The following is a 72,089-nucleotide window of genomic DNA, read 5'->3' as shown; positions in this document are numbered from 1 at the left end:
GAGCCCTTTGCAATTTAGATGAAAACATGTGAAATCATATGTATTCAATATTCATATTTAATAAAGTGTTATACTGTGTATTTACTGTAAATATTTCAAATTCCAATGTTCTGCACATAGCAAAATATGTTCTATGTATTTTTAAATAGATATTCCTATATATATATATATATATATATATATATATATATATATATATATATATATATATATATCTGTATATAGCTATACCTAATCATCTATATATATAGGTACAGATATATATTGTACCAAAATACCATCAGATATATGTAGAAATATGTATTTATGATTAAAGGGACACAAAACTCAAAAATAAACTTTGCATAAATGAAATTAATTTTTTAATTTTGAAATAATATCCTTTTCAATGTACTATTGTTTTCAAATGTTTCACCACAATCTTTTTTCATTTTTTAACTATTTCCAAACCCACTCCCTGGGTACCGTTTCCAGTTGTATAAAATCCAAGCTGACAACACAGTCTGGAATATGGCGGCACTTAGACGCGATACTCAAACTTGCGCAACGTCATTGAAGACGTCACTTGCTGGATGTCTGTGTTGAATATTGGCTTCAGATGAAGAAAAGCGCATGCGTGATAGAAACACAAAGTGCACATGCACAAGACGACGAGGAAATATTATAATGATATGCAACGAAGCGGCCGCCTATTGGAGGAAGCAATGAAGGATTGCACAGCCCATATTAGTGGGTTGTCTTTCATGACGTCATTATTAAAATTATAAAAATGTTTTTTTATATGATAAACAGATCGTTCAACATTTGAAGTAAGTGCATTTTATTAGTTTGATATTGAGCAATCCTTTTTTACAGTAATCCTTTAAATAGAACATAGTCTGTTTATGTGAAGAACATTTGAATGTGAAATATTAATATTTTCATATCGGGTTAGCTCAATTGAGAATATGCAATCGGGTTTGCATGAGAGTTGGGTGTTTTTTCCCACTTTATTGCTCCACTGACTTCTATGGGGGAATACGTTAACGCAACTGCGATATTCAAAGTTCGTCTTTTTGCACGTATCAGATTAGCTCACAAGCGAAAACCTTTTTATACTTATAATACGAGAGTTACCTGATGTGCGTAAAAACCTTACTTCTAGCGGAGTTAGTGAACGAGTGGGAGCATTATATACTGCACCAATTGTAATCTGGCCCAAAATTTGTAGAAAAAAAATACTGTTTTCACAACGTTTTCAATTTTTTTTATCTTTTCATGTAAGTACTCATTACCAGCATTCCAACCCATCAGAAAATACTCTCTGTGTAGGCATTCATCATGATTTGTGGATTTATCTACACATTCAATCAACAGCCTTGACCACTTTATGACCTATCTCAACTTTCACCCAAGTTTGAGTGTTAATAAACATGATCATCAGTGCAAATAGCCCTCCTTTTACCAGTAAAACCCACATCCAAACATGTCCCCAGAGAGGGGATTTAAACAGTAAATATATCAGACTAGTCTTAATGATTATAAAACAAATGTACGGGACATTAAACTGCTGGGTACAACTACAGTAGCCAGGTTACTTCTCATCATACTAAGTGCCTGCAGCTCTCTGTTACGTGGCTTTTTTCTAAAAATACTGCAAAAATGTAACTCTTCTGCATTCTATATTGAGAGCTAAACTACAGTGCAAAGCTTCAGCAGTCAAAAAGCCAGAAATGTCACTGATCTTGCGAAAGTGCACTGCTTCTGTCACAGAATGCAACAATATGTGCACACCAAGCTGGTGACACCCAGTATAAAGATGCAAGGCTTTACCAACAAGCTCTTGTAAAGGGTTAAAATAAGAAAATGGTTTTAAAAAAAAACTATAGGTACAGGAGCAAAAACAATAACATGGTAATTAGTAACTCGACAACAAGGTTAGCCACTGTCATAAAATTAGTATATAGTACACTGTTTTGCAGTTATTATCTGATAAAGCCACATAGGGACAGATGTGTAGCAGATTTAGCCTTTAGAGGTAAGCAGGGTGTATTTTGGAGATTTAGAAATTACTCACTTTTCAAAGCTAAATTACATGAAAGGGGGCAAAATAAATAATGAAAATATACTGAAAAGTTGTTTTATTATGAAAAACATTTTACATAACATTCTCAAGGTGTTTACTTTCCCTTTAATAAAAGGTCAAAAATAGTGCTCAAATTATACGTACATACTCGGAAACTGGTATATTACTCAATATGATCATCACATGTTCATATATCATTGCATTTAAAGGGACATAAAACCCACATTTTTCCTTCATGATTTAGATAGAGTATACATTTCAACGTTCCAGTTTAATTCTATTCTCAAAATAATAAAATCATTTGCCGAGATTTAATATTTAATTTTATTATCTTATGTATTAAAGTATATGGAAAATTGTGATAATGTGCAGATTATTGGTTTTTATTATATAGATTTTGATATAAATTATGTTTTTATTTCTGAGCGCTTTAAAGGGATAGTAAAGTCCAAATTAAACGTTCATGATTCAGATAGGGCGTGTAATTTTAAACAACTTTCTAATTTACTTTTATCATCAAATTTGCTTAGTTCTCTTGGTATTCTTAGTTGAAAGCAAAACCTAGGTAGGCTCATATGCTAATTTATAAGCCTTTGAAGACCGCCACTTATCTGAATGCATATGACAGTTTTTCACAGCTAGAGGGCGTTAGTTCATGTGTTTCATATAAACAACATTGTGCTCACGTACGTGGAGTCAGCACTAATTGGCTGAAATGCAAGTCTGTCAAAAGATCTGAGATAAGAAAGCTGTCTGCAGAAGATTAGATACAAGGTAATTACAGAGGTAAAAAGTATATTTCTATAACAGTGTTGCCTATCCATCCTCAAAATGCAGTCGTCATAACCAGTTAGCTGTAATGTTTTCCCTTTGCCTTGGCTGCATATCTTTATCTTGCATTAATCTGCGCTGTCTGTAGAAAAGACACAGAAAATCATTCTTTTTTTGTTTCTTTTTTCCCCAACTTATCCAAATGTAAAAAAACCATCACAAGGGTAGTCTAACTAATTCAAGTTGGTGTGCATCTAATGCATCAGTATGCCATACAAAAAGAAGTGGAATATGATATGATCCATTTTGCTTTATTTAGCTTTCACCTACCCTATGACAATATGTTTGTGCCCATTTTCTGTTTTACTTTTAATAAATAAAAAATACATTACTGCTTAGCTTAGCTATTCATTAGGTACTACCTCTTTCACATTCCCAGAAATCACTTATTTGCTTGAAATATGACTAATAAAATACACAAAATAAGAAAGTACAAACAAGAGTATGAATCTGAGTCTGCCATAAAGAGTAATTACATAGCATTTTGCATGTAAAAGGGACATTCTGGTACAATGTATCTATAGGTTCTATATCACTAGTAAAGTAAAAATATAATGTGATTTTGAGGCATTTTTGTCTAGTGGGTTTTTAGGGAACTCAATACTCATACTTGCTTAACAGGCAAGTGCATGCATTCTTTGTAAATCCCAAGCCTATCACTAGACTCCAAGGTCAATAGCTGGACCATGATATGATCTCTTTTGCTTTTAATTTTGTTTTCACGTGCCTTGTGACCATATTTTTGTGGCCATTTTTATTTGACTATTAATAGATACAAATTACATTACTGCTTAGCTTACATATTCATCATCACCGTGATTACAAGTTGTGCGCTAAACCCGGTGCATAAATAATGCTAAAAACTTTGCTCTGCCAAGTTACAAAAAAAACTTCTTGTGCTATGCAGTATGGTGCGTTAAAGTGAATGTCAAGTTAGCTATTTAAGCAAAAGTGAAACGATAGTATTGAAAAAATGAATGAGAGTTTCATTCATGAAATCGTTAGTAGATACTTATATTCAGAGATATTTCCCTATACACGCTAGACGACTAATAGCTGAAGCTCCGGTCACCATTTTGAGAATTTGACAGATGAATCATCTGAAATCAAATAATCGTTGTTTCCACCCCCGGGGCGTTCAGCCCCTTTGCACAAACGTCACTGCCCGGGGAAAACAACGATTAGTTGATTGCAGATGATTCCTCTGTCAATCAAATTCTGAAAATGGCGACCAGAGCTTCAGCTCTCATTAATTTTTTCAATACTATTGTTTCATTTTTGCTTATATAGCTAACTTGACATTCACTTTAAGCTTCATACCGCACAAAAGCCAAGTCCTGACTTGACGTGCTTGTGCATGTTTTCCCCCATAGACATCAATAGATTGTGATTGTGGGATGTCGATCACTATAACGCATTCCCCATTGATGTCTAAGGAGACAGGAAGGTTATGTATAAACCTAACACCCTAACATAAACCCCTAGTCTAAATATTCCTAAATCCTATTGGCTGTTTAAATCAGTCAATTGGATTTAAGCAGCTCTCGTCCTATTGGCTGATTTTAATTTTTCAGCCAATAGGAATACAAGGTACGCCAATATAAAACGGGTACCTTGCATTCAATCTTCAGAGTTTGGCGGACAATCGCATGAAGGGGAGGCTCCAAGTCGGATGTCAGCACCATTGCCAATCCTGCTCTGCGCCGCCTTAGCTCCGCAACCCCTGGATTAAGATGGAAGATGGCTCTGCGACACTGGGATGAAGATTGAAGATGGATCCACCTGGAAGAAGACCTTCACCCCCGGACTTCAGGAATGGTGAGTACCTATGTGGGTTAGTGCAAGCAATACAAAAAGCAGCAGCACTAGTCCAAATATAACAGGTACATTTATTGAGGTACAGAGAAACTGATACACAATGTTTCGGCGCTCAGTCTAAAAAAAGAAGAACACAGAGGCGCCCAATGGCCTAATACCACAAAACCCGGGTACAGATAGAATTGTAAGAAATATACTCACAAACAGACCGCACCCTAGGGTGCAACAAAGCAGACTGGAACCTCACAGTTGCCCAGCAAACTGAATGAACGCAGCCAGATATCCTGGGATAACTCCTCTCCTGTGGGGTCCACAATGTTCCTAGAAGAGGGGATACAGAGCCAACATAGCCCAGCACAGTTTTGTACTAAAATAAGTGTATATGATAAATAGGCACACTTACATATTTCAAAGCACCTCCAGGTGCAGTAACCACAAGCTGGGGCTTCTCAGTTACCAAACAGGATATAAAGTATCCCCAAATATACCACAATAGCAAGTGTATAAAATTAAAAAATACTTTATTCAAAACCATGTTTCGGGGCTCAGCCCTTAATCATGTGAACGGGGGTTAGTGTTAGGTTTTTATTGTTTTTTTATATTAGGGCTTTTTTGTTTTTTAATGTTGACTAAAGAGCTGATTGCCATTTTAAGGGCAGCTTAGGTTTTTTTAGAGTTAGATCTTTTTTGTTGGGTGGGTGGGTAGGGGGTTGTTCTGTTAGGGGGTAATTTGTATTTTTTTTTAAGTAAAAGAGTTGTGAAACTTAGGGCAATGCCCTACAAAAGGCCCTTTTGAGGTCTATTGGTAGTTTATTGTTAGATTAGTTTTTTTTTTATTTTTGGGTGGCTTTTTTGTTTTATAGGAGTATTAGATTAGGTTTATTTTTTTTTTATTTTGGATAATTTAGTTTAATATTTTTTAATATTCGTAATTTTAGACTGTTATTTTTTGTAATGTTAGGTTGTTGTTTTTTGTAATAGTGTTAGGATTTTTTAATTTTGTAATTTAGGTTTTTTATTTTTGAAATATTTTATTTTTTAAAAATAGTAATGTTAGGTTTATTTATAGTTTAAAGGGACTCTGAACCCACATTTTTTCTTTCATGATTCAGATAGAACATGCCATTTTAAGCAACTTTCTAATTTACTCCTATTATTAAATTTTCTTCATTCTCTTGGTATGTTTATTTGAAAAGCAAGAATGTAAGTTTAGATGCCGGCCCATTTTTGGTGAACAACTTGGGTTGTCCTTGCTGATTGGACAGCACCAATAAACAAGTGCTGTCCATGGTCTGAACCAAAAATTTGCTGGCTCCTTAGCTTAGATGCCTTCTTTTTCAAATAAAGATAACAAGAGAACTAAGAAAAATTGATAATAGAAGTAAATTCGAAAGTTGCTTAAAATTGCATGCTCTATCTAAATCACAAAAGAAAAAAATTTGGGTTCAGTATCCCTTTAAGCTTAGTTTTTTTTATTTCAGAGGTAAGTTTCTTTTTATTTTAAGGTAGTTATATTGTAATTTTAATTTAAAGTTAGCAGGTGTTAGGTTTAGGGGTTAATAGTTTAATTTAGGTAGTTGGGATGTGGGTATTTGGCGGTTTAGGGGTTAATAGGTTTAGATGAGTATTTGCGATGTGGGTGTTTGGTGGTTTAGGGGTTAATAGGTTTAGTTTAGTATTTGAGATATGGGGGCAGTGGATTAGGGGTTAATAGGTTTATTTAGTGTTGGCGATGTGGTGGGTGACGGATTGGGGTCAATATTTTAATTTAGTTTTGGCGATGTGGGTGGACTGCAGATTAGGGGTTTATAGGTCTATTATAGTATTTGTGATGTGAGGGGGCGGCAAATTAGGGGTTAATAGGTGTAATTAGTGTTGGCGATGTGGGTGGGCGGCGGATTAAGGGTTAATAGGTTTATTATAGTATTTGCGATGCGGGGTGGTGTAGGTAGTTTATGTGTGTTAGTGTACTTTGTGACATTTTTGTTATGAGTTTTGTGAAACATTTTTGTTTTTCGCAAAATCCATAACTACTGGTCTTTAATTGCAGAATGGACTGTGGCGGTATAAGCCATAACACTAGCGGAATAGCCGGACCACACAACCTGTAATACAGGTGAGCTGAATATTCAACACTCAAAAGCCATTTTTTGAGCGTGGAATGGATCGTTGCGGTATAGGCTAAAACGCTAATGGTTTAGCCATACCGCCGCGACTTGTAATATGGGTGAGCTGACTATTACGCTCGCAAAAGCCAATGTTTCAGTGGTATAGCCGTACTGCACAACTTGTTATCTGGGTCTATGTGCTTTCTAAGGCACATTCCCATAAATCACATATTCTCTGAAATTATGACTAACTAGGCTCTTTCACCACCCTGCCATTTTCGGAATTCACCAACATTATTTTGGCTGCCTCGCACTGCCAACATTCCTTTGAGGATGCGTGCGCAACTGGCGACACCGACGGATGCGTTACAAACGCAATTATAATATAGATAAAATACACAAAATAAAGAAGTAGCTAATCTCACACTACAAATACAAATATCAGTATGAATCAGTCTGGTATAAAGATTAATTATGTAGCATTTTGCATGTAAAGGGGACATTCTGGTACAATATATCTAGGGGTTCTCTATCACTAGTATAGCCTAAAAATATAATGTGAGTTTGGGGCATTTGCACCAGATGAATGTTTAGAGAACCCAATGCACATGCTTGATTGACAGGCAAGTGCATGCATGCTTTGTAAACACCGTCTTGCTAGGCTCCAAAGTCGACACCCAGAACATGCACAAAATTTTACATAAAAGACAATGTAGAGCTGCTTAAAGGGACACTCAAGTCAAAATTAAACGTCATGATTCAGATACAGCATGCAATTTTAAACAACTTTCCAATTTACTTCCATTAACAAAATGTGCACAGTCTTTTTATATTTACACTTTTTGAGTCACCAACTCCTACTGAGCATGTGCAAGAATTCACAGCATATACGTATATGCATTTGTGATTGGCTGATGGGTGTCACATGATACAGGGGTAGTTGAAATAGACATAACTTTGTAATTTATTTAACAAAAATCTACTACTCATTTGAAGTTCAGACTAAGTGCTATTGCATTGTCTTCTTATCATGCATTTGTTGATTATGCAAATGTACAGTGTTGACTGGTCCTTGGGCTACTGGTGTTCTTGGGCTACAGTGAATACATTGTGCAAGGATTTCCTTTTTAGGTCCCTCTTCATAAGATGTTGAGTGCAGGCCCTGGGGCCATATGTGGCCCCCAAGTTAGTTTCCTGCGGCCCTCCCTTTTTTAAGGTAAACCATTAATTTGGGCTGTCAATTTTTTTTAGGGTTTTAAGAGGTGTAACTAGATGTCTGTTGTGGGCCACAACTCCCACCATGCACAACTACTTGGGTAAATGTCACTTCCAGTTCCTAGTATATATAGCAGTTCAAGCAGCCCACATGTACGCTGGACACTTGGCCAGTGGCCACCAGATACATTGAGTTTGATACCCCTGGTTTACATGTAATCCCTTAATAATAAGTATAAACTGATTACAATATTTCAATACATTTTAATTAATAATCAAATAAAACCATGTGAAAGAAGAATATGCTCAAAGTTTGTTCTGGTATTTTGGAATCCCCATTACTGGGAGAGTTATTATTAACACACAAAATTATTTGAAAACCTTATGATAAGAGAGTTTTCTAACAGATTGAAATGGTTTCATATTTGCAGACCACAAAAAAATCCATGCAATGTGCTTCACACAGCTGTTGTAATGGACTGGCACAGGCCACTTGAGATTTATCATGATGAGGTTTCCTATTACCATAGTTACAGGCTTAAAGCTTAAAATTAGTGGTGGGCTCCTACAACATTTTTACTCAGTAGTATATAATGTAGAACATCTGGTTTTCTTCTTACTGGGTAAATAAACAAAACCTATAATAAATATACATTTCTGGTGTTTTTTAGGGCTTTTTGCACACATATCCTTCACAAAATAAGAAAATATCCAGCCAACAAAATGACTGATAATGGGTGTTAATTAGTAGGTAGGGTCCATGCCCTAGTTGAGCAGTGTACACAGAGGGTACCTACGTATATAACCAGCAAACTTGTGACTTTATTATCCCTTTAAATGTACATAAAACCCAACATTTTTTTTTAAAGATTCAGATACAGCATACATGTTTAAACAACTTTCCAATTTACTTCTATTATCAAATTATCTTCATTTTCTTGTTATCCTTTGTTGAAGAGCAGGAATATGAGCTCAGGAGTGTGTACGTGTCTGCAGCACTATATGGCAGCAGTTTTGCAACAATGTTATACATTGGCAAGCGCACTAGATGGCAGCACTATTTCCTGTCATGTAGTGCTTCAGGCATGTGCATTCTACCTACCTAGGTATCTCTTTAATGAAGAATAACATGAGAACAAAGCAAAGTTCATAATAGATTACAACGGTTCAATTTGCACCGTTTCAGAATAACAACCTTTTTTTTCAGTCATGTGACTGCTATTGAAAAGCATTGAGAAGCAGTGCATTTATTAAAATAGCCAGTAGGTCAGCTTGTGTTGCAGCAAAGATATGCAAGCCAAGCAAGCTGAAATTAATCAGTTTAATCAGACCTGAGCTATCGAGCAGCTTGCAAAGGAACAAGATCTTCTTGTCTATAAATCAGTCCAGATTGGAATGCATAGAAAGAACTGTTTGCAGAAAAATGCAAGTAAAGTCTGTATTGTATGATTATTCTATTAGGTTTATAATGCTGTTTAGCAAATGTTTTTGTTCATTTAACTTAGTTTAATTATATATTCTGTGTTGTGTGATTATTTTATTAGGTTTATAATGCTGTTTAGCATTTAAAGTCTTCATTTCAAAGCTTTAAAAATAATGTATTAGGTGTTACTTATGACAATTTTGAGAGGGACCTGGAACCTAACTCCCTCACTTCCCATTGACTTACATTTTATACTGGGTTTCAATTTACAACGGTTTCGATTTACAACCATTCCTTCTGGAACCTAACCCCGGCGTAAACTGAGGGCTACCTGCACTCTATCTGAATAATGAAAGAAAAAGGGTGGGTTTCATGTCCCTTTAACTAATAATAACAATATTTTTACAATTAACAATTTCAGATTGTGTTGTATGTTTATTTTTACAGTTTTGAGAGTTTTAAAACATACACCCTTGCATACAATTATGAACACACATTCAGGTGGTCATGTTTTATTTCTGAACATGTGCATTTTTAGCAATATTCTTAATTATTTGTTTAAAGGGACAGTCAACACCAGAATTGTTGTTGTTTTAAATGATAGATAATCCCTTAATTACCCAGTCCCCAGTTTTGCATAACCAACCCAGTTATAATTATACACGTTTTACCTCTGTAATTACCTTGTATCTAAGCCTCAGCAGACTGCCCCCTTATTTCAGTTCTTTTGACAGACTTGCATTTTAGCCAATCAGAGCTGTCTCCATGGTAAATTCATGTGCATGAGCTCAATGTTATCTATATGAAACACGTGAACTAATGCCCTCTAGTGGTGAAAAACTATCCAAATGCATTTAGATTAGAGGCGCCTTCAAGGTCTAAGAAATTAGCATATGAACCGCCTAGGTTTAGCTTTCAACTAAGAATACCAAGAGAACAAAGCAAAATCTGGGTTAATAAACGTGCAAATTCTGGGTTAATAAACGTGCAAATTCTGGGTTAATAAACGGTGCAAATTCTGGGTTAATAAATGTGCAAATTCTGGGTTAATAAACGTGCAAATTCTGGGTTAATAAACGTGCAAATTCTGGGTTATTTCCTCTAGTTGTTTTTTAAGAGAGAAGAATACTGGTTAGCAAGAAATCTAACTTGGAGTCAAGCGCAGAGGCACATGCCCAGTTAAGTTGGTGGAAATAAAATACAAGCTTTCTTTCTTTCTTAAACAGAATGGCTGTTAAATTTTGTGTACAAATCTTCAGTTGTAACTTTAGGCTACTGAGAAAATCAAGATAAAGGAACAAGGAAGCTAACTGTCACAACAAACAGAAAGAATGCTAGTCACCATTACACAGCAGTTTTTGTATCACTTGGTTACTGTAACGTCTACCCGGAAACTAATACTTTACTCTCATGTTACAGATTATTCATCCTGCTTATTCAATTCATAAGAATTCATGGATCGTAAGACTTATTATGCTGCTGAAAAATATTTAGCAACCTTCTATTACTAGCAAAAAAATGGTTTTCTGTATTTTTTTAACTGGCATTAAACGCATAAAGGGATAGCTATAAAATCATCTGGTTCTGTGGAAATTTAACTTATTATATTATTGTTATCATTATTATTACTAGCAGCAGTGATAGCAGTAATAATAAGTTGTATATACTGTATAATATTATAAACTGTAAAGTACATTAATAGAGTACAGAATACATGACAGGTAAAGTCAAATAATGTAGACTTGACAAAATAAATTGATTCAGTATGAGAGACTTTTTTTTTTTCCAAAAAAGCTTACATGCTAGAGATTTTTTTTAAAAAAAAAACAATCTTCATAAAAATAATTGTTCCCACAGTGTTGAGTGGTAATTAAAAAAATCTTTCACCTCAGCTGCACTACACCTTTACAATATAATTTTACAACTCCACCCTCAACGTCAATGTTCAATTAACTATTTGTCTTGGTATAGATGTCTAAGTGATAGTATTTTAGGAAAGATAAACTATACCAAATCTATAATCGTAAAGTGTCTGTTTTTAGAATTTTTTTAAATATTTATGTGCATGTTATTTACCTTGTGTGCCATAGACAAAGACATAACACAAATAGTATTGATGTATTGATGTTAAATTCTGTCATTTTAAAAGGTTTTAGCGCAAGATTGTTAACCCTTTCGTGACAGGGCTAAAGTGCCTACATTGGAACAACTGTTCTGATGTAGACAAATTGAAACCACGCAATCGTGCACACGATTGTGGGATTTCAATTATTGGATCGCGTCTGGGGGGGCGTCCCTACAACAGATTTCTAAGTGATAGTATTTTAGGAAAGATAAACGATACCAAATCTATAAACGTAAAGTGTCTGTTTTTTAAAAAAAATTAAATAGTTACGTGCATGCTATTTACCTTGTGTGCCATAGACAAAGACATAACACAAATAGTATTGATGTATTGATGTTAAATTCTGTCATTTTAAAAGGTTTTAGCGCAAGATTGTTAACCCTTTCGTGACAGGGCTAAAGTGCCTACATTGGAACAACTGTTCCGATGTAGACAAATTGAAACCACGCGATCGTGCACACGATTGTGAGATTTCAATTATTGGATCGCGTCTGGGGGGCATCCCTACAACCCTAGGAACGCCCTCCAGACCGCAATCAAATCCTGGAAGTACAGAAGGCTTCAGGACAGCCGTTAGCTATGACGTTCTATTCCGTCATAGCGGCTTTAAAGCCCAGTGTAATTATGACGGATTAGAACGGCATAACGGCATTAAAAGCTTAAATTGGTGTGCTTTGAGTTATTTCAATAACAAAAATGGTTGCCATGACTTAACAACCCATGTGTGCTTGTGACATGATGTCATAGCTTAACATTTTAGTATTTTGTAGTTCATAGATATTACATCCTAACTATAAATTATCAGTTACTACCAATCAGATCATCAGAGGAGAAATTACAAATTATAAACTAAATAGCAGCTATAAACACATGATAACTATATATGGAAAACAACAAATTTACAAATATATACAATTATGGTGTTGTATTTGTATAATATGAAACATAAATACATACTTATAATGTAGCACCCCAAATTAACACTGCAGGTGTAGTTGGCAGATGACTATTTTAATCACATTTGTATCCGACATGCTATAAATTTACGCATAAAATTCCTGGAAACAAGAATATCTGCTGAATTCCTGAACGATTTACATATCAGTGGAAGATTGTGGCTCTCACAGGTATATTATGTTTAATCCTATTAATTAGCAGGCATACTGAAAACCAAACTATGTAGATCAGATCAAAAACCTTTATTTCCATTAGTTATACCAATAAGGTGTTTCTTTCCTAGCTCTGTTGCCAAGAAGTTGCCTTAGATTATTTGAGAATAACAGCAGCTTTTACTTCCGGTATATTTCAAAACTATAATGTGAAAATATGGGGTGTCCATAAACTTCCTCTTGCTACATAAATATTAGAATAGATAACAGATGCAACTAAAGAAAACAGGATTAAGAATGACAACATAGGTAGGGGCACAGAACCAGAAGAGAAAATGTTTTGCAATATTGGGATTTTATCTGTTTCTGCTTACATCCTGCAACTACTGCACTATTTGTATCTATTGTTTATTCAATGCATTCAGAATATTACAAATGATAAAACAGACATTAAAGGGACACTGAACCCAATTTTTTTCTTTTGTGATTCAGATAGAGCATGCATATTTAAGCAACTTTCTAATTTACTCCTATTATCAATTTTTCTTCGTTCTCTTGCTATCTTTATTTGAAAAAGAAGACATCTAAGCTTTTTTTTGGTTTAGAACTCTGAACAGCACTTTTTTTATTGGTGGATGAATTTATCCACCAATCAGCAAGGACAACCCAGGTTGTTCACCAAAAATGGGCCAGCATCTAAACTTACATTTTTGCATTTCAAATAAAGATACCAAGAGAATGAAGAAAATTTGATAATAGGGGTAAATTAGAAAGTTGCTTAAAATGTCATGCTCTATCTGAATCACGAAAGAAACAATTTGGGTTCAGTGTCCCTTTAAGTATATCAAACAGGTTCAACGCCTTTATAAGATGTTCAGAATAAAGGAGACAATTAAAGGAAATGAAGTATAGTAAAAAGGAGACAATTAAATTAAATTAAATAATGTATAGTATACTTCATTTAATTTAATTGTCTCCTTTATTCTGAACATCTTATAAAGGTGTTGAACCTGTTTGATATACTTAATGTATGTCTGTATACAGGTTTTATGGCAAAATATACCAAAATGTCACCTGAAACCAGAATTCTAAATTACCTTTATTAGTTCACTATATACTGTATTTAAAAAAAAAATTGCATTAAAGGACCACAAAAAATAAATAAACAAATAAATAAAGCATTCATGGTTCAGAGCATGCAATTTTAAGAGATTTTTAATTTATTTCTACTATCATATGTACTTTGCACGCTTGGTATCCTTTGCTAAAAACATACCTAGGAGCAGCAATGTACTACTGGGAGCTAGCTGGTGACTGGTTGCTAGACACATGCCTTTTGTTCATCTAGCTCCAAGCAGTATATTGCTACTCTGGAGGCAGCCTTTAACTATGTGTTAAACAGATTTGCAGGGGGTTAAATACATTGTTATATTGAAGCAGCCATACAATAATAAACATTCTCGAATACATTTCAAAATAAGCTTTAATTTTAATTAACTTTTAAGTGCACATACAGTAATTACTAAATTAAATTGCTAAATTAAAGTACACCCATGCTTAGAGGCACATTCAAATAAGCCCTGAGAAGAGGTGTATTTTTTCTTGCTTCTATGTCTAAGCATTATCTCTGTAGCATTTTCTCATTTTAAATTCTCAGTTATATGTCTCATAAAGACTAATTTAATAAATCATGAAATATTATTTCTATTGTCAGTCTGAATCGGTAAATATTGCAATACGATTCCATATTGCTACACATATTGAGTATTTTTACATTTAACTTTGTTTTTCATCCATATCAGAAAAAATGGACCATGAATTAACTTAAATTACAGGCATACCGTGGAGATATTACAGCTTTTAGTTCCAGACTTCTGCAAAAAAGTGAATATAGCAATAAAGTGAGTGACATTAATTTTTTTTGTTTCTCGTGCATATAAAAGTTATATTTACACTATACTGTAGTCTATTAAGTGTGAAATAGCATTATGTCTAAAAAAAAACAATGTATATACCTGAATTAAAAACTACTTTATTGCTAAAACATTCTAACCATCAGTGAGTAATAATCTTTTTGCTGGTGGTGTGTAAATATAGGTGCATATATACATGTGTATTCATGCGTATTTATGTGTTTATATGTTGGAAAAATGGTGCCAATAGACTTGTTCAACACAAGGTTGCCACAAGCCTTCAATTTGTAAAAAGAGCAATATCTGAGAAGCGCAATAAAGTGAAGCGCAATAAAACGATGTATGCCTGTACATGGCTCCATTTTAATATGTAGGAACACATGGTGATGTATTCCTATTACAGCTAATCCAGAGTAAAGGGACAATTTATGTTCCCTACAATTCACCATAGTAAACTCATAACGCTCCATATCACATTTAATTGTTGTAATAAAGGTGAGAGGAGAAAACAACGTGAGATTCAATATGTGGTTCTAATGCAGACTTCTGCTATCTCAAAATTATGCCCTAACATCAAATACAGTATGTGAGTAATCTGTTGTAAATTAAAATAGTGCTTTGTCCCTTTTATGAATTGCAGCAGAAATAAAACAAAACTGCCTTTCCTTGAGTACAGAATATAAATCTACCCATGACTGATATGTTAATGTATATAGGGACACCTATTTTAACCATTTAAAAAGGTTGTTATTATATTTTGGCTGCAGGTTCATTTTTATAATCCTAAATACCAAACTGTAACATTAATTAATTGATAGGAAACGTATACTTTGCAAAAGCAGTGACAATACAAGGTAGTTTAGAAGTTAATATTATTGTATATACAGTATATATATATATACATATTTATCTATTAGAAAAAGATTATATATATATATATATATATATATATATATATAAAAACATATAAATACCTATTAAATAAATGGTTTACTAATAAACTAAGAGGCATCAGTTCTAAATCAGCTTATGGGAATAGAAGAGGGCAGGCTACCCAGACACTTTCCTTAAAGTGAGTTTATTGAATTACTGCCTAGTATCTAAAAATAATCTTAAAAACAGGGGCACTTTAATTTATTAGACGCTTATTTTAAAAAATATTTACCATTGCGTAATGGTAAACATACCGCCGTTCCTCCGCCAGCTCCTACTGTATTTAGCATATCGATGACAAATCCGACTTCCTCCAATCGTTGCGTGCCCCCTTTGGCGTCCTGCTTGCTGGGCACGCAACTATTATTGGAAGCCGGATTCGTCATTGATACAATACACTAGGAGATGCGAGCAGAGGAACATCGGTATGTTTATCATAACAAAATGGTAAATATTTTTAAAAAGAAGCGCCTTTGTAAAGTTTAATTAATTAAAGTGCCCTTATTCATTAAAGGTTATAATACCTTTAACTGCACATGTGCAAAAATAAAATTAAAAATATAAACCTGAATTATTACAAAATTCTCCCCATATATAAAATATATATTATAATGTGTTTAATGTCGCTTTAAAAGCTGTACCCGTGGCCACGAAAATAACAGTAGTTGCCCATTACTTGGCTGTTACTTTACTACTCATTATGGATTTGGCAACACTGACGCTTATAATATTGATAAATCAATACATGGGGACTGCTTGCTACATAGGAATCATTTGCCCTCTAAACCGGTCACAACTTATTTATTGACAATATAGAAGGAAGACGCCACTCAGCAGAAAGACAAAATTAAAGGGACAGTTTACTCCAAATTTGTCTCCCCATTAATTTGTTCCCAATTATCCACTTTACCTGCTGGAGTATATTAAATTGTTTACAAGTAGCTCCTTTACCCTTATATTTGCATTTTAAATAGTTGATTTAGCCAGTGGCATCCCCACCTATTCTGAAAGTTTGTGGCCGCAGGTCCAAGCTATACAGCTAAGCTTTGTAAACACAGCCAGCAGAATAAATTACACTCCCAGTGGTATATAGCAGAGATAAGGTAATAAAATTTTGATTTTCGATTGTTCTCTCCAAGTACTGGTGATTGGTTTATGGACAGATATAAGATAAAGAAGCAGGTATATGTACCAGGGATAGGCATTCACCAAGACTGTGGTGGACATTTTCCAAAGTACAGACCTTAGTAAAGGACACTAAGGTAAATTTCAAATGAAAAACATGACAAAAAACTCTCTTTATCGAGAGGGTAGTGGATGCATTGTGGAAAAGCCATCCAGCAGAAGTGGTAAGGACAGTGAAGGAGTTTAAACATGCATGGGAAGGTATAGGCTATGCTAGATCAGTCTCACACACTCGATATCACACACACCCTCACAGTCTCACACCTGCTTATATACTATCACACACATACCTTCATAGTCTCTCTCACACACACTCGATTGCACACTATCACCCACACACACAAATTCACACTCTCATACACACACCCACACATACCTTTAGTCACACACATACACTTTTGCAGTCTCACACTGTCACACACACTCTCACAGTCTCACACTCTGTCTCATTCTTTTGCACACTGACACACACACTGTCTCACAGCCTCAGCCTTTCACAGACACTCTTGCACAGTGTCACACACACTCACAGTCTAACACTGTGTCCTCCCTCCACGCCGCAAAATGGTTGGCGGACACTGCAAGGGCCAGTCACGGACACCTTGCCTATCCCTGGTATGTACACAATGTGATAAAGTAATGGTATCTGATTATACCTACAAGCTCAACCCATTTTATTAGGTTGTGGCTTCAAAACACAAAATAAGAGCTTTAAAGGGACAGTCTAGTATAAATTAAACTTTCATTATTCAGATAGGACTTTTAATTTTAATCAACTTTCCAATTTACTTTTATCATCAAATTTGCTTTTTTTCTCTTGGTATTCTTAGTTTAAACTAAACATAGGTAGGCTCATATGCTAATTTCTAAGCCTTTGAGGGCTGCCTCTTTTCACATGCTTTTTAAATCTCTTTTCAACACAAAGAGACAGAAAGTACACGTGGGCTATATAGATAACACTGTGTTCAGGCACAGCAGGGTTTATTTAAGATTTAGCACATTACAATGCTAAATGCAAGACAATAGATAATAAACAGTCACAGTCATGTGATCAGGGGGCTGGAAGAAGGTTCCTAGATACAAGGTAATCACAGAGGTAAAAAGTGTATTAATATAACAGTGTTGGTTATGCAAAACTGGGGAATGGGTAATAAAGGGATTATCTATCTTTTAAAACAATAACAATTCTATGGTAGACTGTCCCTTTAATATACACAAATAAACCTTCAAAAGCTAATTTTCATACATTTTAATTCTGCAGTAGGTAAAAAACAACAATTGTAAACACATTAAGGGAAAAAAATATTTTACAATATGCTGTCCCTTTAATAAAACAAGAAGAGATTGTTCACAGCTAATCAGAATGACTGGTTGATTACGTCAGCCACTGAGCCAACTCAAGTGACTTTGCAAACAAACCAAAAATAAGGGGAGGTCCCTGGGCTAGTGTATTCGTCACATTGGTTCCGCCCACCTCCCGGTACAGTTATAATCCACGATTCCGGTCCAGGCATCGATCGTGAAATATTTTGTGTGTGTGACAGTGACTGTGTAGACGTCTTGTGTTTCGCGCTATTAAGCAGTAACAATGGTGAAACATATCGAAAATTTGGTAAGTCTACAATAGGCGTTGTACTTTGATGTCTAGTTTAATAGTGAGCAAGTTATTGTAAGCTAAACGCATCTAGCGATTCATTTTGAGTTTGGCTTTCGATGGATGTGTATTGAAATAATCATGCAATCGTGATATTATTTCACAACTTGATCGTTTATGTAATTGTTCTGTTATAAAACAATAATTTAAGGATATGTAAAATGTGTTTATGTGCGACATTACCTAGGTGTATTAAAATCGGCCAGGAGTGTAATGCCATTTGCTTAGTTATTTTCTCTTTAACCCATCAGTTCTATCCGCAGTTTATAGCTTAGCTAAGGGGCTGTGTGTATGGCAGCTGTATGACACAGGCCTGTTATGTGATTGGTCTTCTGGTCACGAGTTCATGCCATGGCTGTCTGACTAATTAAGAGTGGCGGGCTCTGGCCTCAATTCCCGCGCCCTTCAGGTTGTGATTGTTATTAGTGGGCTATGATAGGAGGTATCCTGCACAGACATGTTAGCTGGCAAGTTATTTCTTTACTACTTCAGTTGTATGTGCTGACTGGCTCATAAAGAATGTGCTTATGGCTATGTGTTTTCCTTTCCGCATTTCCTAGCTCCATTATTCATTGCGCTTGGTTAAAATAACATTAAATATAGTAGTGAGGAATAAGCTGTTACACAAACCTGAAAATAAGTGTTTTTATTTAGATTAGGGTTCTTCAAACATATCCGCCACATGAACTTTTTCTTTCTTTCATGGTTCACAGGAGGAGTTTAAAGCTCTATTGGAGGAAGCAAAGGAATCTCTTGTTGTAGTTGATTTCACAGCAGTTTGGTGTGGGCCATGTAAAAGAATTGCTCCTGTTTTTGAGGTAAGTAAACCATAGTTTGTTTTTCCTATAAAAACAATTGCTTGGATCTGTTGGGTGGTGTAAATATTGAAGGGACATTGTGTTTTGCCCTTCTCCCCCCCCCCCCCTGTTTAACCCCCTTAGTGACCAGACTTTTTTTTTTTTTACTGTTTAGGACCAGGGCTGTTTTTACATTTCTGCGGGGTGTGTTTAGCTGTAATTTTCCTCTTACTCATTAACTGTACCCACACATTATATACCGTTTTTCTCGCCATTAAAGGGATAGGAAAGTCAAAATTAAATCTGCATGATTCAGACAGATCAGGTCATTTTAAGACACTTTTAAATTCACTTCTATTTTAAAATGTGCTTTGTTCTCTTAGTATCCCTTTTAAAAAAAAAAAAAAAATGAATACGTGCATATCATACACTAGTGGGAGCTGCTGCTTATTGGTGCCTGCAACACATTTGTCTCTTGTGATTGGCTAAATATGTTCAGCTTCCTGCCAGTAGTGCAATGTCCCTTCAGCAATGGATAACAAGAGAATGATCAAGAAAATTTGAAAATAGAATTAAATTGGAAAGTTGTTTTAAACTGTTTTATCTAAATCATAAAATAGAATTTTGTGGTTTACTATCCCTTTAAATGGACTTTCTAAAGATACAATTTTCGTCATATGTAATTTCCGATAAACTTATATATTTTTTTTTTTATAACATATGAGAAAAATTGTAAATAACAATAACTTTGATCCCCAAAATCTGTTACACATCTACAACCACTAAAAAAACGCCTATGCTAAATAGTTTCTATTTTTTTATTTTTATTTTCCCTCCTGAGTTTTGAAATACCCAATGTACCCACTTAACCCCTTAAAGGACCGGGAATTTCAGACTAAAACTTCCCCAAAAGACCAGAGTATTAGCATTTTTGCTATCACTCTATTTAAATTTTTATTTTTTTATATATTTTTTATTTACCTATCAAAACACTATCGTAGAAGAACATGTACTGAGTCATCTGATGTCCCAGAAATACTGTGTCTTTGGGTATAGTGCTGTCTGTGTCTGGCTGAGACTTAAGCTCTGTGTATGCTTAGCTGGCTGTATCCGTATCTTTGTAAAAGTCAATTGTTACCGGTAAAGTGACAGCATAACGTACCTTTGGATAGTTGTCTAAGTCAGTCGGTGGCATGAAGGTACGAATATCACCTTTCCAGGACGTCCCCTGTGTTACATGTACCGACCAGGTGATACTGTGTAGTCTATGATGTCTGGGGGGGGAGGTCATCTGAGTGCTCTGTATATCCTCAAGGCTAGACTCTGTGAGAAGGCGCCCCACCTGTGCAAGAAGTTTGAGAGGTGCAAAGAAATTGCCGATAATGTTGTTAGCGCTGTAAGAGCAGACTGTGGGTACTGGGTAAGGATGCCGTTCCTCAATGGCACGCTCAGCCGTAAATGCAAGACAAAAGAAGCCTTTGCCTGAACTTATAGAACACATTATACTTTCTGCTAGTTAAATCTATTTTCATATAAGCAGGAAGGCAATCTCTTGGTTTCATTGTGCAAATCAGTTTGATATCAAATATGACAGGGTTATCATATTTACCTTCATTTAATGTCATTACATGTTATTAACATATTACATGAAACCCATGTCCCTTTATTGACTATCAGTTTCTGTGCAGAGACACAGTTCTGTCTCATGCCCTCTGCTGACAGTTTGAGCCATAAAGGTCTGTTCCTGTATACTACACAGGATTTATGAGGGGGTCTGGCTTTTCAAAGTAAAAACAAGACAGAGTTTTTTATTTTTTTTAATTTTTTTTTGTGGTTCAGCTCATACTTTTGTAGACGTGTCCCCTGTAGGCCTCATCTTTATTTTTATATTAGCTTTTTAAATCTTGCTCAACAGCCAGGGACTGCTAGTTCATAAGTGCCATACTGATAACATTGTGCTCACTCCAGCACATTCTATTTGTACATGAACCAGCTCTTTGAGATAAGGGATGGTCTGCAGAGGCTTTGATACAGGTAATCACAGCTGATTATGCAAAATTAGGACATTGTTGATAAAGGGATTTTATTTTTTTATTTTTTTAAAGTAACAATTTTCAAGTACTCTGATTTAACCCCTTAATGACCACAGCACTTTTCCATTTTCTGTCCGTTTGGGACCAAGGCTATTTTTAAATTTTTGAGGTGTTTGTGTTTAGCTGTAATTTTCCTCTTACTCATTTACTGTACCCACACATATTATATACCGTTTTTCTCGCCATTAAATGGACTTTCTAAAGATACCATTATTTTCATCATATCTTATAATTTACTATAAAAAAATTATAAAATATATGGAAAAAAACAGACTTTTTCTAACTTTGACCCCCAAAATCTGTTACACATCTACAACCACCAAAAAACACCCATGCTAAATAGTTTCTAAATTTTGTCCTGATTTTAGAAATACCCAATGTTTACATGTTCTTTGCTTTTTTTGTAAACTATAGGGCCATAAATACAAGTAGCACTTTGCTATTTCCAAACCATTTCTTTTCAAAATTAGCGATAGTTACATTAGAGCACTGATATCTTTCAGGAATCTCTGAATATCCATTGACATGTATATATTTTTTTTTTAGTAGACAACCCAAAGTATTGATCTAGGCCCATTTTGGTATATTTCATGCCACCATTTCACCGCCAAATGCAATCAAATAGAAAAAATCGTTCACTTTTCACAAATTTTTTTCACAAACTTTTGGTTTCTAACTTAAATTATTTACAAACAGCTTGTGCAATTATGGCATAAATGGTTGTAAATTCTTCTCTGGGATCCCCTTTGTTCAGAAATAGCAGACATATATGACTTTGGTGTTGCTTTTTGGTAATTAGAAGGCCGCTAAATGCCACTGCGCACCACACGTGTATTATGCCCAGCAGTGAAGGGGTTAATTAGGGAGCTTTTTGGGGTTGTTTTAGCTTTAGTGTAGTAGACAACCCCAAGTATTGATCTAGGCCAATTTTGGTATATTTCATGCCACCATTTCACTGCTAAATGCGATCAAATTAAAAAAAAGTTAATTTTTTTTCTCAATTTTAGGTTTCTCACTGAAATTATTTACAAACACCTTCTGCAATTATGGCACAAATGGTTGTAAATGCTTCTCTGGGATCCCCTTTGTTCAGAAATAGCAGACATATATGGCTTTGGCATTGCTTTTTGGTAATTAGAAGGCCTCTAAATGCCGCTGCGCATCACACGTGTATTATGGCTAGCAGTGAAGGGGTTAATTATGTAGCTTGTAGGGAGCTTGCAGGGTTAATTTTAGCTTTAGTGTAGAGCTCAGCCTCCCACCTGAAACATCAGACCCCCTGATCCCTCCCAAACAGCTCTCTTCCCTCCCCCACCCCACAATTGTCCCCGCCATCTTAAGTACTGGCAGAAACTCTGCCAGTACTAAAATAAAAGGTATTTGGCCCTTCTTTTTTTTTTAAAAAGAAGCATATTTACATATGCTGATGTGTAGGATCCCCCCCTTAGACCCCAACCTCACTGATCCCCCACCAAACTGCTCGCTAACCCTTCCCCTCTGCAATAATGGGCGCCATCTTGGGTACTGGCAGCTGTCTGCCAGTACCCAGTTTTGTAACAAAATGTGCCTTTTTTTTTTTTAAATTCCCTTTTCTGTAGTGTAGCTTCCCCCCCCCCCCCCCCCCACCGAGACCAACCCCCAACCCCTTCCAGGACCCTTAGATTGCATTTTAGTGGGGGTTTTTTTTTCAACTTTTCAACTTTTTTTTTTTTTTTTTTTTTTTTTTCTGTAGTGTAGCGGTACCCACCCGATCCCGCCCCCCTCCACATAGCGCACCGATGGCCGCCTCCCACGTAAGCTCCCACCCACCAACGATACCGGCCATCGAGGTCCGGTGCAGAGAGGGCCACAGAGTGGCTCTCTCTGCATCGGATGGCCAAGGGGGGTTATTGCAGGATGCCTCCATATCGAGGCATCACTGCAATAACCGGAAAGCAGCTGGAAGCGAGCAGGATCGCTTCCAGCTGCTTTCCAGACCAAGGACGTACGCCACACGTCCTCGGTCATTAACTGACTTTTTTTTGAGGACGTGTGGCGTACGTCCTTGGTCGTTAAGGGGTTAAAGGAAAAGTGTAATTTGTTAAATAAACGGCTAACTTTCCATGCATCTTTTACCTATGTTTAACCTCTCTGCAGGGTTTAGTTATCTATGGTGAGTAATCAAATTGTCATTTTTGCATTAAAGTGTTCCTTTAGTGAAAATGAATGATTGCCTGGTTTTTAAAAATACTATTAAAAACAGGGGCACTTAAATTGCAGCTTTTTTTTATTTTTTCTTTAGCAAACAGACCACGATCTCCCTGCCCGCCCGCATCTCCTCTGTACTTGCCTCACTAATGACGAAACCAGCTTCCTCCAATCATGGTGTGCACCCCAGAACGTCCAGGCCACTCTGTGATTGGAGGAAGCGGGTTTTGCCATTGAGGTAATTACAGAGGCGCTGCAGGCGGAGGATCACGGTCTGGGTTTCCTAAAGAAAGGAAGGGTAAGTATTAAAAAAAACAAAAAATGCTGCAATGTAAAGTTTCATGAATGAAAGTGCCCCTGTTTTTAATAGTATTTTTAAAAACCAGGCAATCATTCATGAAACTTTACATTCACTAAAGGAACACTTAAATACAAAAATGACAATTTTGATTAAAGTTTCATGAATGATTGCCTGGTTTTTAAAAATACTATTAAAACAGGGGCACTTTCATTCATGAAACTTTACATTGCAGCGATTTTTTGTTTTTTTTTCATACTTACCCTTTCTTTAGGAAGCCTAGACCGTTGATCCTCCGTCTGCAGCGCCTTTTATTACCTCAATGGCAAAACCGGCTTCCTCCAATCACAGCGTAGCCTCACAAGATAGATGCTCTGGGGTGCACACCATGATTGGAGGAAGTTGGTTTTGTCATTAGTGAGGTAAGTACAGAGGAGATGCGGGGGCGGGGGGATCGTGGGCTGTTTGCTTAGGAGAAAAAAGTATTTAAAAAAAAAAATGCTGCAATTTAAGTTTCATGAGTTAAAGTGCCCCTGTTAAGAGTATTTTTAAAAACCAGGCACGCATTCACTTTGTTTCTCTTTTTTTTTTTTTTTTTTTAATTTATGAGAATACCGTCAGCTACCTTCTCCAGCTTGCTCCTGTTTGTGTAAAGGGTCTTTTCATATGCAAAAGTGGGAGGGTCTCATTTCCCACTTGCAGTGGGCTTTCCAGCTACCTTTTCAAGAGAGCTTAACTGAGAGCTTCTAAGTATTTTTTTTTTAAACTGTTTTATACTAGATTTTTATATCTGTATCATTGCATCTTATTCTTTATTGTAGTGTCTGATACATGCAGTTATATGAAAATGAGTGTATACTGTCCCTTTAATCCTCTTCCCTAAAGCATGTCGTTTTTGTACTATTTCATTTGAAACCAGTGTTAAAACCAGGCATGGTGGGGGGACGACAATATAACATTATGCCAATAAAATAAACCTTTAAAAGCTTACAACAAAACGTTCTTAGAGACAAGGCTGGCACACAACAGCAAAGTTTGTGCCAGGTGATTAACATATAGTAGACCTTAAATAAACAATTTAGTAATATACCTTTATAACCCTTTTATACAGATGTTGCCTAATGGCTAGATAAACATTGGATCGTGAGTGCCGTTTACCTACCTTTCTGTGGTGTAGATGGTAGGGGCCCCTTCTCTAGGACAAGGTTGCTTAATTACATCAGCTTTAAGTGGTGGTGTGCACTTAGGCCTGTGCCTCTGTATAATTTTGTTATGACCCAAATGCAGAAGAACGTAGCCGCTTGAGACATTTTTGGCTTTTTGGAGCCACATTTATTCTTGTAAAATACTAAAATCCTGTTTTACCTAGATGGGAATGCAGCACCTTATTTAAATTAAGGTAATCCTTTTATTTCAAAGTTGTTTAACTTATGGTCAGTGGATAAGGGGGCTCCTAGAGGGTCTCAACCTCTAGAACATAGTAAATAAGGAAGTTGTCATGAGTGCCAACTATCTACCAATGAGAGGGTCTTTACCTTAATTGGTAAAAGGGGTATGTGGTGTGGGATTTTAGGCTTGTGTTAAAAACGTAGACATTAAACAAATGCTAGAATGATGCATTCAAAGAAAAGATTAGTCTGAAATTTTGTTTGTTTCTTAAGCTGTTTACACTTGTCAATATTTTTAGTTTTCTGGTCTGTAAAATCCTTTTTCTTTTTAGGAGTTAAGTAAGAAGTATTCTAATGTTGTCTTCGTTAAAGTTGATGTGGATGATGCATCGGTGAGTACAAAAAGTTTGTTCACAAGCACCCCCCCATAAGTAATACAGTTAAGAAAAAAACATTTCTTTTAGAAATTATGCAGATTTTATAGTTTGGGATACTGATCTGCTTTGTGTGTTTCATCCTTTTTTACAAAACAAAATTGCCATTAAAGTAGTACATAATCCCTTATCAACTTGTAAATGTATGTCTATTTTATTTTTTTTGTAGTGCCTTACACATTTTGATTGCTTGTTTGTTATTGCAGGATGTCGCTGAGTCTTGTGGAATAAAGTCCATGCCAACATTTCAGTTCTATAAATCAGGGGCCAAGGTTTGTCTGAATAACTGCTTTTAATTTGTTGATGCTTTCATTTTAAGTTAGTCAGTTTGCTAGTCTATTTTAAGGAATAACTAGGTTACATAATTTGCTTTTTGGTCTCTACAGTGCTAGTCTGAATATTGTATAAATAAAAATAAACTTCATAATATTCCTCGTGAATCTTTTATGCAATAAGACTTAATCTGTCCTTTTTTTTTTTTTTTTTTTTATTGTAAAAAAAATCTGGTTATGCAAAATGCTTTCTATTGACAAAATACTTTAATTCTGACAATATATGCTCGGTTTTCTGAGACTGAACATCCTTAAAGTGAAGGTAAACTTTGGTGAATGAATTTTAAAAATACTATTAAACAGGGGCACTTTCGTTCATCAATTATCAAAGCAGCCGTTTTGATTAAACTTTTTTGATTAAAAAAAAAAAAAAAAAGCTGCTTTGTAAACTTTGATGAATGAAAGTCCCCCTGTTTTTAATAGTATTTTTAAAAAAAGGGCTTTCATTCACCAAAAGTTTACCTTCACTTTAAAAATACTGTTAGGTCAAAGTGTACTAATAAAATTATTGCCTCTTCAATTACAGGTTCATGAATTTAGTGGGGCAAGTCCAGAAATCCTGGAGAAAAAGATTCAAGAGTTAAAATGAAGCAATGATTCCAGCACAACCGTATCTTAAAGACCATACTCCGTTAGACTATATAATTATATTTCCTTTTGTAAAATTAAAAGCTTTAAAATGTTTTAATGCATACTTTGCATATGTCTTTAAAAATAAATTATTTAGTGCTTTGTAATTGTGTTCATATTTTCTTTTTGTGTGTGGTAAAATTTGAGCTGAAAATCAGTTGTAAGTTACAAATCCTTATCTGCAAGTTTGATGTTTTAGACTTCACCATACGTTTTTTTTTTTTTCTCCCCTCAAGGACTAATTCTTTACACTGATATTTTGGACTGACAGCATATACTGTCACCCTAGAGTCCCTTATTTTGGTAATGTTTTCCCATTTCATGAGCCCAGAAGGAATTCATAATTTGGTCAGTTTAAGGCCAGGTGAAAAGTGCTTTTTATCTCTTATCTTAATTGAAAACTTGTTTGTTCTTAAATCCAACACACTCATGCCTTCGATAATTGTAAGATTTGTGCAGTACATCATTTTAATGTTGGGCATTCACTAGTGTAAGGAACAAATGGCCTAGCATCTTCCTAAATATTACTTTCAGGGTGGAAATGAAAAGGACTACTTTATAGCATTGATTTATAAGGAGAACCATATGTTAACCATTCCGTAACTTAATTAAGGGACAGTCAAGTCCAAAAAAATGATTTAAATAGGGAATGTAATTTTAAACAATTTTGCATTGTTCTCTTGGTATTAGTTGACAGCTAAACCTTGGAGGTTGTTAATATGGTCATTTCTTAGACTTTGAAGACTTCCTCTAATCTGAATGTATTTTGACCACTAGAGGGCATTAGTTCATGTGTTTCATATAGATAACATTGAGCTTGTGCACGTGAAGTGACCAAGTAGTGAGCACTGTTTGACTAAAATGCAAGTCTTTCAAAAGAACTGAAATAAGGGAGCAGAAGCTTAGATACAAGGTAATTAGAGGTATAATGTGTATAACTTTGTTAATGTGTGTAACTTTGTTAGTTATGTAAAACTGGGAATGGGTAATTAAGGGATCATCTTTCTTTTTAAACAACAATAATTTTGGTGTTGACTGACCCTTTAAGCCACCTTACTTCCCCATATATTTTTTTTATTACAAAAGCAGTGCTTATTGGTGCTGTAAGTGGGAGTTCATAGTAACATGCCTTACTGTTCCCAGGTATTGTACCTGATGCAACAGCTATTTGCAAATATGGCTTAAAAGTGTTACAACTGACTTACAAGGGACACTCCTGTGCTTGGAGATGCTGGTTATCCTGTCTTTTATATTGAATACTCTTACTTTGCTCTTTCATAAAATGAGTGTATTGTCTGCACTCGCTCCCAAATGCAGTAATTTTAACGAAGTTTCAGGGATAGGCGGAGGAAGGTTTAAGGCCTATGACAGAAATGTCAAATGAACCTATTGCATCAGAAATCGGTGCAGAGACGGCACATACCATTGAGTGCACACTTCTGGATAATATAAATAAAAAAAAAAAAACCTAAATGAAAGCACCACCCTGGATATATTATACAGTGTTTGTTTTTTTTTTTCTTTACATCCTGGAAGGGGTACACAATTAGACCACAGAAAATATTAAGGACATCCCAAAGCCAGCTGACAAGGTTGGTTGTGAACCCCATCTGTGGAGTCTATCCCAATCCTTTAAAAAAAAAAGCCTTTTTCTACAGTATTTACCAATAAAGTCTAGAGGTATTTGTAGATAAATCTTTTATACGCCTTTTTCTAAAAGATTGTAATCTACCCCTCATAGTAAGAAAGATTACAGGCAGCGTCTAACCCTGTCCACTACAGCAAAGTACATGATGCACCCCACAAACAAATTGAAACTAATGAAACCAGCTCTATTCAAAAAATAACTAACCCCCACCAACAGGCATCCAGATATGGTGAGCATACTGCATACCCCAAAAAGATCCATAATATCTGGCATTGGCACACCAACTGGAAATAGAAGCCCAAATAGAAAATATCTCGTTGGATAAAAAAAATGTATTTAAGACACAAGATATGCTTAAAGGGACACTCGGGTTAAATTAATTTTTTTTCATGAGTCAGATACAGCATATAATTTTTAACAACTTTCCAATTTACTTACATAAAAGTGCAGTCTTTTGCACTATACGTATATGCATTTGTGATTGGCTGATTGCGATCACATGGTACAGGGGGAGTGGAAATATACATAACTTTGAAATTTGTTAGAAAAAAATCTACTCATTTGAAATTCAGAGTAAATGGTATTGTATTTTGCATTTGTTGATTATGCAAATCTGTTTACTGGTCCTTTAATAAGTTGTGTGTTACCAGAAGGTGCAAGCTTGTAATATAAGCCAACACTGGAGAATAACAGAATACCTATTGTAATTTATAATCCACAATTTGAGATTTAAAAAATAGATTTGTATACAACTTTCCACAAGGATCTACTGCTAAAGGAACTATTCCCGGACCCACCCCTCTTTACATAAAGCAGTTCCATATATTTTTTTTTAACAATTTTTATTGAAGTTGTGAGGAAAGGAACATGCAATTTTTGTCCAAAAACAATTACCAACAATTGCCTCAAAGCAAGTAAAACATTGAAATAAACCAGAAGTGATAGACACCCATTATGCCTTAATATTGTTTGAGCTAGCAACAATGGAACTTCTGTTTTTGTTATATCATGTGGCTAATGTTCCCCACGTTTGATATAAGGGGTGTTCTTTAATCAGGTCAAGGGAGGAAGTGGGGAGTTGGCTTTTGTCTAGGCCACTCTTGGGCCAGAGCATGTAGGGGGGTGGGGGGAGAATTGAGGGGCGGAGCGTTTTAAAAGAGCTATTGAAAATACCAAAATGTCATAAGGCTTTAGGTTTTAAATTAGTTTACAAATATGAAAGGAGCATCTGTAAAGAGGGGATTCATAAAGGCAGAGGTGTAGTAGGTATATGGTGGGTTACAGGGGGTAGATGAATATGAGAGTCACTTAGGCTTGAGGATTATAAAATATGTGGGAGTCACTATCCATGGGACGGGGTTGGGATTTTAAAGATAGTGTTGTCATTATAATAGGAGCTGAGTATGTTACTCAATGTGTCTTCCTACAACTGTTTAGTATCATGTCTGGCTATATTATGGCTAGGTTGTAGCGTTTATTAGTGAGCAAATATATAACCGTCATATGGAAGTAATAACTAAGTATGAGGCTATTAGGATATAAGTATATATGACTACAGCCGTTAACTTAAAACTTAACTTATGGCAAATAACAATATGGTACTCCTTAATAAAGGTTTTAGTGTATATGAGCCTCGTGTGAGATAAAAAAGGAAAGAGCCCCAAAACAAGAGGAATGCTGGTTATACATAAAGGTCTAAAACATAACAGCACAAATAAAGAACATATGAATCCCATTAATGGGAACAGGAGAAGGGTTTCATGGCCAGAGAGATATCGGCGGGGGACCCAGCAAGAATGGTCTCTATGTAGACTTCTAGTAAAGAGGAGGTTAAGACCTATATAACTGCTAAAATGTGTTAGTGTGTGCTCTCTAGGGATTAGTGGTGGAACCTCTGGTTGTGATCATGAAACTTTAAAGGGACACTGTACCCAAAATTTTTCTTTCGTGATTCAGATTGAGCATGAAATTTTAAGCAACTTTCTAATTTACTCCTATTATGAAATGTTCTTCATTCTCTTGGTATCTTTATTTGAAATGCAAGAATGCAAGTTTAGATGCCGGCCCATTTTTGGTGAACAACCTGGGTTGTCCTTGCTGATTGGTGGATAAATTCATCCACCAATAAAAAAGTGATGTCCAGAGTACTGAAAACAAAAAAAGCTTAGATGCCTTCTTTTTCCAATAATGATAGCAAGATAACGAAGAAAAATTGATAATAGGAGTAAATTAGAAAGTTGCTTAAAATTGCATGCTCTTTCTGAATTACAAAAGAAAAAATTTGGGTTCAGTGTCCCTTTAATGCTTTAGGGATTTGGTGGGTAAAAGGCTTGGGAAGGGGGGGGACATATAAAGTGAACAAGTGCTATACAAACCATAATAGTAATTAAGCAACCCCATATCAAGGACAGCATCTATAGATGTAAAAGTAAGAGCTTATGGAGTCAGATCCCTTTGGACGTTGGGTGGAGTAGAGTCAAAAGTCTCCGCAAAGTTAGTACTCTTGTAAAAATATACAACATTGCTACATCTTATTCATTAAGAAAACAAACAGTTAAGGCCTAAACAGTAACTGGCGAGATAATAACCTCAAATAAAGACACAGAGTCTAGAGTCCCAATAGGATGCCACAGTTAGCTAGGGCATTGACATTTAAGTGACCAGGCAGTCTCAGATCTAGAGTTTAGATTAAGTATTATCATGATGGTTTAGGAATTCTGTCTGTTTGGATTGTTGATTCAGGCGTCTCAACAGTGGTTGCCATTCTGGTGCAGTGGCGTTCAAGGTGTCTGTTATCCAATGAGTTATGTTGTCGAGGTGCTGAATGTAGACCTAATGAGAGCAGGAGTTTTAAACCTTGTTCTGGGTCAGAGATGACACATGAGCGCTCTGGGAAACCCCATCTATATTTTATATTGTGTTTTCGGAGACGTGTGGTTTGTTGAAACGTGCGCCTTTTCGCTAGCGTGTGGGGGGAGAGATCTGGAAAGATAAGTACAGTCTGATAAGGGTCTTTCAGAGTTTTATTGATAAATTAAGCTCTAAGCAACCTTTCTTTGAAAGTATAATGGTGCAAGCTGGTAACGTCTCTAGGCGTGCCTGATGTTGTACCCCTAGGACGTAGAGCTCGGTGAGCTGTGTCTTTCAGAGATTCCTGATCTTGCAATGTTCCTAGAAGCTCTTTGAATAGACCCATTAGAAAGCCAGATAGATCTTTAGATCCAACTTCCTCAGGGATGCCTCTGATGCGAATATTATTCCGGCGAGACCTGTCCTCTAGGTCCGACAATTTGGATTCCAGATCAGTAATGACTCCTGCTAAGGATTGAGTATAAGAGAGAATATTTTTATGATCCACATGAAGGTCTTCATGGTTTTCCTCCAATGTTTCAGTGCAGTCTCCCAAGGAAGAAATATCTCTTAAGTTCTGCATCTGAAGTCTTAAGATCTTGTTTAAGAGAGGAGTAGTGGGAGTTCATCCTATCAGAGAGTACCTTGAGAGACTCCAAAATAGATGCATATCCTGGAATAGATCTATCAGTACGGATATCAGATCCGTGAGCACCCCTAGATGATAAGGTTTATTCCCTGGACTCCTCATCTGAAACATCCTGATCATAGTGGATTCAGCTGTTAAAATGGTCTGCCACGGTCCTCTTGGGTACATCAGATCTCTTGTTTTTTCTTTTGAGAATGAGCCATAATGGTAGCAAAGATGTGCGCCTTAGAGACAGTTATTTTGCAGGAATTCCATACTCTGTCTCCTTGTGATTGGGAAAAACAGTCATAAAGAAACCTGCTCCCTCTTAACTTTAAAAATAGCCTATCAGTTCACTTCTAGGTTACCAAGCAGAGTAGGCAGGGTGTAGGGCTTTTTAGTAGCAAGTACTTGATTGAAGGTCCAACACGGAGTGGTAGCAACTGTCTCTCTCCTGGGGAGGTGCTCCTTCTGAGCAATGCAAGGAAAAAGGAAATGGGGTATGACCCGTGGGCAAAGTGGGCCAACGGGAAAGGGAGGAGAGAGACTGGGTACCTTGTTTCTTTGAGGGGTGAGAGAGGAAGTAGGTAATGCGAAATAAGGTGGTTATAAACCCAGTATGTGGTGTTCTAAGAGTTTCCGCAAAATCCAGGTATATCTGCAGTGATGTAAGCTCCAAAATGGTGTTATAACATCCTCAGGGTTACACCATGTAATTATAAACTCAGCAAGTAATGTTTTGGGTTTTGCAGAGGGATCTAGGGAAGACCACTATCATGTAAAATTCAGAATGGGGTTATAAAGTCCCAGAGTTAGTACTCTATGTACCCTCCTAGTTGTTCAGAGGCTGTGGGAGAATATCTAAGGCACTTTAATGTCGTCGGTATACTTAAACTCTGTGTCCCAGAAATAATCTCCCTGTTAGAGACCAGTCAAGCCTAGTCTGCTATGGGCTGATGTTAATTGTGCAACAGTATGGAGTAACACTTACCCAGTGTTCGTTTGACTGTGCTGCTGGTGTGAGGAGAGGTTTAGCTTGCGAGTTCACTTCTGTGGCAATGGCTGCATGCCAAGAATGAGCCTTATGTCTGCCTCTTATCACTCAGGCAGAGACCTGAGTTGGATTCCTCAGCTACGTCAGGTGCTGTTATATGCGGAGGTCGCGGGACGAGGCCCTAGCCTGCTCCTCTAACAAGGATCTTGGCTGTGATGTTCAGCGGAGCTAAAGCGGCAGAATACGTGCCCCTCTATTGTGTGATGCGGGGCTCTACTGCCAGCCGCTCAAGCAAGGTGTAATCAAGCTGATCTGAAGACCGCTTCAAGTCCAGAGATCCGCGAGGCTGTGTCACCGATGTAGTCAGATGTGGCTAATGTGACAAATGCAGAAGTGCGCTTCGCTTCGTGACCCAGGTGAGGAACTGGAGGGTTTAGCAGAAGAGTCTCCCTCTTTGCCATAGGTCAGGCTAAACTGTCAACTTAGAAGCGTGATACGGAGCTCTGAAGGGAAGCGCCGTGATGTGGCGTAGTGTAGTTATTTATTGAGGCTCCAATGCAGCTGTAAATGAGCGATCCTTCTTTTTAGGGTGATATTGGTGAAAGATTCGTTGATCCGACGTTCCACTGGGTAATGATACACTACTGGGAGATGGAAAAAAAAAGTGAAAACTGCCTATTAGCTTAGAAAAATTTACTATAACTTTGGACATCAATGAAAATGTCCTGCTAGCTCCGCCCCCGCAATTCCATATCTTAAAATATATATGTTAATCAAAAGCCAGCTGTCACTTCATTGCAAACAAAAGTGATGTAAAACCCAACTTAAAATCCTAACATATAAACATACTATACAACAGAGAACAGGAATAAAAACCTGGGGCTGTTTTACTCGATCCTTGTGAACAGTTTTTTACCTCTTAACCTAATTGCAAAAATTGTCAAATGAATCTCCACTGGTTCACAATCACCAACAAAATAAATGAGACACCAATAGGTAACCATTTTAGCAGGCCAAATAATAAAGATTTGAAATTAATACTGAAAGGAAACTTCAGATCCGAAAGGGAAAGAAGTATTTGGGGATACAAATTCATAAGCTTGAGTGTGTGTGTCCCCCCTCCTCCTATTCAGAGTGAAACATGCTCATGGCTTTGTGAACTTGTATAATTATTTAGGAGGTGGTACATATACTAATGCTTATATATTATAACATTTACTCATAACTATTTAATCATTCACAGAACTGTTATAATACACACTAGAGACAAATAACCTTTTCACACACAGGTTTCAACATCATTGTGACGTATAAGGTTTAACCAACCCTGCAACAATCGCCAGTTTGTCACAAAAAGGGTTAACCAACCTTTTCATTTTATGTTTAAATAATTTTTATTGAAATTTTGCATAGTACATATTATTCCAACAGTCTTTTCATATAAGATTAACAGAACTATGTAAGGACAATAGATCGCACTACCATGCCCAATCATAATAATATAAACTGGATCTACTAGTGCATAGTAGTAATAGTTGATTAACAGTCTCAAAGTTTGTTTGTAGATTGAAGACTATCGTGGTCTTCCCTACCATGGCTTAATCGGAAACATGGAGAGCAATCTGAAGTAGAGCGACTGTTCCTTCTGAAGAAATATATTCCTCCCAGGGGGGAGAGGCCAGGCAGATCAAGTAAATACTCATATATAAATATGAAAAAATTAACAAATAATAAAAACATCAACAGAAATAAGTAACCTTCAGGATATCAGAGATTCTGTTTGGATTTGAATGTTCTCAACAAAAGTACCTATTGGGACCGTCACCACTTATCGAAAAATCATATCTATTGTGCCTCTATATGTATATAGGGGAATGAAAAGGTCTAACCAGCGTATTCAGACCCATTCCTGAGTGTCCAATAGAACCAGACCTCATCATTAGCCTCCTTAGTTCCCAGAGACCGAGATTCTGACTTGTACATTGTGCATATAAATTGAATCTTATTTTTAATTTCGGGCCACGGGGGTGCCCCTATCTTCCAGTATCTCGCTATGCATGTTCTTGTTACTGTGCATAAGATTTTGATGAAGGTATTGATTGGTCTATTGTACCTGTGAAGTTGGGTATGAAGTAATGCTTGTGTGATAGCGAGATGTATGCTTTCATCTAATATATAACTAATCAGCGAGGAGAGCCTTCTCCATATGTTCTGTATGTCTGTACAATCCCACCACATATGCCTATATGTACATCCTTGGTAACATAGCCTGGAACCGTTAGGAATCATGTTGGAGGATCTCAAAGGGGTTAGATACCATCTGAACATTGTTTTTAGGGAGTTCTATTTTAGGTCTGCACTCACTAGTCCTCTACCCGCTGAGGTGACCACCTCATTCCATTTATCTCTAGCCAGGATAAGTTCTAGGTCTCCTTCCCATCGGAGTAGAAGTGTGTTTTTAGAGGCATCACCTATTTTTTGCATCGCTATATATATTCTACTAATGGAGTGTTTTGGCCTGTTTTCTTCTAAACAGATAGTTTCCAACAGGGTCCTAGGTCCGTCTGCCTTTAGTTTAATATATTTATTCATGGAAGAGGAAACCTGAAGGTATAAATACCATTGTAACGTAATAGGGTGTAGTTTATCTCTTAGCTGTGGGAACGTCATCATTTTGTTTTGTATCAGTAGGTCTGCCACATGATATAAACCTTTATTTTCCCATTTGTCTATATCTCTATGGAACTCCTTCGGCAGTAGATATCTAATGGGTATCAGGGTGGATTTAGTGGGCCACATTCCCCTTCTCATAGCCCTTTCAGACCATATATGGGTAGAGGTGTCCGTCACTAAAGATCTAATTGTTGTCTTATTCACTAGGGTTATCTCATCCCATTATCTAGAATCATTAGATTATCTTCCCTCCATCTCTGCTTCTAGTTTGATCCATATAGTTTCCCGTTTTGACCTTGGAACTAGGACGTCTTGGGCTAGTCTAGCTGTTCTGTAATAATCAAGTAAGTTAGGGATTCCCAGGCCTCCCAGAGATCTATGGGTCGTCATAAATTTGTGACATCCTAGCTGTTTTCTTCCCCCTAATAAATGTTAAAATATCAGATTGTATGCTTGCCAGCTCTGGATGGAGGATTTTAATCGGGAGGGCCCTAAAAAGGTAGAGAAGGTGTGGCAGGACGTTCATCTTAATCGCGGAAATTCTAGCCAGGAGAAACCACACTTCTTCCAATTTATTAGGTCTTTTCTAATTGATTTGTATAGAGGGGTATAATTCATCTTATACAATTGCTGAATTTTAGTTGTTAGGTGAATACCTAGATATTTTAGGGAGTGTTTAGCCGTTCGGAGTTCAAAGTTTACATCCAATAGTTTTCGAGTATGAGGAGGTATTTCTATAGGGAGCATTTCACATTTGTCTATATTTACGAGGAAGCCAGATATTACCGCAAATTTGGTCAATACTTCAAATAAATTAGGAAGGGAGATAAGTGGCTTAGTGATCGTTAGTAAGATGTCATCTGCGAAAAGGGTCAATTTATACTCAGAATTTTTTATCTTAACTCCCAAGAATATCTGGGTGTGCTCTGAGTCTGGCCGCCAGCGGCTCAACACATAGCGCAAACAAAAGAGGGGACAAGGGGCACCCTTGCCTTGTACCACTTAGGATGGGGAATGGTTGTGATTTGTAGCCTGCAGAGGAAACTTGGGCAGTAGGTGAATCATATATTGCTTTCAAGGCAGTAATAAACAAACCTTAAAATCCCATATGCGACAGGGACATCTGCATATATTGGCAATAAACTCTATCGAACGCCTTCTCCGCATCCAGCGCTAGAAGCAGAGAAGGCGTCCGAGTCTCACTCAAGAACTGGATAACATTCATTAGTCGTCTAATATTATCTGGGACTTCTCTATCTTTAATGAATCCCACTTGGTCCATATGGATCATTTTAGGCAGGATGTGCTTAAGCCTATTGGCCAGAATTTTGGTAAATATGTTTAGGTCTTGATTTATAAGATAAATTGGCCTATATTTAGAACATTTCTTGGGGTCCCTACCAGGTTTGGGGATGACTACAATTTTAGCTTGTAATAATTTGGGGGGATAGGATATCCCTCCATAATATGGTTGCAAAATTTGGTAAGATGCGATATTAGGGTGGTTTTAAATAATTTATAATATTCACCCGGGAAGCCATCTGGGCCCGCAGCTTTTCCTGGTTTAAGGTTCTTAATTGCCAATATCACCTCCAATTTTGTTATGGGGGTGTTCAAAGATTTTCTGTCTGCCTCTGAAATAGCAGGTAGAGGGGTAGTAGCTAGGAACTCGCTGGCAATATTTCTCACCTCAGGGGTATGTTTAACTTTACGCCCATTATATAGTTCCCCATAGTATTCTGCGAAGGTGTCTACTATCTCCTGTGGGTGGGAAGTGTATGTTTGGTCTGGTTTTTCTATGACTGGTATCGCAGTTGCTTTTTGGCGCTCTCTGATTTTATGTGCTAGGAATTTATCTGGTTTATTGGCATATATCAAATATTGGCCTTTAAGTCTGGTGATTGCTTTACTGGCTTGAATATTCAGTTGTTTTGCTAGGGTCGCTTTCTTATTCTGTAGGGTTTGTAGGATGGATTCCCTCTTGGTCAGTTTGTGTTGTCTTTCTTGTATATCTATGTCTTTGTATAATTGGGCCAGCTGAGTCTTATTCTGCCTAGTTTTATGGGCTTTTCCTGGATAAGTAGTCCCCTAATGACTGATTTGTGAGCAGCCCACGAATATATAGGGTTGGAAGTGGAGTCTGTGTTTAACTGCCAATATTCACTGAGATGTTGGGATGTGTTATAAAAAGATAGTGGATCTTTGTGGATTGTGGAGTCATATGTCCAGGATGTGACCCTGTTGTAGTCAGTTACCCCTTGGAGCTTAAGTGATAGTATAGAGTGATCTGACCAGACGCATGGGTGTATGGTGGTGGAGACGAGAACAGGTATTAGGATCTGACTGGTATATATGTAGTCTAGCTTAACATATGTCTTGTGTGCTGCCGAGTAAAAGGTAGTATCGGACGTTATTCCATTTAAATGAACCCAAGTGTCTACCAAGGAATGTGATGAAAGAGAGCCCTGTATTGACTTAACTATACTTACGCGTCTAAGCTCCTTATTGGAAGAGGGGCTAGGTAATTTGGTCATTGGTTTGGACATGGAGGCATTGAAATCCCCATCTAGTACTATTCTAGATTGAGACCATTGTGTCAAGATGTGGCCGATACTCTCAAAGAACACATGTTGGCTTTCATTGGGTGCATAAACGTTGCACAGTACTACCTCCGTGTTATTAAGTTGTCCCTTCACTATAAGATAAATCAAATTGGGTGGATTAGTGCGCGCTAAAGGAAGGTATTGCTAAACACTACTCTAAAGATACAATCTCTGTATGTATCAAATACAAGTTAATAACCAAATAGTGAAGCCAAAGCTTCAAGATAGAGAAAGTGCGCTAACAAGCTGAAAGTATACACACCATATAAGGAATTGAAGTGAAAATTTAATAAACATATAGAATAAGATACACAAATATATACACTAAAAATAGGGACGTCTCCCTGTAATGTAAATACAACTAGGAAAAAATCCTAATGAAAAAACAGGTTAAAACCTATAAATGATGAATAATGCAGATACTAATTGATAATCTATGACATAAAAAAGATATAGCATAAAAATGATAATTAAAAGATATGGCATAACAGTGATATCATAAAATAAAACTTAAAAGACAAGCACCAAGTTCATATGTATCAACACGGTGCAGGTGGCCGTATGCAAATGAATGCCGATATTGGAACAGTGGAAAGAAAATAACGGCTTGTACCACAAATAGATACAGTTTACTGTACCGTAAGTCAAGAGAGTGTTCAGAGGGTGTTACCGAGGAGAAGAAATCCTTTGGTCAAGGCTTGGACCGCAGCTGCAGTAACTGCCGTTCCTGGAGATAGAAGTGTGCAAACCTCTGCACATGTGAGTCGGCGTCTGACGTCACAGGCTTCTCATCGGCTCCTCTCAGGGTGTTACTCGCTGCTCCAGCAGCGTAAAGGAAAAGCAGCTGATTGCTGTGTCCTGGTGGGAACTTTCTGTGAAGGCAGACTTGGCTGCTGTAGGTATGTTTAATGATCCAATACAATAGTGGGGCACAAGTTATCCCTCACCTTGGGATATTCAAAGATGCTGGTAACCCGGGTTTAAAGTTGCAGTACAGGCTGTACTGAAATATCCCTTGCTGTTTCAAAGTCACAGTGTCACAGTGTCACAAATGCAAGCGACGTGTTTCGCCCTCCCTTGGGCTTTATCAAGATCCTTCATATTATATCCTTCACTATAAGATATCTGCCCTCTGTGTCTGCTATTGTGGACTCATGGGTAAAGCCCACCGTGGCATGAAGGAGAATAGAAACTCCCCTTTTCTTAGCATCTGCAGTAGCATGGTAGTGTTTTGTATATCAGTGAGCCCAGTATCGTGGTAATTGAGGCTTAACAAAGTGGGTTTCCTCAAGGAACAGGATATCTGCTCTGATGGAACTGTATTGGTTCATTGCAGTGCGTCTCTTAATATCTGTATTCAATCCCCTAACATTATGTGAAACTATATGTAGTGTGTGCATTATTTACCTGTTCAGATGGGGGTAGCTCATATACCTGACTTTTAGGTTGGGTGTGTAGATTTGGGTGCTACATAGAGGTATGTGAGGTATAAAATATCTGGAGTTTAGTGGTGAGTCTCCCAGAGTTCTGATATCCTTCAACAAAAAACAACAAGTTAATAATTTTAAGTTAACATGTAAATAAAACAGTTGAACAAAATGATGATCCTTGGAATTGGGATCAACCGCTAACATTTAGCGAGAAAGGCTTCTACTAACGCAGCGTGTGTACATGGGATTAACATACATCATACTTCAAGTCTGAGAAATTGTTAATTCTACTCCTAATGATCCCAAATTGGCTTATCTCAGAGCTAAAGTGAAAATAAACTCTAACATATTATCAGATAACATTTTAAGGAAAACATTGCAGATTGACTGAACATAGTAAAAGGATACACTGAATGAATGTTCCTGGAGACCAGGGGTGTCGTTTCTGAGGGGCTGCTTTCCAGCCCTCAGATGTAAGAAGAATAATCATATGGTCCCCTTTTGAATTAAGTTTCAAGTTTTTTGTCTCTTGCGGTTTACTTTGGACCATCTAGGTATAGTAGTGTGTGACCTCTTCTTTGGTGTCTGTTCTGAGGATGTTGCCTGAGTCGGATATGGGAGTGTTGGAGTCTCCAGACCCAGAACGCCACACACCTCATCGATATCTTCTGGTTCCCTGATGGTGATAACTTTGGAATCTTTAGTGATGTAGAGTGCAAATGGGAACCCCCATTTATAGGGAATTTGATGTTTACGAAGAAGTGAAGTTAGCGGCCTCAAAGTATTCCTCCGCTGTATAGTTCGCAGGCTGAGATCCTGAAAGAATTGCACTACATTGCCCTGGAATTTAAATGTCGGAATCTTCCGGGAGGCCTGTAAAATCTTTTCTTTGTCCTGGAACAGAGCGAGTTTAATTATAACGTCTCTAGGTGGCAGTCCTTCTTTAGGTTTAGGCTTGAGGGCCCTGTGGGCTCTTTCAATCCCCATACAATAATCTTCAGGTTCTGTGATTTGATGAAACAACTGGGCTACATAGGAGAGGAGGTCTTTATTGGAAATTAACTCAGGTATCCCTTTCAGTCTAACATTAGATCTCCTACTCCTATTCTCTAGATCTTCCAGTTTGTCCTGCATCTCATTAAGCAGTTGATGTTGTGACACCACCGACTGAGAAACTTTGTTGAGGTCTTCTACTATCGAATCTGTATGTTCTTCCAGGGAGTCAATTCTGCCACCCAGATTAGCAATCTCGGTTTTGATTTCAGAAAGGCTGTTAGAGACTGAAGTGTGCATGTTATCTATCTTGTTCCATAGCTTCTCAAAGCTTACAGAAATGTCCTTTTTAGAGACTAGAGCTTTAAGGTCCGCCCTTGTTTCAGGGAGTGATTTTTCTTCCAGCGGATTGGACTCAGTATCTAGCTCTTCTGGTTCTTCTGGTGGTCTTTCTGTAGAGCTTGGGGTTTTTAGACCTTGGGATGCTTTAAAAAAGGTGTTCATGCTGGTTAATTTAGAAGGCTTGTCACCCTCCTAGAGGACATCTCTGAAAGTGTTTTCTTGTTTTTGTGCAGTCAGGTCTAGTCCACCCCACAATCCCTCTTTAGGCCATGGAGGTAAAATCCTTCTGGTGGTTTATTCCCACCGGTTTAGTGTCCTGATATAGAGGTCATCTGATGTCACCGCCTTTAGGCTGCTATCTCTTCTGGGCACAAGGATTAACGGGAGAAGTATTGAGTACTGCTCAATGTGGAGGGGAGTCCCCGTATATAGATATATATGTCGTTTTGATATAGCCTAGTGGCTAAGCATCCCCGATTGCTGATTATTATCCTGGTATCATGATACTGTCTTTGCTGGTATCTTGCCTGAGTTCCCCAGTTATGCAATGTTCACATAGTTAGAGGTTGGTGGCGTATATATAAACAAATAGAAGTTATAACTAGATCCCATGTCACTGCGCCAATACAAACAATCAAGCTTATTTAAAATCTTCACTGCAGCTACTATTTGGACCATTTCAGGGTTCTGGAGCCTTGTAGGGCAATTAAGGGATTGTGAGAGTGATAATAGTAATAATATGAAGTGCTGTGGAACGGGTGCTAGGCCTATGCCGCATTTACACCCTCCCTCACCTTCTTCTCGACCAGCGGTACTTTAAAAATGGCGCTTCACGCCAACAACTCCAGGTTGTCTCCTCTCTTCACACTCTCTTTCATTAGGCTTTTTATCTCACCCCTGCTGCTCTTCTAATGTGTAGCTCTATTCTTCATCCGTTTTTGGTGTTGTTTTTGATGCTTTATTACCTCCAAGACTCCCGGAGCAGGGCACAGTCTTGGACTTTCCTAGTAATTTTTTGTGAACAACCTGGGTTGTTCTTGCTGATTGGTGGATAAATTCATCCACCAATAAAAAAGTGCTTTCCAGAGGTCTAAACCAAAAAAAATCTTAGATGCCTTCAAATAAAGATAGCGAATGAAGAAAATTGATAACAGGAGTAAATTAAAAAGTTGCTTAATATTGCATGGTCTATCTGAATCACAAAAGAAAAAAATTGGGTTCAGTGTCCCTTTAACCAATTTATTACATTCTAGAAGCTCAAAGCAAGCTTGTGACTTAGTTCGGGGGGGGGGGGGGGTGCATGGGTTAACAAACACTCTAGTCTCTACTAGATCCATAAAAATTCAAACTCTCCTTTAGTACCACCTACACTAAACTATCTGCTGCCACCACCTTAAGACTAACTGAAAAATCCGAAAGCACAATTTGGCTAAAAATAAATCTAAAAACACAATACTGTTATTTCTAGTCTCTTCGGTAACGTGGTTCAAAAAAGGCAAAAACTAAATAATGGAACATTTATTATGAACAAAAGATAACCACAGCGCATTTATATAAAAAAGGAGTTTTGCACACAAAAGCTAAACCGTTTTTTTAAAATAAAAAAAAAAGTTAAAAACAGAACCTAATATTGTACTAGTTTAGATATCTGTCCCAAGGGAGCTTGGCAAGGAAAGATGGTTACTTAGCTGTTTTACGCCACTTTCCATTTAACCCCTTAATGGCCATGACTGTATGTCGCTGGTCGTTAAGGATTTGTCTAGTTGTAATAGTGCGGGTGTTAACACAAGCAGCAAGACCCCACTATTAGACCCTCCCTCCGGCTTGTTAAAATAGCCCGGTCTTGGCCTGATAGAAAGACCTGGGATGTACAAGGTATGTCACTAGTCATTAAGGGGTTAAAATGATAAAGTTTTTACTTCTCCAAAACATGTTATAAGTAATATCAGGTTCCTTACTCTGCCCCTTCAGGTGAGGTACACAAAGGAGTCTGGGATGGGCTTTCACAAGGGGCCATAAACTTATGCCAAAACTTGCTAAAAATATATATAACACTATATTTTATAATCGGGTGCTGTTATCCCTGTAACTCTATAATGGACCATACAGGTAATATTGTCTAAAATAATTTGCTACTAAATATGATAAGTCGAGCGTAAGAGATGTCTTAAATGCATAATATTTAAAAAAAATCTTATTCTGATTTGATTCAGCCCTAACCCTTAATTGACCTCATGGCTATGTGGTGATGAGGGGCTCTGTCTCATCATTCTGTGTTGGCAGCTTTTGAGTGTGGAGTGCCATATAGGCAGGGAGCACAGTAAGTGTTGGGGACAATGGAAGGAGTAAACAGGGCCAGCAGCTCTCCACTCCCTGCAAGCAGGGGGGGGGGGGGCTGCGGGCAAACAAGAGAAGGGGGGTAGTGGGGGGGAGGAATAGATATAGGCCAAGGGAGGGTCAAGAGAGGGGGTTAGGGATAGATATAAGAGCTTACCTTTTCCCAGCAGCATCAGTTCACTTGTCTCTTGCAGGGTCAGGTCTGGTTAGTTGCTGGAGTTTTTCAAAGCATCATGGATCATGGAAGCAGGAAACAGAAGCCACCGAAAAGATTGCAGGACAGCGTGGTGACCATCCAGCTACCTAGGAGGAGCAAAAGAGTAGCAGATGAGTATAAAATAATCTCAAAAATAGTTTCCAACCGTTCCCCCTCTCGCCCTGTTTCTCCTGCCTCCCTGCCCTCTGGCTCTTCCTCCTCTCTGGCATCTTCAGTACCCTCCTCTAGATTTAGTTCTCCCGATAATAGCCCGCCTCTGGTATCCTACCCCAGGTCTAGGTTCCCCTCACCGGGCCAGCGGTCTCTTCCCAGTCCCTCCCGCATCAAAGTATGTCCCATCCGCTGCCCATCCCTCCCCCAGAGCGGTAGTACAAAACAGCGTCAGTTGGTCTCAATGACGCAGGGCCAGCTAGGAGCAATCATGGCCAACACATTGGCAACCCCCCCTTCATGCTTCAACCGGAAACGACCAAGGTTTTCACTTCCGGTGATGGCCAAAAATATCCTTCCTTCTATCAGGGGAGCGGAGAATAAGGCTAGTTCCTCCGTTCCCACCCCTAAAAAATGAGGGGTGACGATGGCAGAAGGATCCCCTGGCCATGCTCCTTCTCCTAGGCCATACTGGGAGCAGACAAGTGCATCACTTCCAGACGCACATTCTCCCCTCAGCCGGTCCTACTATAAGCCATCATCTAAACAGGGGGCGCTCCGCTAAGCCCCCAAAGTCATCAAAGACATTGTGTGCCACAATTCTTCCTCCTTCTGCCTCCCCTAGGCAGCGAGCAGATGTTAACCCTTCCTCCCCCTCCTCTCCTAGGCAGCGACCAGGGCAATCAATGTGGTTTAAGCCCCCCCCATTATCCACGCAGCTAAGGGAATTGTTTTCGTTCATGGGACCCTCATGTCCTCTCCTGGTTTTAAACCCCTCAGCTCAGACCATGCCTCCTTTACCAGGGACCGTTACCACTACAATACGGGAAGAGATTTTCATAACGGTGTGTGGCACAGCCCCCAGTATTCTTATCCCCTCCCTCCTCCATCTTCTCTCTGCTCTACTCCCGCTAGGGATGCTTATCAGCCCCTAGCCTTCTCCCCTCCCCCTACTAGGGATCTCCCAAATCCTCTATTTTGTGCCCCCCCCTCCCCCACTCACTATCTTCAGAGCAAAACAGTGGACACCACAAGAATTGGAGTGCTCCAAAAGTGACGCAGGTACAGTTTACAACCACGAAGGGGGAACGGAGGGCAACGCATAATGCAGAAGGACGCTGTCAAGATGGAATAATCAGGGATCAGCCGGTCACTCCTAAGGGCCTGAGTGAGTATAAGGATTTATGTGATATAAGTGAGCTAAATTCCTTATCTGAGTCGGATTCAGAAAGTTCTGGTTCTGACTCTAATTCAGTTGGGGTGGGGACAATAGGTCCAAGTGTGATAAAATTCTTAAATTGCTGCAATTTAAAAAAAAAAAAAAACAAGCAGAGTCCAATAACTAAACAAAAGGGGGCCACACCAGGTGTGAACGCAAATAACACCTCATGGGAAGCTAGCAAACAAATAGAATTAGGAGGTGGAACTACTAACTCATCAGATAGAACAGGAATTCCATGCAAACTTGACCCGTTATGGGATCATTTAAAACAAAAAACCATAAGGAAAGCAAGGCTGGGCCGTTACATAGATGTGTTCCAATTAACCAAGGAGGCAACCAAGGATAAGGATAAAAAAGGTGATAGATCGCTAAGAAAAAATGACGCTCCTAGGAGGGACATAGTGCAATGGATGAAGGGTTTTCTATTATATGCAGCATGCTACTTGAAAGATAGACCCACACAGGGGGAGAGCCTGGCTAGATATATGCATACTATATTGGAGGTATAAACAACCTTTGGAGGTCAGGCGTGGAGGAAAGGAATTGTACATGTGGATTAGATTAAACTGGACAGTAATCAAAGGCAAAAGGGGAGTTATTATGGTAACGGATTAGGAAATAACACGACGGATGATGGAAATAAAAAGATATGTTGGGCATACAACAACAAAAAATGTGACAGAGAAAATTGCAATTTTAAACATGCATGCAGATACTGTAAGGGAGCTCACCCAGGAGCAGACTGTAATATAAACGCCAGGCGGCCCATTCGGCCCACACAGGGCAAGGGAATCAGCCAGTCCCAAACAAACTAACCCCATCCAACTATACACACCGCTCCATATCCCAATAATTGTAAAAATGCTGCGAACCAATGAAAATAAAAAAAGAGCCACCTTTCTGACAAAGTCATTCACAAACGGTTTCTGTATTCCATCCCAAGGGGAGATAAAAACCGGAAAATCCTGTAATTTAATATCAGGTTAAGTTGGGAAGGGTAGCTGGTCCGTTTAAAATGCCACCATTAGTCAATATGATAATTTCACCAGTAGTGCAAAAAGAGAGCAAGGAAATTTTAGACTCATTCATCATTTGTCCGCACCCAAAGGTACTTCAGTAAATGACTCCATTGATGAATACCTATGTTCTGTGAAATACCAATCCTTCAACCAGGCAGTCCAAATGATTAAAGCAATAGGGCCAGGGTCGGAATTGGCAAAAATAGACATTGAAGCAGCATTTAGGTTAGTATTGTTACACCTGTAGAGCTATAGGTTGTTGGGAATCAAATTTCAAGGAGAGTATTTCTATGACCGTTGTTTGCCAATGGGCTGTGCGATATCCTGTGCATACTTTGAGGAGTTCAGCTCATTTATAAACAACATGTTGGTGATGAGAACAGAGTTAGTCAGTATAGCTCACTATTTGGACGTTTTTTTGATGTCAGGGGAAAGGGGAACTAAGCAGTGCATTTTGTTAATGGCCCAGCTGCAATCACTGCTAAAACAATTGGGGGTCCCAATAGCACAGGAAAAGACAAAAGGACCAGTAATGTCACTTACAATTCTGGGAATACAGATAGATACACTTGAGCAAAAGTGCAGCCTCCCTCAAGACAAGTTGGAAAGGCTGGGTAATCAATTAGGTAGGGCAAACTCATCAAGGTATCTAACACTCAAGGAAATACAGTCACTGCTAGGGCTCCTGAACTCTACATGTAAGGTTAAACCCATGGGTAGAGTTTTCAACAGGTGTCTGAAACAAGCTACAGCAGGTTTTAATAACCCAAGGGACAACATAAAATTGACAAAGGAACTGAGGGAGGACATACAAATGTGGGCTAAATTTATATCACACTTTAACAGAGTTAGAATTTGGCAGGAAGGACCTCATTCTAACCAGGTACTACACTTGTTCACAGACGCAGCAGGTTCCCATGGGTTCAAGGCTTATTTAAACAGAGAATGGTGCACGTAGACATGGCCAAAAAATTGGGTGGAAATAGGAGCTACAAAAAATCTCACACTCTTGGAACTTTTCTCAATAGTGGTCATCGTGGATATTTGGCACCATAGCTTAAGAGACAAAAGTGTTAGATTTTGGATGGACAACATGAGTGTAGTGCATGTAATTAACAATTTGGCATCAAAATCAAAGCCAGTCATTAAACTGTTAAGGTTGTTGGTACTTAGGTGTATGCAAAGTAACATCACATTTACAGCAGCGCATGTGCCCGGGGTAAAAAACATATGAGCTGATACGCTATCACGGGGAAAATGGGACCTAATGCAGACAAAACTAGAACAGCATGTCCATGCTATCTTTGGCAGGTGGTGAATTCGAAAGCATCCTTGGGGATTTGGTAAAACAATCCCTGGCCCCCAGAACGTGGAACAATTACAGAAGGTACTGGGGGAATGGGTCTCATTCCTGATGCAAAACCAGAGATAGGTCAGCTCCCTAACGACGCTCTGCGAATATATGGCTACACAAAAGAAGAGAGGGGTCACAAAAGGCCTAATCAAGGCAAAACTAGCCCCAGTATCGTTTTTTAATCAATTTTGGGGACACAGAGACTGCACTAAGCGGTTTATTGTTAAGAAAGTTTTGAAAGGGTGGGATTAGGAACCACAAGAAAAGACCAAAGGGAACCCATAACAAAAGAAAGGCTTGCCCTAATCTTAAATAAATTAAAGTATATTTGTAAAGACAAATTCGAAACAAAATTGTTTAGAGCTTTATACTCATTAGCATTCGCAGGGGCTTTTAGAGTGAATGAATTAGTAGCAAACAACAAAAAGTATCAGGAAGGGAGATTACAATTTGAGCATGTATGATGGTACCAAGAGTCCATTATGGTGTATGTGAGGAGGTCAAAAATGGACCAAGTATGTATGTATAAACAAAGCAGAAGGGAAGGGCGCCTCCTAGTGTAGCCAATTTTTCAAAAGTGGAATAGAAAAAGTGCAAACATACTCACAATGTTAAAAGGCAGAGATAATGCCTAGGAGAACGACAAGTATGTATGTATGTATGTATTGGGTACTTGTAAAGCGCGGCTAATCACCCGCAAGGGTCTCAAGGCGCTGCCAAGAAGGAAAGGGATGTTGGATATCCATTAATAAAGAAATGGATAAGGGAACATGCCCGCTAAGAAACTTGCATAATTATATTGCTACTCTTCCAAAAGGGGGTAAACAGTAGGGGTGCGCATCTTCACTGGTCTCACGATTCAATTCGATTACGATTATCCTGTCAACGATTCGATTCCACGATGCATCACGATTACTGCCCATGATTATATATATATATATAACAGGTAAGGATGAAGGGAATAGCTATAATTGTTAACTCCTAAAATTGAGGAATCAATTGTATATTATGTTAACAGATACATACAAATACAGGAGTAGCATAGGACCCTATTTTTATTCCTCCTCTGTGTATAGTTGTGTAGTATTTATACTATGAGGGCAAAAGTAGCAGTGCTTTAAGATCAACTCTCTTTATGTTTTTACTATATAAGCTGCTCAACACCCATCTATATTTTTACAATCTATGTCCCATATTAATTTTATAGAGGTACTTATATTCTAAGGGGATGTTTCTAGGATATAAGGTATTATGGTCCTGGCATGTTAAATAATAATTCTGGACTTGCCTCTTTTGCCAGGGAATAATGCAGTTTATGAACCAAGGTGTATAAATGATTGACTTTTAGCAGAGCAGGTCCCAAATACATAACATAGGATATGTGTGATATAGAATTTTTTTTTTAAATAAAAATAATGGATTCAGATTTAAGGTAATAGATATGCTTTTAACAGGCTATAGGTTTATATATAACATATACTATTATTTATATACACATACAAAGTACAACTATAATACAATACAATACCCTGTCACATATACACACTTAGATCATAGATGGGCTGTTATTTTGCCCCCTAAGCTCATATGAGACAGTGAGAGTAGTATTTTGTGTATTGGAGAGTGGAGAGCTTTGTAAGGAATGCAATGCATGGTATGTGTGAGCAGTGCAGTGTCACCGTAAATGATCAGGGCTCTTAACTGATATGAACAAAGGGTCACCTAATCAATCATGTAGGCGCTCTAAACATGTTTATTACGGCTCTGTGATGATCTGCAGCAGGGAAGGAATGCTATGTAATTTCCTCTTACCGGAACCTTTATTAACAGCTGCACTAACCACTTACTGAACGGCTTCAATAAGTTGTCCTAGAGGTAAAGGGGCTGGCCGGGTGAATGTGATTAATTAAGCCCTCCTGCTGTGCCGTCTGCTTCAAGACTAGGAGAGATCTGACAGGACAGGAGCGGTCTGAGGAACTGACAGCAGCCTCGTGTAACACAGTGAATATTTTCTTGAATTATCGCTTTACTGTTTACTGTTGCGGTCTCTGCTGCATGTTTCCTCTTTGTCAGACCCCTAGCCCAGCCCCAAACGAGCATTTGAGTGTTGCTATTAGATACTCTTGTAAAACTTGACTTTCTATATCTAATAGCAAGCAACACTCAAATGCTCGTTTGGGGCTGGGCTAGGGGTCTGACAAAGAGGAAACATGCAGCAGAGACCGCAACAGTAAACAACAGTGAAGCAATAATACAAGAAAATATTCACTGTGTTACATGAGGCTGCTGTCGGCTTGTCAGACAACTGCACTAAGCGTGCTGAAGTTCAAAAACATAGAATCAATCAATATCTTTTAAATGATAAATATTTACTCTGTCTGCCATAACTTTAAGCCCTCACATCATTCAGTGGGAGAGGCGGGGTCATGTGACATTGTGCAATGACGTCACTGACACCTGAATCGAATCAGATCTGCTCTGCATCGATGCAGCATCGGTTATCGAAATGGCGATTATTTTTGGCACCCCTAGTAAACAGCTGTTTACACAAGCCAAGGGAGAGCCAGTTTATATTTTTAAATTCAGGAAAGTTCTGAAGTTAACAGTACAGAAGCTGGGTTTGAATGGCTCAGGGTATAACACACACTCCTTTAGAATAGGAGCAGCGACATCAGCAGCATTGGGGGGGGGGCAACAAAAGAGCAGATTAAGAAGCTAGGCAGATGGAGGTCGTACTGTTTCAAGGCATATGTAAGACCATAAATATTTTTTTTTTTTTAAATGTAGTTATACTGGTAGTTAATAATAGTGCATAATAAGCAAGTGTGCCTTGGAGATATCTTGTGGTAACAAAATTATCAAGTGTAATTTAAGCATGTTAGTAGCATTTCATGGGAATGGTAATATATGTTGTGTTAACTATTCCTTGTTTTTTCTTTGTCTCATTACAGATGAAAGGGAGACGGCGGTGAGAGTATGGATAGTGGGACAATCCTACATACACTGGGCAGCAGTTAAGGCGGCAAAGGATAATAACCAACAATTAGGCTTCCTCCTTAGTAAAGCGTCAATAAGATGGATAGGGAGGAGAGGCATGAGATGGGAACACCAGGCAGCAGCAAGGTAGGGGGCCCCAGACATTATAGTAATTCACCTAGGTGGAAACGACAATATAGATTTGATCGCGGCTATCAAGTCAGACATGCAGTGGCTTACTACAAAATGGAAACACCTTAGGTTTGTTTGGTCTCCCATAATATCAAGGCAGATCTGGGGTGGTGTCGATTAGCAGAAAGGAGCATTTTGGGCAAGGAAAATGATTAGTAGTGCGGTTACAACATTTATCATGACCCTACATGAGCCAGAAAGGCATGTATGGGTCGCACATGGGAAAATAAAGGTGGATTGCTCAGAGTTGTACAGGCCGGACGGGTTTCACCTATCGGATATCAGGTTAGACATCTTTCTGGAGGACATAAAGGTCACCTTGCAAAGCATGGTAAGTGAAGTAAGTGAAGGTCACGATCAGGTAGGGGTAGGAATATTGTAGGGAGGTGGCGGCAAAAGAGTCCCCTCTTTTTGTTTTGGGTGGCAGTAACTTGCGGCCAGTATTAGTGCACGGTTTGACCGAGTAACGCATAGGGCCTAAGTGGAACTATAGGTCTACGACTCCGACAGGCAAGTCGGTAAAAGTTTTCCACATGTGCAATGCAGCGTTTGGTGCGGTGTAATTTAAGCACTTAATAGGCTGGCTGGGGGAGCGGGGGTTCCCTATATGCTTTTAACAATTTGGTGCGAGCAGGGGGGGTGGGGAGGGGGGAGCTGCGGGCAAACAAGAGAAGGGGGGTAGTAGGGGGGGTAGAGATATGCCAGGGGAGGGTCAAGAAAGGGGATAGGGATAGATATAACAGCTTACCTTTTCCCAGCAGCATCAGTTCACTTTAATTGACCTCATGGCTATGTGGTGATGAGGGGCTCTGTCTCATCATTCTGTGATGACAGCTTACTGACTTTACGAATCAAGTCACTGGATGTATGTTCACTTAAGTGAAACTTAAAAGCTATTTACAACAGGAGTTCACTTTTTAAAGGATAAACACAGGGAAATGGACCAAATGTAAAGCAGTCCCTCTAGGAGTAAACTGTGAGCCCCTTACTGGGCTATATTAAATGTATCAGATATATCAAATGTGTTTAGAACATAGTACATTTTATTTGAAAATCTTGTTACAAATGCTCATCTAATAGAAGTTACAAATCCATAGTATTCACAATAAAACAATAAATGATACATAGAAAAGTACATAAAGATGCACAAAAATCGGATCAAACGTTTATGTAGCACTCTGTGTGTCAAACCATCTGTTTCGAATGTGTGTCCGCTGAGGACCTAGATTTAAAAAAAACCCACAGTCCTGGTGAAGTACATCTAAACAACAATGCGTATACACAAAGGGAACTGCTCACAGGAGGCACAATGAATGGTTTTGCTTTGCTGGTGATCGTTACAGTCCTCCACTAGGTTCCACGCCGTCTGAGTCGAGGGATCTTTACATATCAAGAGTCTTTAGGAGCAACTCTTTAGACAGCCTATGTATCAGTGTTAAAAGTTTGCAAGTTTTAGATGCCGGTTTTTATGTTCAATCGTACATGACGGCTATACCAAGCATGATACAAATTCTCAACATATGGCCCCTTTTCCCTTTTACAACATTTAGTCATCTTTCTCTGATCTTAATGTGTTTTTGTTTAATAATAATTATATACATCCTAGATCTCTGATTTTTATTATATTGTACATGGATTTAATATGTTGTGAAATTTTATCATGAATTTTCATTATGATTTTCATATATCTACATATTTTTAAATTATATTTTTAATTTATGTTTTAAGTATTTTAAACATAGTAGTAATGTATGGATATGTGAAAAAAGAGGTGACTTAAATTTCAGTACCACCTTAAATTGATAAAGCCAAAGACATTTTGATTGGCTAATAACTGTTTAAAAGTAGCGGGTTTAGAACAAGTGATCAAGAAAATAAAAATGATGGGAAGCCCCTTAAAAAGGATACACAACATGCTTTATTTTATGAAGTATTTAATAGCAAATCAAATAAACATACATAGTCATACACAAAAAAATAAATTATATATATATATATATATATATATATATATATATATATATATATTTTTTTTTTTTTCAGGCAATGCCTGAAAATTCCTATAAAGTTTCAGGAAATATCCTATAGGGAGTGGGAGCTCCTTTCCTTAATGTCCACAGACAATGAAATTCAATGGAAATCAAGCAAAAGACAATCCTCTCCTTGATGTCTACATAATATGTAAACCTGTGGTGCAAAAGACAAAACAAAAAATAGAACAACACTGCTTAAACAAAAAAAAAAAAACTGAGGATTAAAATGACTCCCTGGATAATCAAAATAGATAGCCTATGTGTTTTGACCTTATTGGGTCTTTGATAAGGCTTTATTTGTCCATCTGGTTGGGCCCTTAAATAGTCTGAAGTGTTAGTAATGTTTTGGTGCCAAAATCGGCTAACTGCCGCTACACTTCCGGTTCTGGCTGCAAATGTTTTACATCATTTCCAGGACGCCAACTATTCACTTCTGGTAAAGTCGGTAAGTGTTGTGGGATATGTAGTCGATTGGATAGCAAATTGACTACAATATAGTTAAGGAGGAATTTCTTAATAAATGTACACTTATGTAAGATTAGTATGTGGCTATCGTATTTTACACATTTAGTTATTGCCACAAATTAGTGAAGTTTCTTAGTGATAACCAATAACTCAGCAATAATAGATGTCCCATTTGTGCCAAAACCCCTCTACATATTGTTTAACCACAAAACCATAATATAAAAGACTTAATATAAAAAATACATAATTTTACACACATACACACACACACACACACACACACATATATATATATATATATATATATATATATACACACGTGTATATATATATATATATATATATAAACAGGGTAAAGTCCAGCACCAATTCACTTTCAGGTAAGGGTGCAAGCAGCCTCTGTCTCACCTTGACAGATATTAATATACAAAATAGAAATGGCTGCAGCACACCAAGTCAAGTTTATACCATTTTTATTACAAGCAGTGAAATACAGGCGACGTTTCGGGCTTCTGCCCTTTCTCAAGCCAAGTGCTTGGCTTGAGAAAGGGCAGAAGCCCGAAACGTCGCCTGTATTTCACTGCTTGTAATAAAAATGGTATAAACTTGACTTGGTGTGCTGCAGCCATTTCTATTTTCTATTTTGTATATATATATATATATATATATATATATATATATATATATATATATATATATGTAAAAAACAAGAGTTGGGGAAGTATAGTAAATACCAAAGGTAAAAACTAAACTGGAGGCGCTAATAGTTGGCACTGTGATAATATAAGTAAAGCTGCTGGAGTATACATGGAATGTGTGTATGTATTACCCTCTAATACACTCACACAGTAAAATGTGAATTCAAAAGATATGGTAAACTGCACAGCGCTAAACCCAAATGAATAAAGCCTAAATGATTCAGGAATATTTAAAAGTTTACACACAGAGTGAATATGATTATATATATATATATATATATATATATATATATATATATATATATATATATATATATATTGTTAGGAAGAGTGGTGTTGGGGCGCACTGTTCATAAAATTAGTAGCCAATATATTATTAATAGTGGTATCGAAGTAGTTGGTGTAGACTGAAAAATCAAATTGTTGTGTCAAACAGATTGTTCTATGCAATATATCTACTATAAACATTTTAAACAGCGGCAATTGAATCAGTTGTATCAAAACATATTAGCAAGTGTTATTTTGTATTTGAGTAGAGTGGTGTACCAATCAGATCAATTAGATGTCCTGAAAGGAAAAAAGTTTCCCTTTCTATTACGGTTAAAGGTACTAAAAATTCACTTAATATGACATCATAGAATACACAAAAGTTCACAGGTTTTTGTAGTCCCAAAAATTCAAGTAGATTTATGTAGAATAAACAACGTGGAATAGATAGTAGTTTTATATCTGATCCTTATGCTGTAAATAAATGCCCACTTACTAGATATGACCTCAATCCTATGAGGTAAGTGGGAAGCGTCTTAAATAAATACAGTTGTCCCCCAGCAATCTGGAAACGCTGCTTCTCTGCCTCTTTGGTGTTGTTAGAAACACTGCTTTCCTGCTTCCTTAGTATGGTAGAGATTTCTTTCTCCCTCCTTTTGAATTTACTTAGTTATTCCCTCAGCTCCCAGTAATTCGTGATGTGGAATCAGTCGACGCGTTTCGGTCACAGAGACCTTTATCAAGACCTTAATATATATATATATATATAAAAAAGGAGAGATACAAATAAAATAAATAAAACCAGGGTAAGCGTTCAAAATTTCCAAAATAAACGTATCTAATATATTGCACTTTGTTAAAAAATGTATCTATTTAAATACATGTAAATGAGAGCCAAACTATCAGACACCGGATAGTGGGGTCCAATACAACTTAGAAACATTAACGATATGCTGTTAAATGATATCTAAGGTAGCTCAAGATAGTTAGAAGCAAGTAAATGTCCATAAACAAACGTGGCAGTTTAAAAACAATAATAAATGTTTATATTAACGGCACAGTCACTTCAGGTCCAGTATCCTAATGCTGGCTCTCTATCTACTTACATCCAATACCCTCAATCTTATGAGGTAAGGAATAGGTGGCGGTACGCGGGTAAAGGTGAAACGCCTTCCCTTGGGGAATGCAGGTCCTCAGCTTGTTAGTAGCGGGATCCCACCCGGCTCCTCACTTTGGTCCCAGCGGTAATTTTCTCTCCGGTAAGTTTATAGAGGGAAGGAGAAGAAACCGCACATAGTGTGATATCGTTTATGAAGCTGCATTTCTGGTGTTGAATTCAGCTGCTCCAGCCATTCCTTGTTGGACTTTGTAGACGTTGTTACTTTGCTGTATTTGTACAAAGCTGTTATAGATTGAGGTCTCGCCTGTGAGTACCCTTGTTCTACATTTAATAAATAAGTATTTCATAAACGATATCACACTATGTGCGGTTTCTTCTTTAGTATAGGGTAGGGCATTTTATTATTTTGGGGGCTTTTTTTATTTTATTAGGGGGCTTAGATTAGGTGTAATTAGTTTAAACTTCTTGTAATTTTTTTTATTTTCTGTAATTTAGTGTTTCCCCCCCCCCCGTAATTTAGTTTATTGAATTTAATTGTAATTAATTGTAGGTAGTTTAGGTTATTAATTTAATGATAGTGTAGTGTTAGGTGTAATTGTAACTTAGGTTATGATTTATTTTACAGGTAATTTTGTACTTATTTTATCTAGGTAGTTATTAAATAGTTAATAACTATTTAATAACTATTGTACCTAGTTAAAATAAATTTTTATTTAGAAGTATTTAAATTATATTTAAGTTAGTGGGGGTTAGTTTTAGGGTTAGACTTAGGTTTAGGGGTTAATAACTTTATTATAGTGGCGGCGACGTTGGCGGCGGCGGCAGATTAGGGGTTAATTAATTTAATATCGTTGCGTGACGTTAGGGGGGCAGATTAGGGGTTAATAACTATAATGTAGGTGTCGGCGACAGATTAGGGGTTAATACATATAATGTAGTTGGCGGCGGTGTCCGGAGCGGCAGATTAGGGGTTAATAGTATAATGCAGGTGGCGACGATGTCAGGGTGGCAGATTAGGGGTTAATAAGTGTAAGATTAGGGGTGTTTAGACTCGGGGTTCATGTTAGGGTGTTACGTGCAGACATATTTTTTATTTTCCCATAGGAAACAATGGGGCTGCATTAGGTTTTTTTCCAGCCAGCTCAGCCCCATTGTTTCCTATGGGGAAATCGTGCACGAGCACGTTTAGCCAGCTTACCGCTACCATAAGCAACGCTGGTATTGAGGTGAGATGTGGAGCTAAATTCTGCTAAATGCTCACCTTTTTGAGGCTAACGCCAGGTTTAAAAAACCCTGTAATACCAGCGTTGGCTTAAGGTAGCGGTGGAAAAAAAATGGAACGTTAGAACCGCAAGTCTTACCGACAAAAACTCGTAATCTAGCCAAAAGTTACCTGTAAAATAAAACCTAACCTGCCTCACACTAGCACCTAATATTACACTAAAATTAAATAAATGACATTAATTAAATACAATTAACAAAATTTCAACAAAAATAAACAATAAATTACACAAAATTAAAAAGAAATGATCAAATATTTAAACTAATTACACCTAAACTAATAGCCCTATCAAAATAACCCCCCACAAATAAAAACACCTCTAGCCTAAACTAACCTGCCAATAGCCCTTAAAAGGGCCTTTTTGCGGGGCAATGCCCCTAAGAAATCAGCTGTTTTACCTGTAAAAAAAAATACAAACAACCCCCCAACAGTAAAATCCACCACCCACAGAACCAAACCCCCCAAATAAAAACCTATCTAAAAAAACCTAAGCTCCCCATTGCCCTGAAAAGGGCATTTGGATGGGCATTTCCCTTAAAAGGGCATTTAGCTCTTTTTCGTTGCCCAAAGTCCCTAATCTAAAAATAAAACCCACCCAAAAAAAACCTTAAAAAACCTAACACTAACCCCCGAACATCCACTTACAGTTTTTGAAGACCGGACATCCATGCTCATCCAGCCGGGAGAAGTCATCATCCAAGTGGCAAGAAGTCCTCAACGAAGCCCCGAGAAGTCTTCATCCAAGCGGCAAGAAGGCAGGCTAACTATTCAATAACTACCTAGCTAAAATAAAGACAGATTTACCTGTAAAATAAAACCTAACCTAAGTTACAATAACACCTAACACTACACTATAATTAAATACATTAACTAAATTAAATACAATTACCTAAATTAAATTAAATTAGCTAAAGTACAAAAAAAACCCCACTAAATTATAGAAAATAATAAACAAATTACAGATATTTAAACTAATTACACCTAATCTAATAGCCCTATTAAAATAAAAAAGCCCCCCAAAATATATAAAAAAAACTAGGCTAAACTACCAATAGCCCTTAAAAGGGCCTTTTGCGGGGCATTGCCCCAAATAAATCAGCTCTTTTACCTGTAAAAAATACAAATACCCCCCCAACAGTAAAAGCCACCACCCACCCAACCACACCCCCCAAATAAAAACCTATCTAAATAAACCTAAACGAAACATTGCCCTGAAAAGGGAATTTGGAGGGGCATTGCCCTTAAAAGGGCATTTAGCTCCTTTACATTGCCCAAATCCCTAACCTAAAAACAAAAACACCCAAAAAAACCTTAAAAAAACCTAACACTAACCGTGACGATTCACTTACAGTTATCAAAGTCCGGACATCCATCCTCATCCAGCTGGCGAAGTCATCATACAGGCAGCAAGAAGTCTTCATCTGGGCACCTTCCATCTTCATCCAGCCGGCAAAGTCCTCATCCAGATGGCAAGAAGTCTTCAGACGGCATTTTCTATCTTCATCCTTCCGACGTGGAGCCGCTCCATCCTCAAGACATCCGGCGTGGAGCATCCTCTTCTTTTGATTCCTCTTGAAGAATAAAGTTTCCTTTAAATGACATCATCCAAGATGGCGACCTTTGAATTCCGATTGGCTGATAGAATTCTATCAGCCAATCTGAATTAAAGCCAATAGGATTGAGCTTTAATCCTATTGGCTGATCCAATCAGCCAATAGGATTGAGCTTGCATCCTATTGGCTATTAGATTAGGTGTAATTAGTTTAAATATTTGATCATTTCTTTTTTATTTTCTGTAATTTAGTGTTTATTTTTTTTTGTAATTTAGTTAATTGTATTTAATAATGTAATTTATTTAATTTTAGTGTAATGTTAGGTGTTAGCGTGAGGCAGGTTAGGTTTTATTTTACAGGTAACTTTGTATTTATTTTAATTAGGTAGTTAGTAAATAGTTAATAACTATTTACTAACTAGTCTACCTAGTTAAAATAAATACTAACTTACCTGTAAAAAATAAAATAAAACCTAATGGCTATATTACGAGTTTTGCATTATGAGGGGTCAGGTACTAACTTGCACCTTATTCTCACCACTCACTTTCCTACAGCGCTGGTATTACAGGTTTTTCTAAACCCGGCGTTAAAAGACAAGAAGTGAGCGTAGAGCAAAATTGTGCTTCATACCGCACTCCAATACCAGCGCTGCTTAAGTCAGCGGTGAGCTGGTTGTACATGCTCGTGCATGATTTCCCCATAGACATCAATGGGGAGAGCCGGCTGAAAAAAAGTCTAACACCTGCAATAAAGCAGCGTAAAGCTCCGTAACGCATCCCCATTAATTCCTATAGGGAAATTAAATTTATGTTTACACCTAACACCCTAACATGAACCCAAAGTCTAAACACCCCTAATCTTACACTTATTAACTCCTAATCTGCTGCCCGACATCGCAGACACCTACATTATACTTATTAACCCCTAATCTGCCACTCCGGACATCGCCGCCACCTACATTATACTTATGAACCCCTAATCTGCTGCCCCCAACATCGCCGACACCTACATTATGTTTATTAACCCCTAATCTGCCGCCCCCAATGTCGCCGCAACCTACCTACACTTTCTAACCCCTAATCTGCCGCCCCAACTATAATAAACATATTAACCCCTAAACCGCCGCACTCCCGCCTTGCAAACATTAGTTAAATATTATTAACCCCTAATCTGCCGTCCCTAACATCGCCGCCACCTACTTACATTTATTAACCCCTAACCTGCCGCCCCAACGTCGCCACCACTATATTAAAGTTATTAACCCCTAAACCTAAGTCTAACCCTAAACCTAACACCCACTAACTTAAATATAATTTAAATACATCTAAATAAATATTCCTATCATTAGCTAAATAATTCCTATTTAAAACTAAATACTTACCTACAAAATAAACCCTAAGATAGCTACAATATAACTAATAGTTACATTGTTTCTATCTTACGGTTTATTTTAATTTTACAGGCAAGTTTGTATTTATTTTAACATGGTAGAATAGTTATTAAATAGTTATTAACTATTTAATAACTACCTAGCTAAAATAAAGACAAATTTACCTGTAAAATAAAACCTAACCTAAGTTACAATAACACCTAACACTACCTTATAATTAAATAAATTAACTAAATTAAATACAATTACCTAAATTAAATTAGCTAAAGTACAAAACCCCCCACTAAATTACAGAAAATAATGAACAAATTACAGATATTTAAACTAATTACACCTAATCTAATAGCCCTATTAAAATAAACAAAAACCTAGCCTAAACTAAACTACCAATAGCCCTTAAAAGGGCCTTTTGCGGGGCATTGCCCCAAAGTAATCAGCTCTTTAACCTGTAAAAAAAAATTCAAACAACCCCCCCAACAGTAAAACCCCCCCACCCACACAACTAAAACCCGCAAATAAAATACTATCTAAAAAAAACTAAGTTCCCCTTTGCCCTGAAAAGGGCATTTCTGTTACTAATCTGAAACCGCAATTGGACAAACTAATAAAGGAAAAGTGTCAACAAAAGTCACATTAATGCAACATTTTTGTTATACATTTAGGCTTAATGTTTATGCTTTTCATAGCTTTGTTGGTATTAATAAAGTTTATGTTACATAATGTTCAGCTGTTATTTCTTCCAAAACTACCCCAACCCACTCCGGATGATAGGTCCAGTTAAAACTTACCGGGCCTTGAGGTCACTAAGGTTGAGAACCACTGGTTTAAAGCACACACCACTGAACTCTAAAGCAGTAGAAATGTCAGGAAGACTTTACCTACTGGAATGCATAGTGCCTACTGTAAAGTTTGGTGGAGGTTGAGATAGTTGGTTGCTTCCATCTTTGTGGCAACAGTTTGAGAAAGATGCTTTACTGTTATAATGTGAATGTGCCTTTGTGCTAAAAGCAAGGTCCATTAAGACATGGTTTGTATGGAGGAACTAGAGTGGCCTGCCCTAAACCCTGGCCTCAACCCCACTGAACACTTTTGAGCTCAGCATGCTAAGGCACTGTGACTGAGCTCTGTAGCAACCCAAGGTTGCAGGTTCGATCCCGGCGAGGTCCACTCAGCCTTTCATCCTTCTGAGGTCAATAAAATGAACAGCGCCTTGGGACCCTTACGGGTGATTAGCCGTGCTTTACAAGTACCCAATACATACATACATACAGTTTTAGAATGCTGATGTGTAAGCAAGACCTTTTTGTCCAACTTCAGTGCATGACCTCTCAAATGCTCTTTTGTTTGAATGGGTTCAAATTCCCACAGACACAATCCAAAAGTGTGGAAAGGCTTCCCTAAAGAGTTGTTACTGTTATAGCTGCAAAGGTGGGACAACTCCATATTAATGCCCATTGTTTCGAAAAGGGGTGTCCACATACTTTTAGCCATATAGTTTAATTGTTACAAAAAATAATTAACAGGGCATTGTGACATTTTGATCCTGAATCCAGGTGGATCAGGCCAGTCATAGTATGATATCTTTTTAGGAGTAGAGCTATTTATTGAGGTATAACGTTACATCTTTTTAAAATGATTTTGGTAGAGCAAAAGAGGGGGTAGAGTGCAAAATAAGGGGGAGAGAGAGAACTCAAAAGAGGGGGGGGGGAGAGAGCGCAAAAGAGAGGGGGGAGAGAGAGGGAGCAAGGGTTGGAACCGCGGTACCTAAAAAATTGGCCCGTGTACACGGGCTTTAGGACTAGTCTTTAAATAAATAAAAACTTACCTGTGAAATAAAAAAATAAAACTAACAATAAAGGGACAGTCAAGTCCAAAAGAAACTTTCATGTTTCAAATAGGGCATGTAATTTTAAACAACTTTCCAATTTACTTTTATCACCAATTTTGCTTTGTTTTCTTGGTATTCTTAGTTGAAAGCTAGACCTAAGAGATTCATATGCTAATTTCTTAGACCTTAAAGGCCGCCTCTAATCTAAATGCATTTTGATAGTTTTTCTCCACTAGAGGGTATTAATTCACTTGTTTCATATAGATAACATTGAGCTCTTGCACGTGAATTTACCATGGAGACAGCTCTGATTGGCTAAAATGCAAGTCTGTCAAAAGAACTGAAATAAGGGGTCAGTCTGCTGAGGCTTAGATACAAGGTAATTACAGAGGTAAAACGTGTATAATTATAACTGTGTTGGTTATGCAAAACTGGGGAATTGGGAATAAAGGGATTATATATCTTTTAAAACAACAAAAAATCTGGTGTCTACTGTCCATTTAAACTATAAATTAACCTAACATTACTATTCTAATAATAAAAAAAACCTAATTAAAAAAACCTAATTACAAATTTAAAAAAACCTAATAATACGAAAAAATTTAAAAAATCTAACATTACAAAAAATAATTAACAAAATTATTGAAAATAAAAACAATTACACCTAATCTAATAGCCCTATAAAAATAAAGAAGCCCCCCAAAATAAAAACACCCCCTAACCTACAATGAACTACCAATAGCCCTTAAAATGGCCTTTTATAGGGCATTGCCCTAAGTTAGACTGCTTTTTTACATTAAAAGTAAAAAAAAACACCCAATCAACCCCAACCAACCCCCAAAATAAAAAAAAACTAAATCTAAAAAAAATCCTAAAATACGCATTGCCCCTAAAAGGACATTTGTATGGGCTTTGTCCTTAAAAGGGCAATCAGCTCTTTTACAGTGCCCATTCCTTTTCCAGTAGCTCTCATCCTATTGGCCAATAGGATTGCAAGGTACCCCATATTTAAACGGGTATCTTGCATTCAAGCTTCAGTGTATGGCGGTGACCGTATGAAGAGCATCCTCAACTCTGGATGTCCGCGCCAACGGCGACAATGCTCCGCACCTCCACAGCTCTGCGACACCGGGATGAAGATAGAAGATGGTCCTGCAATGGAGGAAAATGTCGCCGCTGGATGAAAACTTCTCGCCACCTGGATGAGGATGGATGACTATTTTTTTTATTTTTTTGGTGGGTTTTGTTTTAGATTAGGTGATGAGCTGAATGCCCTTTTAAAGGCAGTAAAAGAGCTGAATGCTTTTTTAAGGGCAATGCCCATACAAATGCCCCTTTAGGGGCAATGGGTAGCTTAGGATTGTTTTAGACTTTACTTTTACTTTACGTTTACTTTTAGGGGGGACTTTGTAATATTTTAATGTAAAAGATCTGTTTAACTTAGAGCAATGCCCTACAAAATGCCCTTTTAAGGGCTATTGGTAGTTTATTGTAGGTTAGGGGGTGTTTTTATTTTGGGGGGCTTTTTTATTTTTATAGGCTATTAGATTAGGTGTAATTGTTTTTGTTTTTGATAATTTCGTTTATTATTTTTTGTAATCTTAGAGTTTTTTTATTTTTCATAATTTTAGTGTTTATTAGTTTTTGTAATGTTAGATTTTTTTCATTTTTTTCGTAGTATTAGGTTTATTTAAATTTGTAATTTAGGTTTTTTAATTGGTAGTTTTAATTTTATTAGAATAGTAATGTTGACAGCAGGCAGGATGTGTGGATAAGCTGTAGACTGGTAACTTTGTTACCAGCCAAGGTCAGATACCAGGGAATCAGTCCAGAAACGAAACACAGTGACAAGAGAAAAACTTAGAATAATACACTCAAAATGAAGCAGTAGTCAGGCACCAGGAAATACAACAAATCTGCATACAAACAGGAATCTTGAACAGAGGATCTGTCAGAGTGCAACACTCAGGGGCATATTCATCAATGTGCGAGCGGACATGATACAAAGTAGCGTATCAAGTCCGCCGCACATCGATAAATGCCAAGATTTATCATTGCACCAGCAGTTCTTGTGAACTGCTGGTGCAATGCCGCCCCCTGCAGATTTGCGGTTGATTTCTGTCCTCGGCCTAAGAGCAGGCGGACAAGTTATGGAGCGGCGTCTTTAGACTGCTGCTTCATAACTTCTGTTTTCAGCGAGCTTGATAAATATGCCCTTCAATGTCAAGGCCCAGATTAGATGTTTGAATTCAACTGGTAAGCAGGTGAAGCAAGAGAGCCAAAGTTGCAGTAAATAGAATTCCTAAAAACTTCAGCCTGTGAACAAGCCATCTGGTTGTGAAGAGGTAAGTCAGCATACTGAGAAACAATTGTAGCAGATGTAGAAACAGATCCCAGGTTCAAGTCTAGGCTGGATTATGACAATCGGTCATGATAACAGCCTGCCTTATGAAGCCAAAGAAAGTCTTCTGGAACTCTCATGTGACAAAGAACTCAAAAAAAGATGTCTGACCAAGTTATGGATGAAGATGAAACATTTGCATGAAATAGCCATCGTTTCTTGTCAGTTTTGCTACTTGTTATTTATGTAAAACTGGTTTCTCAGCCATGACACTTTTAAAAGCAAAACAAAGAAAGAGGCTTCAGCTGAGACTCTCTGTTACTAATCTGAAACCGCAATTGGACAAACTAATAAAGGAAAAGTATCAGCAAAAGTCACATTAATGTTATACATTTAGGCTTAATGTTTATGCTTTTCATAGCTTTGTTGGTATTAATAAAGTTTATTTTACATAATGTTCAGCTGTAATTTCTTCCAAAACTACCCCAACCCACTCCGGATGATAGGTTCAGTTTAAACTTACCGAGCCTTGAGGTCACTAAGGTTGAGAACCACTGGTTTAAAGCACACACCACTGAACTCTAAAGCAGTGGAAATGTCAAGAAGACTTTACCTACTGGAATGCATAGTGCCTACTGTAAAGTTTGGTGGAGGTTGAGATAGTTGGTTGCTTCCATCTTTGTGGCAACATTTTGAGAAAGATGCTTTACTGTTATAATGTGAATGTGCCCTTGTGTTTCAAATAGGGCATGTAATTTTAAACAACTTTCCAATTTACTTTTATCACCAATTTTGCTTTGTTCTCTTGGTATTCTTAGTTGAAAGCTAAACCTAGCAGGTTTATATGCTAATTTCTTAGACCTTGAAGGCCGCCTCTAATCTAAATGCATATTGATAGTTTTTCACCACTAGAGGGCATTAGTTCACGTGTTTCATATAGATAACATTGAGCTCTTGCACGTGAATTTACCATGGAGACAGCTCTGATTGGCTAAAATGCAAGTCTGTCAAACAAACTGAAATAAGGGGGCAGTCTGCTGAGGCTTAGATACAAGGTAATTACAGAGGTAAAACGTGTATAATTATAACTGTGTTGGTTATGCAAAACTGGGGAATTGGTAATAAATGGATTATCTATCTTTTAAAACAACAAAGATTCTGGTGTTGACTGTCCCTTTAAACTATAAATTAACCTAACATTACTATTCTAATAAAAAAAAACACTAATTAAAAAAACCTAATTACAAATTTTAAAAAAACCTAATACGAAAAAATTTAAAAAATCTAACATTACAAAAAATAATATACAAAATTATTGAAAATAAAAACAATTACACCTAATCTAATAGCCCTATAAAAATAAAGAAGCCCCCCAAAATAAAAACACCCCCTAACCTACAATAAACTACCAATAGCCCTTAAAAGGGCCTTTTATAGGGCATTACTCTAAGTTAAACTGCTTTCTTACATTAAAAGTAAAAAAAAAACACCCAATCAACCCCAACCAACCCCCTAAAATAAAAAAAAAATAATCTAAGTGCCCATTCCTTTTTCAGTAGCTCTCATCCTATTGGCTGATTTGAAAATGTCAGCTAATAGGATTGCAAGGTACCCCATATTTAAACGGGTACCTTGCATTCAAGCTTCAGTGTACGGCGGTGACCGTATGAAGAGGATCCTCAATTCTGGATGTCCGCGCCACCGGCGACAATGCTCCGCACCTCCACAGTTCTGCAACACCGGGATGAAGATAGAAGATGGTCCTGCGATGGAGGAAAATGTTGCCACTGGATGAAGACTTCTCGCCACCTGGATGAGGATGGATGACCGGACTTCAGGAACCATGAGTAGATATTATGGGGTTAGTGTTAGGTTATTTTTTATTTTTTTGGTGGGTTTGTTATAGATTAGGGATGAGTACTTTAAAAGAGCTGAATGCCCTTTTAAAAGCAGTAAAAGAGCTGAATGAATTTTTATTTTTTTTCGTAGTATTAGGTTTATTTAAATTTGTAATTTAGGTTTTTTAATTGGTAGTTTTTTTTAATTTGATTAGAATAGTAATGTTAACAGCAGGCAGGATGTGTGGATAAGCTGTAGACTGGTAACTTTGTTACCAGCCAAGGTCAGATACCAGGGAATCAGTCCAGAAACGAAACACAGTGACAAGGGAAAATCCAGAAGAGTACTCTCAAAATTAAGCAGTAGTCAGGCACCAGGAAATCCAACAAATCTGCATACAAACAGGAATCTTGAACAGAGGATCTGTCAGACTGCAACACTCAGGGGCATATTTATCAATGTGCGAGCGGACATGATACAAAGTAGCGTATCATGTCCGCCGCACATCGATAAATGCCAATATTTATCATTGCACCAGCAGTTCTTGTGAACTGCTGGTGCAATGCCGCCCCCTGCAGATTTGCGGTTGATTTCTGTCCTCGGTCTCAGAGCAAATTACAAATTATAATTGATCTAAAATTCTTCATGTTGTGTGTTGTGCTTTTTCATTGTTATAGGGAAGTAACTGAAAACCGTTACCATTAATAGACTTCTTCATAGCTATGGCAATTACATTGGATTTAAATTTGAATTTAAATCACAGACACTGGTATTAACAGTAAGGTAGCCGGTTCTCTTGTGGTATTTTAAACCTAGGCATTCTTTATTGTGTTGGAAAAATGTCTCTTTCTTAAAGGACCAATAACTACAGTAGAATTGCATAATTGATAAATACACAATAAAAAGACAATGCAATAGTACTTTGAATTGAAAAGGAGCAGTAGAATATTTTCTGGCAAATTTTCAAGTTAATCCAACCCCCTCCTGTATCATGTGATAGCTATCAGCAAATCACAAAATGCATATACGTATATATTGTGCACTTTTGCACATGGTCAGTAGGAGCTGGAGCTTTAAAAATTATGCAATGAAAATATATATATTTTTTTTTAAATGCATGTTAAAATACAATTATAAGCAGGTTTCCAATTCTCTTCTATTCTCAAAATATGCTTCAAACTCTTGGTATAATGTGTTGAAGGAGCATCAATACACTACTGGTTTTTAAGTGAATACATGGGTGAGACAATGACAATCTGTATGTATATGCATCCACAAATCAGCAGATGTAAGCTATGTTCTTGACTGCTCCTGAGCTTTCCTAGATAAACCTGTCAGCAAAGGCTAACAAGATAACTTGTCCGAATATGAGTAAACGTGAATATTGTTTAAAATGTTATGCTCTGTCAAAATCATGTAAGCAAATGTTGTGCTTTCATACACATTTTAAATTAAATAGATTTCATAAATGAGTCAAACACTATAATGTAGCTTGAAAAATATACAATTTATTTAACTCATCGAGGGAAATATGGCATACAGACTTATTATCAAATTATAATGGTCAATATTTTGTATTAGGAGAACAGTTTGGACATCACAACACAAAAACCAATCAATCTAATCAACAAGGACAGTATGTGATGATGTTGTCTCCACACACTTGTAAAACACACTCTGCAAACAATATGCCTCCATGGACCCGGTCCCATAAAAGCCTATGAAATACAGAGTGTGCTCCACAAGTGTAAGAAGACAACATCTTCACATACCTATCCTTTACATATTAAATAAAAAAAATATCTATATACATAATTACTTCCTCCTCCTTCCCTTCTTCCCATGAGACGGAGGCTCTGTGGAAGGCAACTGCCCCCGTCGATAAGTTCTCCAAGGAAATGGTTGGGGAAGAAGGGGAGGAGGAGTACTATGAGTGGTTAAGGGATCACCAGGTTGAGGAGGAGATTGAGGCAGAGGAGAATATGGAGGCCCAGGAGAAGATGGTCCAGGATCAGACGCTCTTTCCCCCGTTCCGCTTGGCATCTCCTGGAGGACCTGCAACATATTATTTAGAGTATTGAAGATATTAGTTTGTCCTTTGAGCAGTTGGTTCATGACTCCTGTCATGAGCACCCTGTTTTCCGCATGTTCCCTCCGTGAGGCATGCATCTCTTTGAGGAAGTTTCTAATGAGCTCCAGCTCTGGCACCTCTGGGGGGATGTTCTTCTCAGGAGGAGCTGGTGCACGTCGGGCTGCTGGTGCACAGCGGGCTGCTGGTGCATGGGGGGCTGCTGGTAAACAGGGAGCTGCTGGTGCACGGGGGGCTGCTGCAGGGATCTCTTCTGCAGCGGGGGCTTCTTCAGGGATGTCTTCCATTTCTCCCTGAGGTCGCGAGTCATCTGCACCACTCTTTTGCCTGGGTGAAGGAGGAGCCTGTTGGTGCTGTGCTTCCTCCTCCCTGGCCTCAGACTCTGTATATTTGAAAAAGAAAGAAATCAAGATATTAGCAGCCTCATTAACATTTACATAAAGATGTAAATGTTAATGAGGCTGCCTTCGTAATTCAATTGTAAGCCAAAGCAATTAATATGGTTTCGGTATTTTCAAACCCGTCTTTCTGATATCTTTATGGTCAATCTAAATGTCTTTTTGCGTTTGTCTTAAATCTGTTGAAATGCACACCTAATCTGTAGACTAGCTACTAATGTGATTGCTTTTCTTCAAATGCAACTTTCTCAAGGTAATTGTGAATGCATTTACGTAATAATGTTTAAAAATGGTTTATTGCGTTAGTCATATCTGTAATATTTTTTGCTTGTGAATGAGTTATGAGGTAGATGTAAAGAAATTAGTAAATGAGCTTTCCGGCAGATGAGAGGCGCAGGTTCCCGGTATCAACTCCTCTAATACTGACTATGGCCACCTCAGAGATGTTGGGATGCAGCATTTCCTCCCAGCGGCAGTACACAAAGGTTTGTTCCGGACCGCCACCGGTCTCTGAATGGTATTCTCTGTCCCTTGTGAGCTTCTTCTTAAGTTCAGCTCTGCAGTCCCGGTAACAGTTCTGGATAGACTTGACATCCCTCTTATAGTCCCCCACTGCATTAACGGCATTCGTGATCTCCATTCACAACTTACCCTTATCCGAAGGGGTGGCCCTCTGTGCCTGCAGCCTCGTAGCCCTCTCCATATAAGATTCTATAAGGGCCTCCTTCTCCTCCATGGTATATCTCTCCTCCCTCTGCCTGGGCTTCCCCTGCGATGTGAGCTTCTGTTCCCCGGACTGTGAAGCGCCCTGTCTATGCTGCACACCACTGGGCCCAGCCACTTGTTCATCTTCCACAATGTGGCTGGGTACACCCACCCCTTCCTCTCCCTCTCCCCCTTCCTCTCTAGTTCCTCTCCCCCTTCCTCTCCCTCTCCCTCTCTCCTGCCTAACCTCCGCCATAAGCTCATCCCTAAACTCCTGCCTAATGAGCTCTAATAGCTCCTGGCTAATCTGCCCCCTATCCCTCCCTCCCGCCATACTCAATCAAAATGTGAATGTGCCCAAATGAAAGAGGGTCAAAATAATGAACTAAAAGTAAAAAGTGCTCAAAGTGTGAATGGGCTTACAAAAAAGAGGGTAAGGAATACTAAACAGACAAATGTATATGGTAAAAAAGACGAAAATGAGGATATGTAAACAATAAGTTGTTGTAAATCAAACAAAATCTAACTATGGGATGGGTATGGGATGAAAGGGAATGGGGTATGGGATGAAAGGGAATGGAGTATGGGATGAAAGGGAATGGGGTATGGAGTGTAGGATGAAAAGGAATGGGGTATGGAGTTTATGTAGAGTTAGTGATAAGTGTATGTATGTATTGAATGTGTTTGCGTTTAAATGTGTTTATATAAGGAATGTACCAAAAAACAGCACTTGCACACTCACCCAAACAAAATCTTGCTCACTAACTCTCTCTATCTCTCTCACTAACTCACTCTCTCAAAAACTAACACTCACACTAACTCTCACACTAACTCACATACTAACTCTCTCTCTAATATCTCTCTATAATCTCTCTCTAATCTCACCAAACCCTCCAACGCCTAGACCTGCACCTAACTCAAAAAAGCAATACAGTCAAAGAAGCCATGTTTCTAGCGTGCTTATATACCCTATGTAAATGTTTAATGATGTACCGGTTTGCAAAGTAAACTATGTCCAGGTGTGCTTTCTTTTTGAATTGTATGTGTGCAATGTGTATTAATTGTTTTAATTTGCACATGCTCATATTGAGTTTGTAAATGCACATATGTATTTCTGGAATTTGTATAATGCGATGATGTCATAGTGATCGTTTTGCCTAACATTCTCCAAATGTATTATCTCCAAATCTAAATGTTGATTTGTGATGGTGTCGTATTTGTTAAGTGTTGTACCGTAAATGTTTTTTCTTTGTAATAATGTTTTGTATTCAGTGTACAATTCTTTTTTCATGTTGTTTTGTTCAGTGTTGCAGATCACAATGTATTTTCCTATTCCTCGTTTAGTGTAAATGTTGTGTAGTATTAGTTGTTTCCGATTATGAATGTTGAATGCGTATGTGCTATGTTGTGTGAGCGATTGTTGTTTGTTCATTAGAGCTGACTGTTTTTCTTGTCCATGCACGTAATATGACAGAGCAGTGTGTATTTCTCGCAAGATCGAATGTTAGAAGAAAAATCTGTGTATTTTTCATTTTGCATTGATCTCTATAGGAGAATTCATTACGCGCCCGTGAAAAGAAATTAGCGAGCAGCCATAACGCCACAATTTGTAATCTAGCTGAATGTTTCTACTATACCTCATGAGACATAGAGCTCCACACCTCACATACAAGAGGTAGCAGTACATGAGAATATAATACATGGGGGTGCCAGTACATTAGCAAATGCCCAAGAGGTTAATATAGTGACATCAGTCCATATACAGTCAATAGCTACAGGGGTTACAGGTAATACAGTAAGAATTCATCTTACATACAAGAACAAGCTCCTAGGAGGGCTGACCCTAGGGAGAATAAAACAGAGGAGGTAGAAAGTAATGTCAACAATCAGGTTTTTCAGAGAGGTCAGCCAAACTCAAGAGGAGGAGGCCTCATAAAAGAGGGGACAAACGTAGGAAGAAACAGATATATGTTGAGAAAGAATACACAAAGAAACAAATACAATATCTGACAGTGTTAAATCTCTCAGATGTAGCTCTGGGAGCTGATGAATTAAGGGTTTTAAAAAACAGCCTTAGTTTTGTTCCATCTGCAAAGTTGAATCTCTTTGAAACATTTGTAAACCTGTATAAATTGATCACAAATCTCACGCTTAAAAAGTATTTTAAACAGAATCCTGAATCCATAGATGTAAATGCTACTGATTTGGAGCTAGAGAGAGTGGATACCTTGTTTAGAGAAGCCAAGGATTATTTAGATTTATAACATTTAGAGATGGAATCTGGTAATGGACTCAATACGGAGGTTAAATTTAGGGCCTCTTCCAATTTCTATCTAACTAGGACTAGGGGGTTATACCTTGAATCTTTTCACAGGAGGGTGGAAATGGAACTTACAAAATTATATGACTCTATGTCTACAAGTACACACAATCTGACAATGAAATAATTAGCAGCCATTGAGAAATTAAAAGCTAATGAGTCAACAGTCAGACTGATAAGGGGGATAATATAGTGGTACGGAACAAACATGATTATGTGCAGAAAGACAATTGGTTGATGAAAATGTAAATGTATATTTACAACTCGACTTTGATCCCACTACCCCCTTTCAGAGAAGTTTGAGGCATATTCTTGATGAGGGAAATGAGTTAGGAATATTGCCTTCATATCTTAAAGATACCAAGCAATTGCTTGTTATGTTAGATCATTTTGAATGGCAACCTAGTTACAGCTGGATAACAGTTGATGTCGCTAGTTTATATTCGAGTATACCCCTGGATAAGGGAATGAAAGTTATACAGTATTTTCTGGAGAACTTCACAGGCTATGAGGAATCATATAAGCAATATATACTGAGGGTACTGAATTTTTTGTTGACGCATAACTATTATTCCTTAAGGGACAGTTTTTTCTCCAGAAGCAGGGGACAGCCATGGGAGCGACTTTTGCCCCAGCTTTTGCCAACCTCTATATGGGGTGGTGGGAGCTGTCCCAAATTTTTGTGGAGAACTGCCCCCAGGGGGAAAATATAATATTTTATAAGAGGTATATTAATGACCTGCTCTTTATTTGGGCAGGATCAGATCTGAAGGTGCGACTTTTGTGGAGTCCCTAAATTCAAATGATGCAGGATTAAGTTTCACCTATGAAAGAAATACAACACAGATAGTGTACCTGGATTTGCTTCTTGTAGGCATTGGTAATAAGGTATAAACTTCCTTACACAGAAACCAATAGCAGGAAACAGTATAATATACTCTAAAAGCATGCATCCCAGGCATACTAGATTTGGGATTTTGAAAGGACAGTTTATCAGGATTGAAAGGAATTACTCTACAAATGAAAGTTATGAGAGGTTTTCAGAGGAAGCGAGAGAAAGATTTGTACAGAGAGAATTTCCTAAATATCTTATCAATAAGGCCCATCAAATGGTGAATACCATTGACAGAAAATACACTTATATAGGACAGGGAGAAGAAGAAATGATGCAATAGGGAATACACCTGTTTTGTAACTAACTATAGCAACCAGTTTGAAGAGATTGCTAAAATCATCAAAGGATGCTTACCTATCTTAAAAGGGGATGAGTAACTCTATCCCTGGGTAATGAATGGTTTTAAATGCATATCAAAGAGAAATAGAACTATGGGCAACATTCTAGCTCCCAGTGAAATAAGACAGGTTAAAGAGGATGGTAGCAGTTGGCTAAGATGTAAGGGGCATAATAAATGTGAAACAAGCAAATGTAAGGCCTGTGCACTTACTATGGTGGGGAATCATTTCCAGTCAACAGTAACCCAAAGGTTTTTTTCTATGAATGTATGCACCAACTGTTCTTCCACATTTGTTGTCTACCTGGTCTCTTGTATCTTGTGTAACAAGCAATATGTGGGTCTTACCACTAGGGAGGCTAG

The 72,089-nt window shown here is 37.7% G+C and overlaps 1 protein-coding gene across 1 annotated transcript; it reads left to right on the top strand.

Annotated features, from left to right (window-relative positions):
• Positions 1-18,176: 18,176 nt before the first annotated feature.
• Positions 18,177-26,645, top strand: LOC128649414 (thioredoxin). The gene is made up of 5 exons (XM_053702669.1): positions 18,177-18,337; positions 19,093-19,197; positions 25,475-25,534; positions 25,783-25,848; positions 26,435-26,645. Exons 1-5 carry the CDS (start codon positions 18,314-18,316, stop codon positions 26,495-26,497), a joined length of 318 nt encoding a protein of 105 aa, XP_053558644.1. The 5' UTR covers positions 18,177-18,313; the 3' UTR covers positions 26,498-26,645.
• The last annotated feature ends 45,444 nt before the right edge of the window (positions 26,646-72,089 follow it).

The sequence above is a fragment of the Bombina bombina genome, chromosome 2 (genome assembly GCF_027579735.1).
Source record: "Bombina bombina isolate aBomBom1 chromosome 2, aBomBom1.pri, whole genome shotgun sequence".
NCBI lineage: Eukaryota > Metazoa > Chordata > Amphibia > Anura > Bombinatoridae > Bombina > Bombina bombina.
This window is presented reverse-complemented; position numbering and strand designations above follow the sequence as displayed.

What these genes read in the sequence shown, in the direction of transcription:
- LOC128649414 (XM_053702669.1), top strand. Translation starts at nt 18,314, where the DNA reads ATGGTGAAACATATCGAAAATTTG. An exon ending in GAATTGCTCCTGTTTTTGAG is followed by an intron (nt 19,198 to 25,474) that starts GTAAGTAAACCA and finishes TTTTCTTTTTAG; the next exon opens with GAGTTAAGTAAGAAGTATTC. An exon ending in TCTATAAATCAGGGGCCAAG is followed by an intron (nt 25,849 to 26,434) that starts GTTTGTCTGAAT and finishes CTTCAATTACAG; the next exon opens with GTTCATGAATTTAGTGGGGC.